Source organism: Artibeus jamaicensis, unplaced genomic scaffold (genome assembly GCF_021234435.1).
Source record: "Artibeus jamaicensis isolate MK-2021 breed Jamaican fruit bat unplaced genomic scaffold, CSHL_Jam_final contig_426, whole genome shotgun sequence".
Taxonomy (NCBI): domain Eukaryota; kingdom Metazoa; phylum Chordata; class Mammalia; order Chiroptera; family Phyllostomidae; genus Artibeus; species Artibeus jamaicensis.
In genome coordinates this window covers 9,622,437-9,685,214 of record NW_026521826.1, presented here as the reverse complement: position 1 = coordinate 9,685,214, position 62,778 = coordinate 9,622,437, and the positions used below count along the sequence as shown (strand labels likewise).

At 45.9% G+C, this 62,778-nt stretch overlaps 1 protein-coding gene and 1 long non-coding RNA gene across 2 annotated transcripts; one reads left to right on the top strand and one right to left on the bottom strand.

Moving 5' to 3' along the window:
• Positions 1-21,158: 21,158 nt before the first annotated feature.
• Positions 21,159-38,561, bottom strand: ECHDC3 (enoyl-CoA hydratase domain containing 3). The gene is made up of 5 exons (XM_037143517.2): positions 38,159-38,561; positions 34,968-35,089; positions 33,189-33,286; positions 28,990-29,190; positions 21,159-22,106 (listed from the first exon to the last, which is right to left on the bottom strand). Exons 1-5 carry the CDS (start codon positions 38,326-38,328, stop codon positions 21,795-21,797), a joined length of 903 nt encoding a protein of 300 aa, XP_036999412.2. The 5' UTR covers positions 38,329-38,561; the 3' UTR covers positions 21,159-21,794.
• Positions 38,562-40,293: 1,732 nt separating this feature from the next.
• LOC119048026 (uncharacterized) lies at positions 40,294-59,181 on the top strand. The gene is made up of 3 exons (XR_005082243.2): positions 40,294-40,430; positions 58,193-58,351; positions 59,112-59,181. It is a non-coding gene; the product is annotated as an uncharacterized LOC119048026 (long non-coding RNA).
• Positions 59,182-62,778: the final 3,597 nt, after the last annotated feature.

The window sequence follows — 62,778 nt, the reverse complement described above, 5'->3', positions numbered from 1 at the left end:
CATAGGGTTTAATCACAAACCCTTTAATTGTAGGGTCCTACAATCCTGAAAGGACCAGAGAGAGTGTTTTCCTTTATTGAAAGGATAGCAGGGAAGGTCACCTCAAAAATCAGGGAAGCTGAGATAATTAATATTTAGTTTAATAGTTTCAAAGATATGTCAGGTTTGGTGACAAGAATGAGCAATATGTTGAAATGTGGGAGACCACAGTGGAATCGGAAAGGATTCAATGAAGTTCAATCTCAGTAAACAGCATCTAGATAAAATACTTAGGACCTAGTAGCTGCATTCCATGATAATGTTATTGTCTGAAGTCCTAGGCATAGCATTTTGAATGGTTCTTGTAGTCTTGAGACAATGCTCAAGATTAAGTTACCAAAATAGTGCCTGCATTTAACAACAGACACACACAACAAACAGAAATGCATGACCTTGAATATTAAAAAATATTAGGCTTGCTAAGCAAAAAAAGTATTGGGAAGAAATACTAGGAAAACAGACCTGAGAATATTTTGTTTGAAGAGAGCATTGGAGAGCAGTAAGAATAAACCCTTCCCTTCTATAACAGTGGCAAGTCTGGGAGAGCAAAGGGAAGGTAATAGGAGTAGTGTGATTTGAATTGAAGCAAGAGTTTGATTTTGTGATACAAATGGAGACCTTGCATCTGCTACTGAGGGCTGAATCTTCCCTGGGAAACTTGATGATCAGTGTTTTACATAGTCTGGAGTAAACTCATTTATTCCTTCATTTTATTCATTCAATACCCATTCAGTATTGAGCCTTTCTTTCACACATGCATACATGTTTTTAGGTGCTAGGGATATTGCTTTGACCAAGATAAACACGGTGACTGTTTTCGTGAAATTTATTTCTAATAGAAGGGTCAACACACAGTGTTGCCCATCACACCTCAAGCCCAGGGCTCAGGATGGCCATTGACCTCCAGCTACTGCATCTTCATGACAGAGGGCAAGGAGGGATAAGAAAGGGAGTTTACAGAATATCCACATAGCACATTGCCTACTTATTACTGGTTCAAATATTACTTGACCACACCTAGCTGCAAGAGAGCCTCAAAAAATGTAATCATACAGGCGAGTAACTGACACCGAAGGGAGAACTGGATGTTGGAAAGTAGCTAGCACTCTATGCCACACTCTGTAAGGAAAGATCCGAAAAGTTCCAATTTCAGGAATAATCATGATAAAATTTCATAACCCTTTGCAAGCATATATGAAAACCTTATACAAGCAGGTCTGTAATAATCTTTTCTTAAGCAAACAGGACAGAAACAGTGGAGAGAGGCTTAAGCTACAGAATGCAGCCAGGTTAGATGTGAGAAAGACTCTATGGCAGTCAAGTGATCAGGACCACACAGCATCTGTGTGTTGTGACAGCAGGGTGCCAGCTAGTGGTTCTTACAGAACAGGGTTTTGTGTGTGAGTAATGTAGACCTCTTTCCTGGGCCGAGTTTATCGTTATCATCGTATTCTCGACGGCATATGTGAACAAAAATGCTAAGAATTCCTGTACCCATTGGGTGTGGAACAACTCTCAGTCCCAACTTCAGAAAATCAGACCCAGAATTCTCAGCAAGTGGGCGTTCAGTGATGCTGATACTCACGTTTAGTAAACTGTCCAGTGCCCCTTCCACCTGCCTCTTTCCATGACTCGAACTCCTCTCCCATCTTCTCTCACTCACAGCATGTAGGTTTCTTTTTGCCAAATGAGTCCATTGAGATGAGAATGTTAATTTATTTGATATGATAAAATATCAAATTTGTGAAAAAAATAACAAGGGTGTGTTAGTTTGTCATACCATCAGGGCATTAATGCTGCCTGGACGGGTCAGGTTCAGCCCCAAATGCCCACTGTGATCACAGTCCCCAACCTTGGGGCATTTTATGAGACAAGTTCTAAGAGGGGCATGCAGTGATGAGAGTAGGGATTTCTTCTTCTTATTCTCCTTCTTTAAAAAAAAGTATTTATTGAATAATGTCAGTAGGAAAAATGCCCCTTCTGTGGTGAGTTCAGTGAGGTGTGTGTGCATCACATATTCAATGGCATCTGGCTGGTTACCTCTTTAAAAAGAAATACCCTGCCTCAGCTCAGCACTGGGGCTTCCAAGTGGAGTATTTCCCCTGCTCCAGGTGTATTTCCTGAGCCTACAACAGAAACTGGCACACGATGCTCCATAAATTACTGGTTAATTTTACGTTCAGGAAAACCCAGTTGTTAGAAAAATAACCACCTTTTGACTCGACAGAGAGTAACAAATCCAATCTACAGATAAAATGAATTAAATATCAGTCTTAACCTCCTCCTTCCCCAACATTCTTGAAAGAACCAGGCCAAACGTGAGACCCGGGGTGCAGGGAGCTCAGCGGCCCTCTCCTCAGGCAGGCCTGCCCAGAGACCGGCCCAGTTGGCATCTGGGAACTTAGATTTCCGAAGGCTGCCCGCCACCTTTAGTTGACAGGGCCTCCTGTGCCTGAACGGAGTGTACAGTGTGGCTTGTGTTAAACATGGGCTTTCCTTCTGGGGTCTGGAACTTGGCTGTGTGCCAAGTCGGGGATGCCCACAGCACAGGCCGCCCACGAAATCTCGGGACCCCGGGGCTCTGCTGGCAGCCTCTCGCTGTCCCGGCGCTCCGGGCTGGGGGCGAAGGGCTCCCTGGGGCTCCTCTGAGAGGGGACACTGGGAGCCGGGCCCGGTGCTGCTGGACTTCTCCCCTGGAGCCTTTGCCGATTTTGCCTGGTCCTTTCCCTGTAGTAAATCAAAGCCACGAGCCCTCCTACCGAAGCAACCAGCCCGGGGTCTTGGGGACACCGATCCACCCAGCAAAGCAAAGTCAGTGTTTACTCTTGCCAACTTTTCCTCCTTTTGTACACAGAAATGGCTAAACTTTTATTTATACAATAAGTTGCCTATAGCTACTAGTAACAACAAACTAGCGTGACTAAGGTAAGTGTCTCCAGGTGAACCTGACGATCATTACCGCGTTGCGAGACACCGCCTCTCTGCCCGAGCCACGCCTGCCGCCCCCGGGGAAGCTCGCCCGCCCCGCGCCCGCGGCTGAGGTGGATCCGGAGCGGTCCCGGGCCGCCTCCCTCCCGGCGCGGCTGCGAGCACTCCCCTCCCGTCCTGTCCACCGGCTCAGGTCAGTGGCCCTGAGGCCCAGCGCCTCGCCCGGCTCCGCGCGTCCGCCTGCGCTCGTGCCTGGGCCTGCGCCGCACCGGCGCCCGGGGCCCCCCACAAACCCGCGCCAAAGGCGGCGCGGGACCCGGGTCGGGGCGCTCTGCGCGGGGAGGGGGGCAGTGGTTGCACTCGGGCCTCTGTGCGGGCGCCAACGGCAGGGCGGCGGGAGCCGTGCGTGGACGGGGTCTCGCCGAGGGACGTGGGGCCGGGGAGCACGCGGACAGGCCGGGGGCTTAGGTGCTGGCGCAGTTTGGCTCGTGAGCAAGTCAGCTCCGCTTTCTGGGCCTAAGGTTCTGTACTGTAGGAAGCGTTATACACGGTGGTTACTGAACAGTTAATGGAAAATTTAAAGGAGCAAGAATCTGTTTTCAATCGAAACCACGTGTGGAAACCCAATGTAAAACAGATGAGAATGGAGCTTCTTTGGTGAAGCTCTTGGGCGGAGCAAGCAGAACGGCGCTGGCACAGCCGAGCTGGGTCCCCAGTCTTCCTGTCTACTGCTGTCGATTCCCTTGGGGGAAGACAGCTACTCTGTGTAACTGGTTGGTTGAGAACCTCTGACAAACACCAAAAACTCATTGGAATTGAATAGAATTTAAACAACCGTGGTTGGAAATGAGGCTTTGTACGTGTATTTTCTTGTGGGTGCTCCCTGCAACACATAAGAGTAGATGTCATCTTCAAGGCATTCCATGTCTTCCAAGCCCCCATTTCAACTCCCCAGCCCTCCAGGACCTGAGGCAGGAGGTAGGGCCATCCCTCCTGTATGAATGAATGGTCACTGATACAACACGTCTAGAAAGAGCAACTGGCTTTTCACTGTTATTGAAGTTTTATACCTTTCTGTTGTCCTCAAAGTGTCCTTGGGGAAGTGACCCCCCCTGGATCTTGCCTTCAGATTCTCTTCCATTGCACCTGAAGGCAAGCCAAGGTTTTGTCTGTCTCTGCAGCTCGTGAGTCTCAGAGGTCCCAAGTCGGGGACGTCCTAGGACATTTGTTCAGAAAGGGATAAGGAGACACATTTTTTTTTATCCGCATTAAAATTCCCCAGGAGCACACTAAGGGAAATATAAACACAAACTGGCTGTGAAATCAAAGCATCATTTAAAACAAACAAACAAACAAACATGCTCAGTGGGCTAGGATTACTACTCTCATTAAAAGCAACTTTAGGACTAGACAGAACAAACTCAAAATTGGAGGAGGGTTTATTCAGTGTGACCTTGTCTGTGCTATAGAGGAACACTTTCTCCTTGGTCACTTCATAAAGAAATACTAGAGAAAGATGAAAGGATATGTATTTTTCTTAGTGTTGCTACAGCATGTAAGATTCACTGGAGGAACTCCTTAAAACTGCACATTCCTGCATTCCTTCAAACCCAGAAAGTCCGCTTCAGCAGGTTCTGCGTGAAACATTCCAGGCACTTCTGTTACGGACGATCCCAGGAGGAGACTTGCCAGTCGCCTCTGATGGCATCTGAGCTACCAAAGTGAAGACAGGATGGAGTCCAGGGACTTAAGCCCACTCTTGAAAACTAGTGAATGAAAATGACCCTCATGCACATTTCTTATTATTTCCTGTAGTGCCTCCCCTCTACAAAATTGTATTGGGTGGCTGGACACCCAGTAGTAACAAAAAACAAAAGTTTCATTGTTACTATTGCATGGAATTATACAGTGTCAGCACACTATATACTTGAATCATTATATTATTCTTATTGAAGTTAATCAAGTCTCTGTTCTATCTACCCATTTAAAATTTGTTGAAGAATAAAAAGTTTACACATGCCCCCCTGATACCAGAATATATGAGGTATGAAAAGTTCAGGAAAACAAATAAATTCATTCGCTAGTCTTTTGAATATCAGGGCATCTCCTCTCACTGGTTCATTCACATTCTCTGCCCCCCCCCGCCCCCACATCCCACCAGGGCCATCCTGCCATCTCCCAGGGCAGCTAGAGGAGACTCTCAGCCACTCCTGGCACCAACATGACTCATGCCACTTAGGAGTTTGCAGCATCCTGGGAGTTTCATATCCGGGGAGTAAACCTAGGTCACCACAGGGAAAGCAGACAATGGCAGTGCCACTGCCTGCATCTGCTGTCCTCGGGTCTGGCATCTCGTTTTCCTGTGTACCTTCTCTCCTGGTTTCTTGCACTGTTGGTCTTGTAGGGGAGAAAAAATAAATGTCCTGCCACCCTTCTGAGTTCTTGGCTGATACCCTGTAATAAAAGATTAACTAGACAAAAATAGAGGTTTATTAACACAGAGACCTCATGTATACATGGATGACACCCAGAAAAAGATGAGGAACTCTCTGAGGTGGCTTAGAATTCAGTCCTAAATACCATCCCAATAGGCAAGAGGGCACTTAGGCTTCCCAGGTGAAAGGAAATGGTTTTCAGAAAGGATGAGGGTCCTAGAAGAAGAGATGGGAGGCATGACAGTTTGTGACAAAGTTTGTCTGGGCGTGGTGTTGACTTCCAGACTCTTGTGATGAGAATCCCTCTTCCCTGGTTGATGAACCAGTTCAGTGACAGATTTATAACAGTTGAGCTCCTTTCAAAGGATCTGCCTGTGGGCAAATGTGGGGAGTTCAGAGAAAGCCTTTCCCTGCATTTTCTGTGTCTCAAATGCCTACAGCTCCCAATACTCCATATACCCAAGTGGCATATTTTGGGTGGCATATTCTGCTGCCCTTCAATACTCCATCTCCAGGACTTGCACTGGCCCGTGTAGGTGGAAGTGCTGGGTGTTGTAGAATAGGCTGCCTCTGGGTGAAGTCCCCACACCTAGGCTTCCTACCTTGGAGTGGATACAAGAGCTCTCCATGCTGAACAATAATGAAAAGCCTCCTTGAAGAGAGCCCCTGCACTCATTTCTTTTTCTTTTTGGGGATTTTATTTATTTATTTTCAGAAAGAGGGGGAGGGAGGGAGAGAGGAAGAGAAACATTGATTGGTTGCTTCTTGCATGCCCCCAACAGGGGACCTGGCCCACAACCCAGGCATGTACTTTGACTGGGAATTGAACCAGCATGAATCAGGCATGAATCAGTTTGTAGGCCAGCGCTCAATCCACTGAGCCACACCAGCCAGGGCTCCATTCATTTCTTCATTTGTTCACACTACAAATAATTGTTGAGTGCTTACTTTATGTCAGGCATGTTCTTATAATGAGGAATCCAAAGATGAACAAGACGAACAAGGTCTTTGCCCTCCCTTGTGAAGCTTCTGTTCTTGTGTAAGAAACAGAGAAGAGAGGGAGGGGGAGGGAGAAAAAAGAGGGAAAAGGAAGAAAATCAGAGTTGCAGGCGCTGAGAGGAGAATTACAAAAAGACGATGGATGGTGTGACCAGTGGGCTCTGGACTGAGTGGTTGGGGAGGGGCTGCCGCAGATCACGCACCTGAGCTCTGCCTGCCAGGAAATCACCAGTGCTGACGTCAAAGGGAGGGCCACTCTGGCGAGAGGGACTGTGTGCTCAGGGACTATAAATTTAGGATCAAACCAAGCAAAATATAATAAGCAGTATAATATTGTGCCTCCACTAAATAAGTTTTCAAAAAACGTTATTTCCCTTATTCATATCTCTGTTAAAACGGACTGTTTAATCAGAGGCAAATGTGGAGAAATACAGCTCAGCAGCAACCACCAGACCACTGAGAAATGTTAGCTGCTGAGTGGAATCATCACTTCTGATAGGATTTCTTTTGTTGGCAATTAATTTGCCACCATTCCTAGGCAGGAATCCTACCCTTTCTTGTCATCAGGGTAGGGGAGAAGAAGAAAGAATGAGAAGGAGGAGGAGGAGGAGGAGAAGGGGGAGGGGGAGGAGAAGGAGAAGGAAGAAACCAGTCAGCCTCAAACCAAGAAACCAAACCCACCCAACACATCCCACCTCACCCCAAATACAAGTAAGGCCTACTACTCACCAACTTCAGCAATGAGAAAAGAGATTGACATCAAGATATGATGTCATTAATTGCAGCAAAAGATCAGAGAAGAGATGAAGCTTTGGAAAAAATGCTCAGAACTACACCCTTCCTCCTTGATTGTTTAGATCAGACTGGCAATCAAGTACTAAAAATATACCAGCTATAAATCGTTTGACCAGCTCACCTGCTATAGATGAAATTGTGTCATGCCAGAATTTGTATATTGAAGCCCCAACCCCTAAAAGTCACTGTGTTGGAGAAGGGGCCATTGTGCAAGAGATTAAGGTTAAATGAGGTCAGAAGGGCAGAGTCCTGGTCCAGCAGAGCTGGTGCCCTTGTAAGAAGAGGAGGAGACACCAGTGCTGAGCTCTCTCTCCGCATGTCAGGACACAGTGAGCAGGCAGCCGTCCCTAAGTCAGGGAGAGAGTTTTCACCAAAGCTAGACCATGCCAGCACCTTGATCTTGAACTTTCAGCCTCCAGAATTGTGAGAAATAAATGTCTGTTTGGTAAGCCGTCCAGTCCTTGGTATTTTTGTTATGGCAGCCGTAGCAGACTGAGATGTCGCCTTACCTCCAGTTGGTCCAGAGATAGTGCAGTAAAATGAGTGGAGCACGCCCCCCCCCCCAAATCTGAGTTGGAAAAGGAGCTAATGAGATTGTGGTGACTCCAGGTTTAGTGTAGAATCAAACAAATATTCTCTGTTTTTGTAACTTGGAATTAATGTATTGTTTAAACCAAAAGTTTATACTTTAAAATATTTTTCATTTATAGCAGCCAATTTGAAATGTTTATTGAGTAAATAAATGAGTATATGAAAATGATACCACTGACCCATTATTGATAGAACCTGTACTTTTACAGTCCCCCCCAGTATTGAGGTTGGCCTTGGGTTTGACCAGGACCAGGCCCTGTCAAGTGGGTGCATGTCTGATCCCTCACCAATCTCAGGGCTGAAGGATGACTTTAGGGGGCTCTAGACCTGTTTGCCTTCATCAGCCCCTTCCTCTATTAAAAAGTTAAAAATTACATTTTAGAATGGTGTTCTTATTTTAAAAGAAATCAACATGAAAACATTGTCATGAGCCCATGAAAGTATCACGAGCCCTTGGCACTGTGCCCTGACACAGCTTCATTCTGTGTTCAGGGTCTGAGTTTGGCTTCCATCCCTTATCAGCTGTGAGATTTGGGAGAGTCACTTGGCATTCTTACCTATAGAGATGAGATTAGTGAAGGTATAACAATATGAGGAAAAATATTCCTTGTTAGCAGGAAACTTGTTTGGTAGGGGGAGACTTTAATAAGCATCTTAGGATGGAGTGTGTTGGAAGAATAAAACGTTGTCTTGTGCCGGGTGCGAGGTGACCTGGAGCTTAAGACAAAAGTCTGCTTCCCCAGAGGCCTGCTAAAGGGACTTTAGGGGGTCAAAACCAGAAATGTCGAAGGCAGAATCTAATGAAGAGGCTTCCCTTCATCTCCTCAGGTTAGCTTGAGTACTCTTTCCATTTCTCTTTAAAGCTTTCTGAGTGTTGAATCTGTTGGAGGGAAATTGAAGATGCTGAGTTCTTCTGAGTATAGAAGTGGCAACTCCTGAGTTGCGTGGGAAGTTCTTAACCCCATGCCTGGAAGTGCCTAATGAATGCTGTCTTTTAATATTTCATCCCAGTGCAGGGTTGAAAGCTCAGTTCTGCTTCATTCACAATACCTATGCTGTGTTGGACAAATACACTAGCCTAGCTCATTATCTCAGGCAGTGATTCATCTGGGGATGCCTCTCCCCTCGTGGCTGTTTGTCAATGTCTGGAGACACTTTTGGTTGTCAAAACTGAATGGGAGGGTGCTACTGGCATCTAGTAGGTAGGGAACATGGATGTCACTCGACATTCCGCAATGCTCAGGACAGCCCTGACAACAAAGAACCGTCTGGCCCAAAATGTCCATAGTGCCAAGCCTGAGAAACCCTGAGGTGGAGTCCATTCAGTGAGGTGGTCATTTCTTCTAATGACCACCCCACAGAATAAACAATAAGGGAGCAATATTTATAGGGTGCTGTGAGGTCAGCTGACTGCCATTTAAAGAAAAAATAAAGCAAACAACTATATTTATAAGCTTTTTCCTCTCCACTGCCTCAGATGAACTAACTAACTTTACTATATAACTTGCAAAATACGTTACTTTTTTCTTAGGATTGAAAAGCAAATGCGATTTTCCTCTCACAGGTACTTAGCTCCAAGTTAGGCAGCCAAGACTTCTGTTATTGTCGTCATCTACACTACCATCGCCCTCTGCTGGAGAAGGTTATGACTGCTGCTTTAAGCGTTGAGAAAGAAATAATTGACCATTGGTCGTTTGAATTCAGCAGGTGTCTGAGCCACCAACTTTTTTCTTGAGCTTGCCTAAAAGGTCTGGGTTTACAGTCGCCTATAGGGTCATTTTTTTCTTTATAGCACTCTAAATTTTTAGATATTATTTGATAATAATTAAATGTTCCTCATACTTCTCTGTAAGCGCAGAATTAGGTCGTGAAACAGTATCAAAGCTTAATGATAGAAACAATGGAAGTAGATCCTAGGATGTTGTTTTGAAGTTTTTGATTACTTAAAATTTATAGAAAATTTGGGAAAATACAGAAATGTGAAAGGAAGAAAAATTATGTGCAATTCCTCTTCCAAGGGAAAAAATGACTTTTTTACATTTTGGAACATTTTCTTCCAGTACTTTTCTAAAGACCATAAAGATGTTTTTATTGTTTGTTTTGCCCAGTTGTTATATACTATAGTAGATAAAAATTTGCATCCTGTTTTTTTCCTAGACATCATAATTGTTTTTCCATGTTATTATGAGCATTTTTCTGTTATTTTGAGGGACATGTGGATGTGTTACCCAGATCCACTCTCCAGGGAGGACCTTGGTGCCCCAGCTGCTGCCCTTGCCTCCCACCCTTCAGGGATTGCCTCAGCTGCAGGGAGCCACTTAGACCAGGCTTATGCCCTTCCCAGCACAGCCCACATCCAGGGAGTGGCAGGTATGGTGGTCCAGCCATTTTGGCCCAGTGGGGGGAGAGCTCTGGTGGGCCCTTTTGGCTCTAGAACTCCCCAGGGGGTCGGCTGAGGCTGGACCTCTGCCTCTGGCCAGTCCTGCTTCTTTTCTTGGCTGTTCATTGGAGGGCACTTCCTGAAAACATCCTGAATATACACAAAATTCTCTCTTACCATCTGCCCCCTACAGAGTATATCTTGTGTGCCTATAACTTCTAATTTTTTGGAAATTGGTACTATTTACACATGTTGAAAAATATTAGCCTTCTGGTCAAGATAGAGATGTAGGTAAACATGCTTCGGCTCCTCACAAAACTACAGAAGAAATTACAACTAGACCACAAACAAATATATCACACAGAACTGTCAGAATATTGAGCAGTATGGAAGTCTGACAACCAAGGACTTAAAGAGGCCACATTCATCCACGTGGGTAGGAGGGGTGTTGATGTAGAGATGGGCAGAGAGGTGGCGTGGCACGGAGAGGCAGTGGAATGGGTGGTCCCACATTCACGTGTGGTGGGTAAAAATCAGTAGAGCTATCTTGGGGGTGAGGGATCCCTGCCCCCGGCCATACCGCACAGCTCAGGGTTCCAGCATCAGGGAGATAAATCCCCATAACTTCTGGCTGTAAAAACCAGTGGGGTTTGGGGCAGTAGATGAACCTGCCAGATTTTTAGGAGGACTTCTCCAGACCCACCCCTGTGGGGATTCAGCACCAGGGCAACAGCTAGAAAGGCATCAGTGGCACACAGGTAGGGAAAAAGTGAAGTGACTGGAAACAGGGCAAACCTCCAGAAGCCAGGCAGTAGCATTTCCCCCTCTCTGAGCCCTCCCCTCACACAGAGCCATAAAGCAGTGAAGTATGTTGCCCCAGCCTGGCAATTACCTAAGGTTCCATCCCACACAATGTACAGGTGCCTTTTTTACAATAAGCCACTACTAAGACAGGGAGTCAAAGCAGCTTTACCTAATATATAGAAACAAACACAAGGAGGCTGCCAAATTCAGGAGACAAAGAAAAAAATGCCCAGATGAAAGAACAGAACAAAACTCCAGAAAAAGAACTAAACAAAATGGAGATAACCAATCTATCAGATGCAGAGTTCAAAACACTGGTTATCAGGATGCTTAAAGAACTCATTGAGTATGACAACAGCATAAAAAAGATCTAGGAAGAATTGAAGATTACAGTAAGTGAAATAAAGAAATATCTACAAGAAACCAACAGTGGAAGGGATGAAGCTGAGATTCAAATCAATGATTTGGAACATAAGGAAGAAAAAAGCATTACAATAAACAGCAAAAAGAAAAAAAGAATTAAAAAAAAAACAATGATTGTCTAAGGAGCCTCTGAGACATCTCTAAATGTACCAACATCCAAATCATAGGGGTGCCAGCAGGAGAAGAGGAAGAGCAAGAAATAGAAAAGTTATTTGAAAAAATAAGGAAGGAGAACTTCTCTAATTTTGGGAAGGAAATAGACATCCAAGTCCAGGAAGCACAGAGAGTCCCAAACAAGTTGGACTCAAAGAGGACCACAGCAGGACACATCATAATTAAAATGCCAAAGATTAAAGATAAAGATAGAATCTTGAAAGCACTGAGAGAAAAGCAGATAATTATCTACAAAGGAGTTCCTGTAAGACTATCGGCTGATTTCTCAAAAGAAATTTTTCAGACAAGAAGGGACTGGCAAGAAGTATTCAAAGTGGTGAAAAGCAAGGATTTACAACCAAGACCACCCTATCCAGCAAAGCTATCATTTAGAATGAAAGAGCAGATAAAGTACTTCCTAGACAAGGTAAAACTAAAAGAGAAATGTTAAAGGGACTTATTTAAGAAAAAGGAAATCAAAACTATGAACATTAAAATGGCAGCAAATTCACAATCATCAACAATTGAATCTAAAAAATCAACTAAACAAACAACTAGAACAGGAACAGAATCATAAAAATGAAGTTCACATGGAGGGTTATCAGCAGAGAGGGGATAGTATGAAAATGGGAGAAAAGGTACAGGGATTCGGAAGCATAAATGGTAGGTACAAAATAGATAGAGGTATGTTAAGAGTAGTGTAGGAAATGGAGAAGCCAAAGAACTTATATGCACAACCCACAGGCATGAAGTAAGGGGATGGGGAATACCGGAGAGAATGGGTGCATCAGGCAGAGGGGGACAAAGGGAAAAATTGGGATAATAGCATAATCAATAAAACATATTTAAAATATTAAACAGTACAAAAAAGTATTCAGTGCAAAAGTAACTCTCCCTCTAACCCTGACCCCACTGCCCCATTGCTGTCCCCAGAGATAAACTATGTTATCCATTCTGAGAGTATCTTAATAGAACTGGGCTGTACACGTATGAACTTTGATGTTGTAATGGTTAATTTTATGTGTCCACTTGCCTGGATGCAGGATGCTTGAAGAGCTGGTTAAACATGATTTCTGGGGAGTGTGAACTGAAATGCTAATCTCCAGAAGAGATTAGCATTGACTTGGTGAACTGAGTAAAGGGGGTTGGCCCTCCCCAGTGTGGGCCTCACCCAGTCTGTTGAGGGCCAGATGAGAGCCCAAAGCTGAAAGAAGGGAGGATGTGCTCATTCTCTGACTGACCGTGTGAGCTGGAGCGTTGGTCTTCTGCCCTCCACGCTTCTGGTTCTCAGGTGTTCACACCTGGACTGGAGTTAACACCCTCGGATCTCTGGCTCTCAGCCTTTGAACTACACCACCAGCTCTCCTGGGTCTCTAGCCTGCAAATGTCAGGTCATGGGACTCCTCAGCCTCCATAGTTGTGTGAGCCAGTTCTTATAATAAAGCTCTTTCTAAAGATAACCATCCATCCAGCTATCCTATTGGTTCTGGTTTTCTGGAGAACCCTACCTCAGATACATATCACTTTAAGAACTTTTTATTTTGAAATAATACTATATTTACAGAGTTGCAAAGGTAGTACTGAGCTCCCTTACCTCCTTCACACCACGTCTGTTGCCATCTCACACCGCCATATTCACCACGACTAAGAAATGAACAGTGGCACAATACTATGAATCAAATTACCGATTTAATTCCGATCTCATCCGTTTTCTATTGCTGTCCTTTTTCTGGACAGTGTGCAACCCCACTTTGCACTGAGCGCATCCCCAGTAGTGGCTTCCCGGCATTCCTCCCAGCAGATGTTCTAGAACTGCCACACTTGTGTTGGGCTCAAAGTAACTGCTTCTTTGGGTTTTTTAATGCTAGTGTGAATAACACACTGGTTCACAGTTTTTAAAATAAAGTTTGTTCTCAATTTCTAATTCTTCTTTGAAGGTACAGGGTATGGCCACTTTTTAAGGGTGCTGATTCAAATTTGTCTCCTACAAGTTGCCTGTTCGCTCCAGGAACACATCACTCCGCCTTTTCTACCATCCGTTTGTCAGCAGTGATGACCTTTGACAAAACCTGAAAAAGTGCGTGCTGTTTTAATTCCCTTCTTCTAGCCTCTTGGGACAATTTCCCATAAGGTCGATCACATGCAAAGTAAGTCTACTCTTGGGCACATCCCCCGTAAGGCCGCCCTTCTCCTTCTGTCCGAGCTGGGTCCTCTCCAGCCCCCTGCCCAGGGGTCACCTTCCCTTTGCTGTCATTTTTGGCACTCCTTTGACCCTCTCCTGAGCTGGGATCTTAGCCTGTGTGGCCCCAGAAAGCAGGACCTGAGCCCCAGGTTCACATGCAGCTGGTTTATAATGTAAAGTGACCCCAGGGAGCAGGAACGGGGGCAAGACACAGGCAGGAAAGGCATACGAGTGTGTCGTGTGAGGTAAGAGAAACTGTACGTGTCGGCCTCTGCCCCGATTCCTGGCACAGGACTCCTGAGACCTTTGTCATTTCTTCAGTGATAAGAGCCCCTGGAGCATCTCTTGTTCTAATATTTGGTCTTTTACCTCAGTTTCTGACACGGGGCTCTTATATCCCTTGGTGTTTACTGGGTGATGGGAGTGTCTTTTGTTCTAATAAGATACTCTGAGATTCACTTCAAAATCCCAGGGGAAGGAAAGGGCGCATATAATACAAGATTGGCCAGTATAATTCATAATCTCATTGATAATTGTTAAAGCTGAGAGTAATGTGAACATGGTAGTGTATCACACACTCTCCTGACTTCTCCATGTTTGAAACTGTTCACAATAAAAAACCTTTAAAAATGGTGCCATTCCAGGCTCAAGCTGTGTATGCGATGGTAGGGAAGGTGGAGGAGGGCACATGAAGGCTGGCGCTGACCTCAGTGAATGACAGCAACTCCAGACGCCTCCTAGTACCTGACTGTGTTAAGACAGGGCAAAGAACACAGTCCATTAAGAAAAGTGGATGCCTCCTTCCGAACCTGTTAGTTCCAGGCTTTCCAGACACACTTGTCATTCATGGTGAGAACCCGTCATCTTTATGAAATAAGTCCTAGTGATTATTTCACCTCATTCTCCATAATTTATTTTAAAAAGGAACAGAGAGAATCAAACCTGAAATGTGTCCCTAAAGGAAGGGAGAGGCACAAGGCCAGAGGCTGGGCTGGTTGTCTCAGGTCTCCGTGCAGGCTCCCGTGGGAGGCTGTCAAAGCAAGAGGGGCATTTAAATGAGATTATCTGAGCTGTTTGCTGCTGCAAAGATGGATGGTTCCTGAGTGGAAGCTCTTCTCCTCACCGTGACCAGGCATGAGAGTGAGTCAAGTAATGGTCAGCGAGAACATCACCAAACCCCTAATGAGAAGCTGTTGACAGAAAAATTGCTCTAACATTCATCAAAAAGCCAATAAATGTCCAGGAAGGGACTAGAAATGCAGCAGCTCATAAGTTCCCTTTCCAGGGGCCTCTAGCGGGGAGTTTTAGGACAACACACCTGCTCTTTTTCCTGATGTCGCTGAGTAAACTTCCAGGAAGCTTAGAACAGTTATGGGGTGACTTACCCTAATAATTTTGAGGGGAAATTGGTAGAGAGGCTTTTGGTCAGAGGATCCTGGTTTTGGTACCAGTACCGCCTAGGTCTGTATTTTTGAGTCTTTAACCCCTTATCTGTGTGATGTCACAGCCTGTAGTTAACTGAGAGTCAAGGTCCCTTCAGGCTGGATGAGGGCTGGATGAGCAAAAGCTTTATGTAGATGATCTCGTTTGCTCACCAAAGAGTAAAATTGATTGTTCCTCTTAAGTCCCATAATACTTAACACCTATGGTGTTCATTTAGAAACCAACCCTTTTGCTCCACAGTAAAAGGTCTTCTGTTGTTAAGTCTTGTTTTCCCTTTTTTATGAGGGGAATGGATGTTCACTGAGTGGCTGAGTTTGGGGTTCGTGCAGTGGCAGACCCTGAATCAAGGACTGTGTGAAGTGTGTTCATATGGAAAGTGATTCCTGGAAGCAAAAGTGAGGGCACTGGCCAAGGTCAGGCGGGGGGGGGGGGCAGGAGAAGCCGATGAAGTTTGCATTAACAAGCAGTTTGGTGCTGTGGGTCATGGGGCTCAGACTTGCTGGGCCTTCTGAGGAAACACATCTCAGAATTGCTCCCTCAGATGATGCGGGGCTGGGGCATTTATCCATGGACATCTACTGTTGCTTGAGGGGGTTCCCTGGAGGCTCGAACCCCCTACTTCTAGGTTGGCCTGTTGAAGGCTGAGCAAGCTCCTGCACGCCAAAGATCACTCCGAGAGAGGCAGAGAGACAGAAGTGCTCTAGGGAGTGACTGACGCAGCTCGAGCTGCTATAACAAAATACCACAGACCAGCAGGCTGAAACGGACACTTGTTTTCTCACAGCTCTGGAGGCTGGAAGCCTGAGATCGAGGTGGTGCAGGTCTGGCTTCTCCTGAGGTCTCCCTCCTTCGCTTGCAGGCACCACCTTCTCTCCGTGTCTTCCCAGGGCCTTTCCTCTGCACATACATCCTTAGTGTCTCTCCCTCTTCTTACAAGGACACCAGTTCTATTTAGGGTTTTGTCCCTATGACTTCATTTAATCTTGTTACCTCTTTAGAGGCCCTTTCTCCAAATAGTCACAATGAGGCAGGGAGGCTAGGGCTCCAACATAGGAATTTTGAGGTAACACAATTCAATCCATAAGATGGGGGAGCTCTTACCTGTGGAAACTGCCCACCCCGGCTGCAGGTGAAATGGAAGTGGGTCATCAGCAATACTGCGCCACATGTGTAGTTCAGTTTAATGCCCCCTCCACTGAGGACGTAGGTGTTATCGTTATCCCTGCCATAACCAGGAAGAAACTCAAAGAGGTTAAACACTAGCCCCACAGCACCGAGCTGGTCATAAGGGCTGGGCTCAGAGGCAACCCAGCTGTCTGAGTCTCATCCCTTGATGACTATTTTGTATTTGAATTTTAACGTGGTCATGACTTATCTCCTAGACCAAGTTCCCAGAGGGTCGGAGTCATCTTGTACAAAAACCCATTCCATAGTGCCAACACAGTAGCAAACAAGACAATTTTGGTTTAAGATTCACATAAGCATTTTAAGCACTTGAATGGATTCTGTGAAGAACAAACCTATTTAATACCTTCACCCCTTGTCAACCAACCATATATTGCATTTATCTATGTGAAGAATGTGCTACCGCCAGCAGGGCAACCATTTGGACACCAAAACATGTTCCCGCTGCGCCTTAAAGAAGGAAAACAGGCTTTACAGAACCCCTGGGTCTGATTTCATCCAAGTGAGTGGTGTGACTTCCTAATATCCACCTACATTTACAAAGAGATGATTACAACCTCCCTGGACCTACAAAGAAATGTTGATTTAATTGATGTTCTGCTCAGCCATTTAACTTTCCCAAACTGATTTGGAAGATATGGCCTGAGCATTAAAAACCAAACCAAACCCAAACCACCTGTCTGTTTTAGGTAACCTGTATGGGGAATTATCCTGGCCATGCTGACCTGGACCAAACAAGTCTGCTCTGTGCTGGGCAGTTCTAGGCTCTGAGAATTTACAAAGGGGATGAGGATCGGTGTGGCCCTGCAGGGATGCACACTTTTGTTGGGGGACAGGGAGGATGATACAGGGAACTGTGAATTAAAAACAGTAATTCAATGTGCTTCATGCAGAGCAGAAGAACAGTATCTGCAAAGTGATGCAACGTGGAGGTTGCCTACAAGCAGGCAAGAGGGGCGGCAGGCTGCTGGGTGCGGGTCTTGCTGCAGAGCCAGACCAGCTGGCCGCCAAACCTCACTCCCCGACAGGCTGCATGGCAGCAGCAGGCCCTCAGACTTCTCAGACCACATCGCCTACATCAGTTTTAGAAAGTTAAACAGCAGAGCAGAACATGTACCTTACTAGCTGTGGGAGGACAGGCAAGTTATTTTACTATCTTTGTTTTTGTTTCTCATCTGTATAATGGGGCTCATGAAGCCTATCTCACAGAGCTTTTGTGAGAATTAAAGTATTAATAACAGCAAAGCGCTTAACCCGGTGCCTGGCATGGAGCAGTCACTACATGAGCCTAAGCATCGGTAAGTTCTAAATCACATTCCACTTGGACCAATACTTTTTTTTCTAAATTCCTAGAAATGTCTAAAACTGGGAATTGCCATTCTCCACATAGAATTTGGTAAGGTAAATATTGAAAACATACAACATAAAATGAAAATATTTCTTAAATGTGCAAAAAACTACTTGTAAATTATTTTGTGGGTTGTGCTTAAACATTCCTGGGCAGGACAGAGAGATTCGAAGGAGACACCAATGTAAAATCAGTAAGGAGTCTGAAGGCTGCACGCCAGGAATCTAAACCTTGTAATACCCGATTCCCCCACCTCCTCCCCTCCTCCCCATGTCGGGGTGGGGGCGGACAGCCCACCCCCTAGCTGGGAGCCTGCAGGGGATGGGCTGTTCCATTCAAGAGATACTATAGGCACAGAGTGGATAGCCTGCAGCTTTTCATGGTTCTGTTTGGGACTCCAAAAATAAGTTTTGAGCTCCAAAATATGAAAGAAAATCCTTTGCAAGAGTGACTGAAATTTACCATTTTATTAACTAATGCATCAACTTCGACTTTATTAACTTGTTCATCAACTAATGGATTTAATTCTTGCCTACTTGATGATGCCCAGAAGTAATCCTTATTAATTAATAAAAGATACTTTTAAAGTTTAAAAGTAAATCATTTGATTTCCTTCCCTAACACAAAGAATTGTATTTACGAAGGAATGTGGGTGTGTTCTGATTGACGTTTGATGTTATAGGAGGTGGGGCTTCCAAAGGCTTGAGCACGGAGGGCTGGGGAGGGCCCTGAAATCTGCCCACGTGGGAGATTTGAAGGGGCTCCCAGGAGTGCTCGTGTCCACTCGCAGTCCTGTCAGGCCAACGGGGCGACTGCTGGCACGTTCATCACACAGGCCCTGATGCTTCAACATAGACACTGCCAGGGAGAGATGTCACTCCCATCCTGAGCCAGTAGTTCCTATTTTAATGTGCAGCAGAATCACTTGGAAATCTTTTTTAAGTGCATATTTTGGGGTCCTGATAACCAGAATTTGTGATTCAGAGGCCTGGTGAGGAGCTCAGTCCAGATCATCCATGGGCCACACTCAGAGATGCTGCTCTTAGCGCAGCGGGCTTTCAGAGGAGGGCGGGCTGGCTGGGTGCTGCGCCTCGACGGAAGGAAGGGTAGCTGCCAGGCTGGACAGAGGTCTGCCTGGTGCGGGGTTTCCCTAGACATGGCATCAGAGGGCTCCGGTGTGTCCCGAAAACCTCTGTGATGGATTTCTTGTTTTCAAATGTAATGAGGTGTTTTCAATGCAAAAAGAAGATGCCTGTGTTCCCCATTCACAAAAGAGCATTTTCTTGGAACAAAAGCTTCTTGTTTCAAGTTTCACAGCAAGTTTCCAAACCCAATATTGTAGAACCCAGAATGTCAAAACTGAGAGGAAAAGTGTCCAGTGGTGTCATTTTTATGCCTGGGAAACTGAGGGCTAAAAAGGCTACATCACCTACACACAGTGACACAGCTCGCTGATGGCAAACCTGGGACTCAACGCTCTGTGTTCAAATTCGTACTTTCCCAAGTCGCCTTTGGTAAGAAAACCAGTGCTGCCTTGGCTGTGCCATTTCGGACTGGCTTTCATTGAGCACACTGGTAGCCCTCCTCTCCAGGCCGGAACAGTAACACCGCTAAGCTGGGAGGAATACAGTGTGGGAGGCAGGAGCACAGGCTGCCGAACAATACAGGCACAAGCCCGAGTCTGGCTCCACCATGGCACATGCCTTAACTTCTCTGAACCTCCTGGATAGCAGGGGGACAGGAAGAGCTACTGCATAGGGCTGACTGACAGGAGCTTAGGCTCTTGGTATCACCAAGTTCTCTGGTTTAAAGTTAATCAGTTGTTCACTCCTTTTGTTTATATTCTCCAGGGCTCAAGCCAGCCTTCCCAATGGTGCCCTTCCTGGGTGAACACCTGTTTCACTGACTTCCTAGCCCCTGCACTGCCGGGCTGAGCTCAGCACAGCTCCCTGAGGAGTAAAATGTGCAGGAAAAGGCAAATCTACTAGGCTTTCTGAAGGCAATCATCACATGGTTATCAGAACATTTTCTCCATGGCCCAGTGGAAGGAAGCAGATATAAATTAACCGCAAATTTATATTAGCCTTAGGATGAATCCCATGACATCAGAGAGTGGGTTGCAGACTTTCTTTCTGGATGATTTTATGCACAGGAGACTATACAGATGTATAGCTCGTCCCTGAGGGTACATCAGCTCACAGGCTGCGAAGGCCGCCCAGAGGCCCTGGGATTGCATGGTTTGAGGGTATTGTGTAAGCTCACACAGACAGTAGAGTTAACTTTTGCTTTTCATTTGCCAAATGTGTGAGAAAGCTTCGTTACTATCTCGAAAGCCCAGGGAGTTTAACACCTTCTTCTTGACACTGTATGACGTGGTGACTGCTGAACAGTGACTGCCAAGACCAGTTACCTACCTGGTGAGAGGGCACAGGGGGCCCCCCTGACAGCACCGTTTCAAGTCAGCCATGACGGCTCCATCCTTTGTGACCTAGTTTAGAGCTGCAGCCAGCTTATGAGCTTTGGAGTAAAAACTCCACTAGTGGTCTGCCAAGAATTCAAATCCCAAGTCCCTCACGCACTGGCCCAGTTCTGTAGCAAGGAGAACCTGGTCTGTTGTTTCGGTTGGAGAGCTGCCCTGGAGCCCAAAGTCACCTCTTTGGGCTGGCCTCCCTGAGGCAGAGTGGCCAGGAGAAAGCACACCCATGCTGTGTGAGGCAGGCTGAGTTTGGGACCCTCCCTCTACCCAGTGTCATCTGGGACCCAGTGGGGCTCAACTAACTACTCGGGCGTGAGGCGGAGGTCGGTGTGGGACCTGCTCCACTGGGTGGTGGTGAGGGCTGATGGAGAGTGTAGCACGTGCCAGGTGTCTGGCAGGCGGCAGCTCTAACGATCTTCCTCTCAGGAGGGGCATTCCTAAAACAAACTCCTCCTTTCCAAGAAAACATTGTTTTTTACCTTTCTAAACTGGCAAAGGAAAAACAATGCCAATCTCCATGGAAGCCATGAAAACACGAGGGGAAGTCCATACCAAGAAATGCCTGCCAAGTGAGAACCACTGGTTAGAGCCACACCGTTCTCGTCTTGGCTGAGGTACTAACCACACTTAGGGCCACATCCTACTCTTAGGTAAGATAAATTGGACAAGCTTGAGGACAGGAAATTAGATCATCTCATGGGCCATAATGAACCAGAAGACAGAAAGGAGTATATTTAGGTCCTAATCCAAGCTCTTGCTCAGCTGGGGGACTCTATTCCTGATGCTACTATGGATTCTCACTAGAAGCTGGGCAGTTTGGAAGGGCATCTGGAGCAGATGATTTTTAGTGGGTCGGATGTGTGTTCTGCGTCCTTCCTACTTCTCTTGATGTTTTTATCCTCAGCATTAGCCCAGGGTCCCGGTTTCACAGTAGCCCCAATGGCCAGGACATTCACTGCAGAAACATCAGGCACCTATTGTATGTCTGTAGTATGGGCAAACAAAAATAAGAATTAGTTTATTTTTCCCCCTCAGGTAGCTCACAGTCTGGTTAGGAAGATAAAATTACCAGTTTCTCTCAATAGTTAATCTTTTAAACTCACATAAGATTATTCCAAAGCCATAGGCATGATTATTTCTCAATAGAACCAGGAAGATGTTCAGTATGTAGAATATCTCATGGAGATCTGAAATGGTTCATGTGCCTGGGGCAACCAGAGGTACCTCCACTTTAGGGGACATTTCTGATAACAGAGGTGTGTTGGCATCCTCCTTTCACACCTCATTTTATCATCACCTTCTCCCCTGTCAGGGTGATCCCTCACTTAAGGTCCCATGAAGAACTGTATCAAATTCTAGGCTTTCTACTGCAGCTGGCCCATCACAGGTGCCCACTACTCTTAAATTAGCACTTCCTTTGACTCTCTGCTCCATCCTTTCCCCCTGGAAGCATAGACAGCAATCAGTGAAACTATTACGCATGCTACAGAAGCAGTCTGCCTGTCTTTCGTTATCATCACAAGGCCACAGTGGTTAGGGACCAGATAGGGGAGGGGGTGTCCTGAGTGCTGCTTACGGGGCTCACTTGCCCTTGGTCCTCTAACATGGCCAGCTCATTGTGACCAGACGGGTTTCCTCTTCTGGATGAAGGCCTTGATTCCCTCCTGCCCGTCCTGCAGGGCCACATTGTCCACCATGGTCTGGGAGGTCAGGTGGTAGGCCGTTCTAAGGTCCTGGCACAGTTGCTTGTAGAAGGCGGCCTTGCCCAAGGACACCACAGGACGGCTCAAGGAGGCAATCTTTCTTGCAATTCTCATGGTCTCTTCCTCCAGCTGCTCTTCTGGCACTACTTTGCTGAGCAACCCATGGAGCAAGGCCTCCTGAGCAGAAATGGGGTCCCCAGTAAAAAGCATTTCTAAGGCGACCTGGGGGAGGAAACACGCGCGATTATTAAGGCACACATATCCTGACCCACTGCCACCTCAGTCCCACCTTCTCTACTTCATTCTGCTGCGGCGGTTGGTGTCCTGACTTCCTGACAACCTTGGCCCGGGTATCAGGAACAGACGATCTTTCCAGGACCAAGGAGAGGGCGGGACTCTCGAGTCCCCTGGTCCTTCCCCAGAGCTGAGCTCCTAGCCCTGCAGAGGCAGGAGGTTTGAGCTGCCTCTTTCAAGAGCCAAGCACGGGCCAGCAGCCACATCTGATGGAATGAAACTAAAAAGGCCTCGGCAGCGAGGCCCATCACCTCCCACAAACCAGTGCAGTGGCTGCTTTCCAGAATGATGGGCATGTTCAGAGAAGCCACCACCTCAGTCTGATTTGAAAGAGCAGCCTCATCGCCCAAAGGAGGAGGAGTGAAAGGAAATGCCTTCCAGGGACAGATGGGGGGCCTAGCATGATTTTAACTTACAAGGAGAGGACGCCCCTTTCCACAGTCCTCTCCCCAAAGGTTTCCAAGGCCTACAGAAAGGGGGGTACACCTTCCTCACTTTCTCTAGTTTCCTTGGCTCTACTGCTGGCCACGTATTATGCTTCCATTCTGTGATTCTACAAAGCTTGGCTTCTTGAAGCTCAGATTTATGATTTAACAGAATGCTTTCCAGCTGCATGAGAAACACAGAGCCTCTCCACCGCCTCTCCCCTCGCCTCCTCCTGCAGCTTGGCTGGCATCTTTGCTGTGCCTTGAACATGCCAAGTGTGTGGTCACCTCAGTCCCTGTACTTGCCATTCCCTGGCCTGCAGTGCTCCATCCCCAGATGTCCTCATTCACGGCTTGTTCCCTCATCTCTCTGAGGTCTCTGCTCACATGTCACCACATCAGTGTGGTCCTCCATGGCCACCCTATTACAACTGCAAATCCAACCTCAGCACCACTCCACTTTCTGTATTTTAATCCTTTGTAGTTTTATCATTTAACTATATACTTTACACATTTATTTGTTTATCTCCATTCTGGCAGGTAAACCCAACCAGGCCAGAAACTTTTCTTTTTATTTTTCCATTCATTTCTGTATCTCCAGCACAAGAGGAGTGCCTTGCATATAGCAGGCGACCTGCTAAATATTTATCGATGAATGATTTAATGAATGACTGGATGAAGGCAAACACAGTAGAAAGAAATGACACTGTAGTTCTTTGGAGGCTAGGTCAAAAGGTGACACTGCTAGCCCTGGCCAGGTGGCTCAGTTGTTTGGAGCGTTGTCCTGTGCATCTAAAGGCTGGGAGGCTGGGGGTTTGATTCTTCATTAGGGCACATGCCTGGGTTGCAGGTTCAATCCCTAGGCTGAAACACAGACAGGAGGCAACCTATCGATGTTTCTCACATCAATGTTTCTCTCCTCTCTTTCTCCCTCTCCCCCCTCGTCATCCTTCCTGTGTCTAAAATCAATAAACATATCCTTAGCTGAGGATTGAAAAAAGAAAAGTTAGTAACTGCTTCCATGTGGCTCTCTCCCTTGTCAGCTCAGCCCGAGAACCAGTCGCTTTGCTCTGAGGAGGCCCACGCCACACCGAGAGGCTGCGCTAAGTGTCCCATCTGAGTTCCCGGCCTGATGCTGGCTGCCCTCAGCCGTCACTCCCCAATTTAAAAGTCTTCCCAGCTGAGGCCACAGACATTGTGGAGCAGAGATCAGCTTTCCTCACTGAGCCCAGAGCCCTGTCCAAACTACAGCACATGAGCTGAACAAATTACTGCTGTTTTGAGCCATTAGCAGTGGGGTGTTATGCAATGAGAGGTAATGGGAACAGCTTAAACTATATATACAATACAGCGCATCATCACAATCTTTAATTACTGTTTATGTTTCTACGTAGAGGGCCCCTGAAACTTCCGGTGAGAGAGCATTTAGATCCTGGTTCCCCAGTATCAGTGCCATTGTATAATCTGGACCAGATAATGTTGCGTGGGTGGTTGTGTGAATAACGCTCTGTAGGTGGTCGCATCCCTGGCCTCTACCCACTGGGCGCCACCCCCCACCCCCAACTTGTGATGGTCCAAAATGGCGCCAGGCATTGCCAAATGGCCCCGGAGCTAGTACTGCCCCCAGTTTAGAACCACTTATTTAGATGGCTTTTTAAATCATGGGACCAGTTGAAACCAGATTACGCTTCTGCTATCCTGGCACCTCTCCCTTCTGTCCAGAAGACCAAAGAGGTCCTAATGGTATTAAAGCTGCTCACAAAAGAAGTTTGGACCGGAGCAGGGTCAGGCCTGGACTGAGTTCCTGGCCTACCTTCAGCTTTCTAAGTCCCCCCACCTAGTTTATGCTTCTCTCTGGGCCTCAGTTTCCTCACCCATCTAGTGGGGTGATACTGTTTAGCACAATGTTGATTTGAGGGGACTTCACCCAGGCAGATTAGGTAATGGAATGGCATTCCCTAAGAAAAAGAAAGCCTGCTGATTTTACAGCTCATCAGCACAACCTTTACTTGCTATTTAAGTTTCTATGTAGTGGGCCCCTGAAACTTCAGGTGTGAGAGAAGAAAATACCTCCTATTCCCTAAACCAACTCTTATTGCCTATTAGGGGACACTTCTTGGGTCCCCTTAACAAGCTGGTGATTTCACACTTCATCCTCCTGCTATTTGCATTAAAAACCACAAAAAGGACTGGAGGCCAAGGCTCACTCCCTAGGTAGTGGTACTTGTGTCTGGATGTCCCTGAGGCCACTTGCTAACCACAGTCCTTAAGGGAACAATTTATCCCACTCTCGAGTCTGTTTCCTTATCTGAAAAACGGGAGTGAGACTACCATCCTCTGGCAGAATTGTGAAGACTAGAGAAAATATATGTATTGCTTATAGTGCAGTGCTGGGCACTCAGTAGGCACTTAATAAGTGCAGTGGCTATGATTCACATGTTTATTCCAGCTGTAAATTTGTGTTTTAGGGGTTGTGGCCCCTGAAAGGGGGTGATTATTTAAAGCAGAGGGGCCTTCCAGGTCCCCTCCAGTGCCACCTATGACAAGAACCACTTGGTGGCAGTGGTGTGCCAGTATCAGGGGCTGGGATGCTGGAGGACTCAGAGAACAAAAAAGCTGATGGAGTTGGTGGATCACGGGGCTAATTCAATTGGCTGGGAAACCTGAGCAGTAAGTTAGGGCATTGAGCTACTGGTTCTCAAAGTGCTGAGGCCACGTCTCAACTGTGATGGCCCCAAAACTGACTGTTAGAGTGCAGATTTTTATGCATTCGATCTAGGTGGGCCTGAGACCCTGCATTTCTCCAGGCTCTATGGTGAACTGCATACCAGCTGAGCAACAATGCCTTAACACTCTTTCCAGCTTCAAAGTTCTACTCTGTTCTAATTAAATTGAGAAATCACATTCCACAAATACACGTTATCGTGGGTGAATAGGTGGAAGCAAGTGTTCCTACAGCAGTGAGTGATTTGAGATGAGAGGGTCTGGACCTTTCATGCGCTGTCCCGTCATGCCAACAGCTTGGGGCACTGACTCGTTTCTGAAGAAGGCCACTCGTTTCTGATAGGGGCGGGGAGTTTCTGCTCCAGGCAGGTTGTTTACATGGTGCAATGAAAATGAATTATTTAACTCACACCAGAGGAGAGGAACGTTTTTCAAACGTGGAATGTTATTCATGCCCAGGCTCAGTCTGGCTTGAACACAAGAGTTCTATGTCATTGTTCCTGCTCCCATACAGCCCTCTGTCTGTGGCACAGCTGAGCAGTTTCCCATGGTGACCAGCAGAGGGTGTGGTGACCACATGTGTGGCCTTAGCCTGCATCAAAAGGGCTCAACTTCTTCAACTAGGCCATTTTACAAAAGCATCTGCTTGCTTCCCTGTGGATGTGCATGGGGACATGTACCCAACACCCACACGCAGCTGACAGGCCTGTGTATGAATGTGTTCCTGTGGGCGAATCATGCAGTTATGCCAGGTAGGTGTGCTTCGTTCAGGGTTAAGATTTTTGTGAATCCCCAGTTTCCCTCCTAAAGGGTGAGGTCCCAAGTGAGATCCGCAATCCAGAAACCTGGCAAAGGCCTTAGGTGCCACCAGGCCTTTCACCCCACTAAATTCCCCTGATCAGTATTGCAAGTTCAGCTCATTAGTGTTGACCTGAAACCATCTCTCTGCTTCATGAGTCCAAATAGGCCAACATTAATGAGCCCTACATGCGAGGACTTCTATACAAGGGTCCCCAGACCCTTGTGCCAACCGGTCTGCTGCCTGTTAGGAACCAGGCTGCACAGCAGGAGGTGAGCTTGAATGTAATCAGCTTGCATCATCCTGGAACCATCCCCCACACCCCACTCTGTGGGAAAACTGTACTCCATGAAACCAGTCCCTGGTGCCAAAAAGGTTGGGGACCGCTGTATTACAATGCTGAACCACTTTCGGATAGCTGAGTAGGAAAAAACCCTGGAGACTTCCGAACAAAAATGCTACAACTGACTCTAGTGATTCAAAGGCCTCTGCAGGATCAGAACGGGAGGAGCGCAGATCAGGGACCCACCTGGGACGGTATGAGAGATTCTCTGCCCGTCTTCGGAGTGGGCCTGGCACTGCCAGAACTTTCTGTGGGAAGAAAAAGTTGCTCTGGTCTTACGTCCTGCCCTTTAATCTCTCGTGCTGGACAATTATGCAACATGACTCTGAGAATAACTGGAATTCCTGGGAACTTACATCCTGTTTTTGTCACATTTTCCCTCTCTTTCTTCTCAAAAACTAATTTAAAATTTGATAAATATGGCCCTGGTTGGTGTGGTTCAGTGGAGTAAGAACCAGCCTGTGACCTGAAAGGTCACAGGTTCCACATCGATGTTTTTTCTTCCTTTCTCTCCCTTACCCTCTCTAAAAACAAATTAAAATAAATTTTAAAAAATACAATGTGATATAATGTTTAAGTTTTTAGGAGTCAATTATAAGACTTGATTTTAAAAGTTCAAGAATGGGCCCTGGCTGGTGTAGCTCAGTGGATTGAGTGCAGGCCTGCGAACCAGACAATTGCAGTTCGATTCCCAGTCAGGGCACATGCCTGGGTTGCAGGCCAGTTCCCAGCAGGGGATGCATGAAAGGCAACCATACATTGATGTTTCTCTCCCTCTCTCCTTCCCTTCCCCTCTAAAGATAAATAAATAAAATCTTTAAAAAAAAAAGTTCAGGAATGGATTCTTCTCCTGCCAGCAGGACGATCATGATTTATATATACTGTATATGTATTTTGTACATATAATTATTATTTCTTTAATCCTCACCCAAAGATAACATCCATTGATTCTAGACAGAGATGATGGTGGGGAGACAGAGAGAGAAATGTGGACGAGAGAGAAACACCAATGGGTTGCCTCCTGTACACACCTGGACTGGGGACTGAACCCAAAACCTAGGCATGTACCCTGATCAGGAATTGAACCCATGACCCTTCAGTTTATGGGACGATGCTCCAAATGAGCTACACTAGCCAGGGAAAGACAATCATGACTTAATTAAAAGTTTCAAATGCCTTAACATGGAACCTTCCAGAATGTTGGGCATTGAACACCTGCATGCAGGCAGGCCAAGCAGGCAAATGCCTTTTACTATGCACAAGGCCTCGTGATATGATTTGCACAATTATAAGATAGGTTATTAATAAGCTCTGACCATATGTTTATAATGAATGCATTTTAATGTACTGGCACAAAGTAGGGACTTTATATATATACACATATATATGTGTACATATATACACATACACACCTACACACACACACATTTAAGGTAAATGTGTATCCTGGAGGGATCAAAACACCCCTTGGGCCGAGGACGTTTCAGCCAGCTCTGTTTGACAGGCCACTATCTGCAGTTGCAGAGCCCACGTTCAGCCAGTTTTCATGTGTGTGCACTGTAGGTATATGCACTCAGAATGTCCTTAAAACACACACCTCTGTAAAAACTAATGAGGAAGCACCATGAAAGAATGGAGTGCTTCTCTAAATGCCTTGGTCCTGTGGCTTGATTTCCCTTGAGTCTCATTTCTTTTGTGCCTCAGGCATGGGAGCAACTGCTAATTTTCGTAGCAGATGCTGACATGGATATTCTAGAAGGCAATTTAGATCCCTACTTGCTATAGTATACAACTACTCTGCCACCCTATTTTTAAACAGATTTCCAATTGAGAATGAGTATGTACTTTTTCTAGAACAAGGAAGCCACTGGTAAATATTATTTTACGATGTTATAGGAAGGGGAAAAGCTTTGTAAGGAAATGAATTTCACTTTGGTTAGCAATGACAAAACAACTTGTACAATGCGGCTCCTGGGGCAGCTTCAACACACAAGGCACAGGCTGTTCATGCTCCTGAAATACAACCATCACAAACTGACACACTCAGTACGGCAGCGACTTTCTGTCCTTTGTGGAACAAGACAGATTGTCAGCACACAATATACGCCAGCAACACTTGTATCCTGGCCTCCCGCTACTGGCATGTGTCACCATGCGAGTACAGCTCATGGGCAAGGTTTCAGGGCGACAAAACTGAGTCTCAGCTGCATTTCAAGTAAGATTACAAAAAAATGTGTGCCTTTATGAAAACAAACAAAAAAATCCAAAAACCTAACTAGCCCATATTGAGGGGCAGGCAAGAGTGAAATGCACAAATCACAAGGTGAAGTGCTTTGTGAGAAGCTGCATACGCTGTCCCCACGCAAGACATTAGAAGGGACATTGTGGCACACCCAGCCAGCTGTGCTTCATGTGGAACGTTCTGATTCAAATGCTACTTTAACAAGCGAATTCTGGAGCTAACCCTCATATGCACTGAAGGGTTACAACTGGATGGGGGGCTGCAGGGGGTCAAATTACCTTTCTTGGCATTGCTCTCGCCAAGGCCACACCAGGGGTGGAGCAGAAGAGTCCGACGTTCACACCAGGAGTGGCAAATGAGGATTTGTCGCTGGCCACAGCAATGTCACAGCTGGCAACCAGCTGACACCCAGCAGCAGTGGCCAAGCCATTCACCATGGCAATCACCGGGACGGGGTGATTCTGGATCAGCATCATGACCTGGAGGGGCAAATACACCCAGTTCACATCCATGCAAGAGGGAGGTACAACATTAAAGCTTATTTCATATGTCTTTCCTGTTTTCAGAGCCTTCTCATATCCATTAGTGTATCAGATTTTTTTTAAGGACAAAAGAAGGCACAAAGAGAACTAACTTGCATTGAATACTGACTATGAACCAAACTGTGCTACTTAATTCCTGAGAACCCCAGGGGGTAGGAACACTGCGTTACAACCAGGACACAACGCTCAGAGCAGAAGCCAGCCAGGGAACAAGATCCAAGATCCGCAAGTTGGTGCTGTGGGGTCTGAACCCGCATCTGTCTGATCCTCAGCCCTGGCCTTTTTGAGGGTCCAGTCCCCTCCTCTCCAGCTGCTTCGGAGCACCCCCCCAGGGGACACAGCTGACTCCTCTCTGGGAACAGTGCTTACGTTGTCACTGAGCCTGCGTGGAGCTCTGGTGGTGGGAGTCTGAAACTGGCATTTTTACCTTCCTTGAAAAATTAAAATGGAAAAGGGACTGGAAGGCAGTTTCTTTAGTAATTATTCCTCAAATTACCACCATGATATTCTCTTAATTCTATTAAAATGGTGGGGAATACCCTGATGTCATCAAAATGAACAAAATCCCTAAAACAGTACCATTGGCATAGAGAAGGCAGCCACAAACTTGTCCACGAGTTACTCCTGCCCCTCCTAAGTCTCCAGAGCTTTATTTTTGCAGCTTATGAAACAATTTGGTTTATTTCTCCATTTCTTCATGACACTCTACAGATTGTGTTGCTATGGTAACGTGAATTTATAAATGGTTGTTCTTTGAACCCTGGTGAGGTAGGAGGGGAGGCAGAGAGGAGCTTCCTCTGGGCTTGTTTTCCATGATGGCAACTCAAAGAAAAACGACCTTTGTTGATTTTGCCCAAGGGACTTACCTTCATCCTTATAAGCATTTGATATCTGTCAGCTTTATTATAACAAAACCAATTTTATATATAAGGATATCCCCTTATATTCTATAGTAGAGGCTCTTGACTTTTCTGAGAATCTAAGTGCTAGTGACCCTCTTCACAGAAGAATGCACTTGTATGTACTCACACCCCAAACTGTTCATGGATTATGGGGTTCACATACTCTAGTGAGAATGGGGGTGATCAGTGACAGAGCTCATTCACAGTGAGCTACAGTGACAAGGAGAAGGACACACAAGAACTGCAAAGAAAGACAAAATTTTGTTTTAGCTCTGGATGTGACCTGTCACTCGAACTTTACTTGTGAAAAGTAGCTGACTGTGATTAGAGTGGAACAGTTTATCTCCTGTTTGCCACCTACAAAAGACTAAAATTTCAAACTTCCTGCTGGCAAAATACTCAGGTAATCCAATATATATCAACATTAAAAATATTCACATCTTTAATCTAAAAATTGTACTAATGAGTAATATTTTGAAGGTGTAAAAAGCTATCTGGACAAAGTTGTTCACCAAATCATCACTGTATAATAATAAAAACAATAAATAATATAAACATATAAAAATAAGGAAGTAGCTATATTAACCAGACTATAGTTATTTCACAGAATGCCGTCTTCTCATTAAAATTAAATGTCCCAAGAGAAATATCAGCATGATAGTCTGGGCCTGTATAGTGGTATGGAGCCAGGCTGCTGGGGTTTAATGCCCAGTCTATCACTCACTCACTGCCTAATCCTCAGTCTTCACACCTGTAAAATGGGTATAATAAGAGTACCAACTTTAACAACTGGAGAACTACATAAATTAATATGTCTCCAGTGCTCACAATATTACCTAGAACATAGTAAGCATTTAATATTATACAATTACACAATGTAATGGTATCTGTGTGATTATTCAGAGAAATAGGTTCATGTAGAAAAATGATTAAGAAGAAATGTAGTGAATATTTCTGTAAATTATAGTTTTCTCTGGGTGGTATGATCATGGTATGATATCAGTAACTTTTTTTCCATTTATTTTTCTAGGTTTCCAGAATTTTCTATAAGCATTTATTACTTTTATAATTAGAAAAATTTAAAAGTAAAGTTAGAGAGCAAATTTTAGATAATAAGCTAATTCAGCACTATCTTGCTTTCTGGAATCAAATTTTCTCATGCATGAACCCAACATGAAATATCTAGCTCATTCTGTTCCAATCTGCCTGTTGATTACACTTGGAAATTGAAATCTTACACAAGTTTATGGTGCTCATATTTATTCAGACAATTTGATTTTCTTAGAACAAAAATGTTAAAGAAATCAATGCATTTTTCACTCCTCTGTGACTGCATCAGGGCGGGGCCTTGTTTAGGCACTGGGTCTTTTTCGGTGAGCCGGAAGCGTCCAGGGATTGGAAGCTTCCACAAAAATCTGGTATTTATCCTCTGAAGCAGCTCTAGTTCCCTGTGGCCCTTTGGTAACCCGTTTAGATCCCAGTTCATGTAGATCCCCCAGCAGTAACAAAAGGAAGGTCCTTTTGGCAGGATGGAAGGCCTACTGGTTATCTTTGATGATTTTCTGATTTGGTCAAACATACTGGGTATTAACAGGAAAATATCTTTTAAAGCACCAAGCCTTGGTAAACACAGGAGCAGACTGTTACATAATCATTAATGTGAAACAAAAGACCTAAGCCATAGCTCTGGCTGCTTTCTCCTCTCTGTGAAGCCTCAAGTCATTCACTTTCCCCGTCTGTCCCCCCATGAAGTGAGAAAACTATAATCTGATCTCCAGAAGGGTTCCTGGGAAATGGCAAGGAAGACAAACAATAGTGAAGAAGGTATCTTAATCACCTTCCGGTCCCTGGCCCACCTTACTCACCTCTATCTTGTCTACATAGTAAGTATCATCATCTATTTGTTGAATCATACATGATCAAATGAAGGAATAACTCTATGAAAGGTAGAAAATTACACTAAGTTATCTTAGGGTCAAGTTATGAAACTGTTTTCTACGTCTTGTTTCTCAACTAGATTTCCATTTTCGGTTTGGTAGGAAACGTTTTTCCTTCTATTTCCCTCAATATCTTGCAAGTACCATGCACATAGGAGGCACTTGGTAAATACTCCTGAAATGATCAGTGTGTTACGGGAAGTGGGATTCTATATTGAATTTTTGACTATCCAGGGGTTGAGATGATACATTTATAAATCATCGCAACTTTTTATTCTTCCTCCTCAATGGCTATTGGCAGTTTCTATTCTTAATATGGTTAAATAGATGGAAGTGAAAATGAAGAGGTTGATTTTCCTACTTGGAGGTGGTGATTATAAAGCATGGTTGAAAGAAGCATTTGAAAATAATTTTTTAAGTCTGAATTTTATTTTATTTTTTAAAGAATTTTATTTATTTATTTGCAGAGAGAAGGGAAGGGAGGAAGAGAGAGTGAGGGAAACATCCATATGACAGAGAAACATCGATTGCTTCTTGCACACACCCAACCAGGGACCTGGCCCACAACCCAGTCCTGACTGGGAATGGAACAGCGACTTGTCAGTTCACAGGCCAGTGCTCAATCCACTAAGCAACACCAGCCAGAGCTTAGAAATTATTTTAAAAATCATTATTTTTATTCTATTTATGAATGTTCTCTCTTTTCCACTAACAGAGATGTTTCAATTTAAGATTATTTAAATTATCTTAGGTTCTTTCTCTCTAAAGATGGATATTTCCACCCTTTGCCTCTTAAAACATGTAGACCAAGACATACCCATGATGCTGGAAATTGCACCAATCGATTCAGCATATACTTCACTCTCTTTGGCATATCACAATGGCAATAGCAAACTACAGTTGTTTCTTAAAAATCAAGACCAAATTGTTGCTTCGATGAAGGATTCACCAATGACCACAGAGGTTTCAGTAGTTCTACAGTGGTTAGGTCTCATAGATAAAGCCTTACCTGTAAACTAGAAGCCTAACACAATCTTTAAAATGTACAATTATATACATTTTCAGGTTTGCAATGCCAACCGACCTCCTGGCTTACCTCAGAACAGGTCTGAAATACTTCAGCGTGGTATTCTGGACCTTGTTCACCCGTCAATTCCTTTAAATCATGTCCTGAAGAAAATACAGGCCCCTCCGCTGCAAATGTTTCCAATTAAGATAAGAAAATAAAAAGCTGTAAACAGCAGAGCTGGGAAGGTCACTTATTTGTCTACTGAATAACTTTAATGAACACCTGTATTGATGCTGTGGACAGGTAGAGAAAGTTAATGGCCCAATTTGGTAAGAATAATTCCAGTTAACTTGAAGAGTTATAGGCAGTATTTCGTAATGACATCCAAGGTGAGGTATCTGTACTCTAAATGGTCCGTGGTGGAAACCAATCAAGATTTGCAATCACACCATGGATAGAGGACTCAGTAGCCAGGTGAATGGGTTTTTTCCAGAGCTGTCCCTCTAGGCTCGCAGTTTTGGTTTTGGACTTGGTCTGGTCTGAGAGTATTGACTTATGTAGGTTCATCAGAATACACCACGCCTTTGGCAGTGTCCTTGTCATTTAGTCTGCAGCCTGTGGCCACCCACACAGTCAGGGTTGCAGTCAGGAAGGTTGGAGTGTGAAGAGAACCCCTTTATTTTTTCCTGGGGTCTGTTATTAACAATAGCAAAATGTAACTCCATGGATAAGCTGCTAACACTTTCTCATATTTTCCTTTAGTTGTGGTTCTTTTGATAAGCAATATTATTCCCTTTAAAAAGGTGAGGAAATTGTGTTATTCAGAAGTTAGCTGCCTTTGTAGCTTACAGGTAACATCCTCATGGCTGAGGAATATCTGTCCTGTTTCTTTTCCATTTGCCATATAAAACAGTTGAAATTCAACCATGGATAAGAAGGTAACATTCTAAATATCTGCCTCCAGAAATACTGGTCCTTAATTTCTATAACAAGAAAAGTACATCACAGAGCATCACCAATATTATTTTTCTGTGAATGCTTTAAGATGCTGACACTGATATTACTTGTACCATCACTATCATCACTAGATAATTCAGTAAAAAATTTTACTGGAAAAGAATAAGGAAAGAAATGAGCAAACTAGGGCACTCTTCCTGGCACCACTGAAGATTATGGATATTGGTGGAAAGTTTGGGAGGAGCAGAAAAGACAAACCAGTCAACTGCCTGAGCAGCCTGGTCCCTGCTGACGCAGTAGGCTGCCTGAAGGATCAGTGATTAAACCCATCTTATCCGGTCCATGAGGGAACCAATCATCATGATCAGTAAATCATCTGATTTTGATAGGAAGACCAGCACAGCCAAGTGTGGCAATGTTTCACAGCCCCCACTACTCAAGAGTTTTTCTTTTTTGTGTGTGTTGTTTTACCTTTTTATTGTCCTCCCATAGTTACCATTACTTTATTTCATGGCTGTTTTGCTGTAACTGAGTAATACCATGTGTACCAACATTCAGTGAGAATCCACTTAATCTCTACAATGTATTTTAAATGAACACTGCCTTTGTAAATTTTTATAGGGCTTTAAATGATATATTTTTTAATTTTTAAAAAAATTTATTTATTTTTCAAGTACAGTTTTTTGTTAAAATGACATTTTCTTTCTTTTTCATTGCATTTTTTCCAATTACCATTTGTCCCCTTTATGCCCCCTCCTCAAGAGTATTTTTACAATTAATGTTCTTGTAAAGGAGCTTCCAAACAATGCTCCTGTTAAGTGAGGGGAGGGAGTGCCCCAGTTACCCAAAGAATTTTGAGAAAAGGCTTTGGGTACTGCAGAACCCTGAGGATGGAGATCAAATAAGTACCTGAAATGATAATGACTTTCAGATCTTTGCTTTCAGCTTCATGAAGAATGTCACTTCGGAGAGATTTCAGCATTGCCAGTGACAGTGCGTTTCTCCTCTTTGGATTGCTCAAGACAATGTTCCTGCGAAGAACATTTTATAATTACTGGATCATATACCAATCAAAACAAGCAAGGACCCCTGTAATTCCTTTCTAATCTTGGAGCTATTTTTAAAATACTAGAAAAGAGAAATGATGTTGCTTAGAGGCAAATGAGATGGTCTGTCAACTCTCTGGAGTCACAGCTAAATCAAAACAAGGAAACTTCCTGAAATGCAGGCTGGGTCTTCTTCCTCTCCCCCTTGATTTGTTTCTCTTTTTCTCCAGGTTGGCTGTCAGAAACATTGCTGCCACCTCCACCGAAAGGGCAAGTCAGAGTCGTTCCAAAATCATTGCCATGCACACTGAGAGGCTGCACAGTTTGTAAGACAGCGGCAGGAGCCAGAGGAATCTGACACACAGTGCCACCTGTCCTTCTCTCCGTTGTCCTTCAGAAAAAAATAACACAAGTGCCAAGAATAAAATCTGCCCCCAACCTCCTCTCACCCACCCACCCCATGACAGCCACAGTGCAGCTGCCCATACACACATGACAACATTTTACCATCTCTTATGGTGGCAACCTGTAATTCCGCACAGTGATTCATGCTGTCTGAGAATGGAATGATAGGTGAAGAACAAAAGGACAGAACTGCACAGCAACAGGGCTCTTTTGGACATGTCATCTCACTAGAAGCTAGTATTCAAAGGCCTGCTTGGTATTTTAAGTATGCTGATTACAATAACATGTATTGTCTTCTGCCTACATATACAGAAAAGTCTTATTTTTGCTGTTACATGGAACAAGCGGCGACAGTAACCAGATTGTTATATATTTTAGGTGTTTCCCACCAGCCTCCATCCACGTTTCTGGCCTTCCTCATTCTTTCCTGAATCTGATATTCCTACCACTACATGTCTGGGTGGATTCTCCATAAATAGCCTCCTGTGCCACTGTTTTCTGGAAAGTCACTTTGACGACAGAATTTCAGTACAATAGCATTTTCTTGGGAATATCATTTCTGTTTTGCTGCCACGTTTAGGTGGCTGAGATATTCATCATTGTTTCTCATATACATGCTGTCTCCTAAGTACAAACACGACTTGCAGTTGATATGCTGATAGACTTTGAAACCTATATTGGGCAAGGGGGTAGGGGAGGGAGATGGTGGCGAGAGGACTGCTGATAAACCTTCAAGTAAAATAATGAGTGTGCTTGCTGTAGCAGACTTAAAAAGCTGCCACCCTACCCATGACATATGTTTAAATTAAATTCTAAGGCCTCAGGCAAAATTATGTAAAATGATGCCAGCCCCCAAATGCCTGAGCTGCATAGCAGTGTCTGTTCATGTGCATCCCATTAATCCTGTGGCTTGTGTGTAACACACCCTGCCAGAGTGCTCGAAGTTGCCGAGTTCACTTTTCAACCCGGTATCACCAGGCTCCTGTTCCTGCCACTCCAGTAAAACTAGTCTCACCTAGCAGCCCCTAGTTGTCTGAACCAAATCCAGTGGCCATTTGGATTATGTTCTCCTTCCGGAAACACATTCCTCCTCTCCAGGCCCTTCTCTACTTCCCTACTTCCATAGGCTCCTAGCCTTCCGCTAACCCCTAAATGCCAGTCATTTTCAGAGCTCCCTCTTGTGCCTAGAGCAGCACCCAGTTCAGAGCTGGCCCTCCCTACATGACAATGGTGTTGCTGAGAGGAGCAGCCTTGACACAGGACACTCAAAGCTTGACTGAGTTGTTGGATCTGGGGGCTCCCTTCCTACTAAATGAGTCCCAGAATCGATGATAGGTTGCTCTAATCATGTCTCTCTTTCTGATCCATGTTTAACTCTGGAGAACTCCACCAGGCCTCCATTTGTCATGTGGCTGCCAGGCCACAAGTCAGGCTTCTGACCAGATGGACCCAGATCTGCCCTCTTCCAGTTGTGCCGTCCAAGTGAGCAGGGAAGCACTAGGATAATGGGATGTGCTCACGTGGAATCACCTCCTCCCTCCAAACCCTGCTGCAGTTACCTGAAACCCTGGAGTTCCCTGGCTGTGCAGTGGGCATCCCTAGGCCCCAGGGTGGCCAAAAGTTGTTTATAGGAGTGAGAGGGCAGAATATGGGCACGTGGATGGGATGTCTGCAGACCTATGAGCCAAGCCCCTGGAAGAAACGAGAGGTGAAGAGGTAGGAGGGGGTAAGTGAAGGCTGTGAAGAAAAAAAAACCCGAAACTAGGCCAGTGGCGGGCTCTCCACTGGCTCCCCTGGGCAGGACTCCTAGGAGCCTGAGGGTTGTAAATTCAAATACAGCCTTTGAGGTTTCATGAAGGCCTACTTGTCAGGGCAGGAGAAAAAAAAAAAAAAACATGTTTAACATTAGTTTGATTTGTAACTTTTAAATACTTTTAAATGCTACTCGGGCCTTCTGTTGGGCCTTTTACTGGCGTGGCAAAAGTCATGAGGAGGCCTGGATGGGGCTTGGGGCCCTTCGACCTTTACTTCATTCTCCAGTTTCCGTTGTGTACACAGGTATAGTTTTAAGGGCTTTTGGGTAGTTGAGCCAAAGGGCAGCACTCAGTATGTTTTGTCCTTCATCCTATTTATTTTCCTGGCACTTCTCGGTGAGGGCCAAGGAGCAGCTTTGCTAGGCCTCAACACAGCTTTGGAGCCAGATCAGGTTCGTGAGGAACAGAACCCTCTAGTAAAGGGGTGCCTTAATGGCCACAGCAGCAATGGGGCCACCAGCAGAGCTGCCCACACTGAGTCTGAGAGTCCTATGACAACTCGGTTCGGTTGCACTAAGAGTTTGGCCTGGGGGGGGGGGCGGTCCCAATTGAAATCTTCAGGCGTGAGTCTTGCAGGGTCCCAAACGTGACTGCACCCAAGCCAGTCACCTCTTTAAGCACTACATCCACTATTCTCGGCGGGACTACCCCGCGGGCCGGATTGCGCAGTGACAGACGACCGGGGTGGGGAGGCTAGGCGGCGCGGCGTCTGGCCTCCTACTCTGCCCGTCTCTCTCCGTGTCCCCACCAGTCCACCCCACCCGGGAACAGCCCCACACGCCTGCGGGCGCAGGCCGCTCCCAGAGGGTCAGGGCGCCCGCGGCCAGCCGCTGACCTGATGCCGTCTCGCTGCTGCACGCGGGTGGGTCGCTGCGCGGGCTCCGACAGACCGGCCCCGGGCGGCCCCCTGCTGCAGAAGCCGGCGGCTCGCGGAGCCCGTGGGCCGCGCCGGAGCCAGTCGGGTACCTTTGACCCGAAGGCCCGGAAGCCCGCGACCGCGGCCATAGCGGCCAGAGACTCGCCCCGAGGACCGAACGCTCGGAGGTGGCGGACGCTCGGAAGAAGCGCAAGTAGAGTCGGGCCGCTGCGCTTCCGCCGCGGGCAGAACCAGCTGGATATCCTCGTCCTCTTCCACGACGGGACTCCCCCCAGAAGGATCCCTCCGCCGCCGCCCAGACTCTCCAACAGACCGGAGTCCTCCGCGGTACAGTCCCCGGCCCGGCCCACCCCGGCCCGGCCCACTACCGCGCCACCGGGCCCAGGACCCTGGAGCCCCGCCCCCGTTCCTCGACCCCCAACTCGGCCTTAGACGCCGGGCCCTAACTCCCTCAACCCGGCCCGCCCCAGAGGCCCCGCCCCCCGCGGCGTTCACCTCTGCTCCCCTGCACCGCCCTGAACCCCGCCCTCACCTTGACCCCCAGCCACTGGCACACCGCGCCCGAAACGCTGAGGGGTGGAGCCTAGGGAGAGGGCGCGACTCGAAACCCGCAGGCGCTCTCCACGGTTTGTTTGCCTTAGCTTGGCCAGATCAAGCGATAGAAAGAGGCGAGGAGTGAGTTGGTTTGTTTCTTTCTGCACCAACTCCAAGAATGTGGTAAGTTAGCCTAGATTAGAAAAATGAATGTTATCAGGTAGTGAGTGGTGTGATTTCTGGAGGCCTCTTTGTTATTTCACCTCACCCACAGAAAACTGCCCAGGCCTAGAAGATGATCACAGCTCAGGACACGAGGGGTTTCCCACTCAGACATTGACTTTTGAATGCTTTCTACCCTCCTTTCAAGAAGCCCTGGGATCTACATTTATCTCTTGGGTTTTTCAAATGCTCCAGGGAGGGAATGATAGGCCCTTTTCAGGGTCTAAGTGGCTGCCATGAGAAAGGGCATATCCTGCAGTTAAAAGCTTAAGTACGGTGAGCGTGTTCTCATTTTCAGTTGTTAGTTAACTGCTTCCTGTATTTGTTAAATTCTGAAAGTCTGGTTATTTACAGGACACTTAGAAGATATGGTCTTTGTCTTCAATGATCTTATAGTCTCTGGGGGAGACACCATGCCCGAGACCCTCCACACTTTTTACACTAGAAGCTGTGCAGCAGGCATGGCCCGCAGTCCACACTTGGCCCAGGGTGGCTATGAATGCAGACCAACACAAAATCGTAAATTTAATTAAAACATTATGAGATTTGTTTTGTGATTATGTGTCACAATGTAGTTAATGTGTGGCTGAAGACAACTCTTCTTCCAGTGTGGCCCACAGATGCCAAAAGGTTGGACACCCCTAAGAGCATACGAAAATGAATCCCTTGAGATTGCACAGTGGCTTAAAATAGTCACACATTGGGTTCCTCTGAGTGAGGCTCTCTTTAATTCTGAGCTTCATAATTGGACAGAACACATGTACAGAAGGATATTCTGGAATATCAGTTGATAGCACCACCACTACTTCATTTCCTTGGTCCTCACTCCATTCAGGTAGCTGGGGTATTCTCATTCATTGTCTCCAGGGGAAAAAGGGGTCTGACAGAATTCAGAGACAAACAGGGGACAATTCTTGGCTTCTGAGTTGTAAATTCCCAGCAGATAGGGGTTGAAGAAACTCCAAATAGATATAACAGATTGGGTGGGGGTGGCACTGGTAAGTCGGAACAAGGCTTTTTGCCCAACACCAGATTAAAGTCCCCCAGGTTTGGGGGCAGTGATAGGGCAAGGAGGCCCTGTAGGAGAAGCTAGGAGAGGGCAACTGTTGTAGGATTTAGGAAATGGGTGGACCAAAGCCTCCCGAAGAAGTGGAGATGGTGGGAAGCCTCAGCTTGGGTGGAGGCAGGCTTGCTCATTTTCCTTGTTAGAACCTCAAGGGAATCATGAGACTCCAGGGAGCCCATGCCTGGGCAGATAGGTCTGAACTTCTGCCAGAATTTCACATGGCCCAGTGTGATGCTGTGACAACAGATTGGTCCCTGTCTTCTAGCAGGGCATCGCAAACAGCTGAGAGACATCTGAATTTGAGGAGGCTTTGAGGTGTGGAATGGAAGATGACTCAGCCAGTGCAGATTGACAGGTTGAAGGCAAAGTGGGAATGAGGACACCTTGGATGGATGCCATCACCTGCAGGTAGGCTGAAGTATGATGAAGTAACAAAACAAGTATAAGTGGCCCGACAACAAAGCCTCATTTCTTACTCACACTATTGGCCTACTGCCAATCAGCTGAAAGCTCTGTGCTAGGCCAGCATGGTCCTCACCCAGGGGCCTGATGGAGCAGCCTGTGTTTGGAAAGTTGGCTGTTTCTATGGCAGAGGAATTTTTTTAAAAAGGAAGAAGTATGGAGAAGTATGAACTGGCAATCTTCCTTCTGGAAATGCCACATTTCATTTGTCAAGGCAAGTCATGTGGACACACTTTTGGGGTATGAGGAAGTATAACACTCCCATATGTTTGGAAGAAGAGAGCTGGCATTTTTTTGAGCAATGATTATCTAATGACTAGCATACCACCTAAGCACAGGGCCTGGTGCTATAAACTAGCTCATAGTTATTATTACTCAGGGATTGGAGATAGAACTCCACATTGGCTTAGGTTAAGTTTCTGCCATCAGGCAGAATGAGGGTTTGAAATAGAAGTTAAGCTCATAAATAAAATGAAGTTAAATTTCTAGGACACCTGAGTGTCTGCCCTGGGATTTATATTCACCTTCTAAACCATGTCAAGTGCTGCAGAAGAGGCAGAACACGCTACCTGAGGCTGCAGGTCATACAGGATCAAAAGGTCTGATCAGAATGATCACCATCATGGTTCAGAGTCCAACACCAGAGGACGTTTCTCACCTTCATAATAAGATTAGTGCAAAGTATTGATAGATAGTACTCTCTTGTGGGCTCACTGGGACAGGCTCGTCTCCCCCGTGAGAACGATGGGGAACAGTGGAGTCCAGACAGAGGGATGTTGCCCAGAGGGTGGCTGGGGCATGGCTCTGCTCCAGATCTCACACGCAGAGGCTACTTAGAGCTCTTGGAGACTAATACCTGGGCTTTAAAAAAGACACACTCTGGGGTTTTCCCTTTTGGCGTTTGAACTTTGGTGAGTACAGTTGTCTGTGACAGTGTAGGGAACAATCTATGACAGCAAATAAAAATTCAAAACTCCTGGATTTTAATGAGGTTTTTGATAAATCTAGTTGACCCTTCAATTTCTGGTGCTCATGGCAGTCTGTGGAAGGAAATAATTTATCGTTTGGGCAATGGCTTTTGGGGTGCTCAGTTACTGAGAGTGGTAACATTCTAGATGGTGCAGAATCACATCGTTGAAGTCATTTGTCAAAGCCACCTGCTTTTCTGGGATTCTAGTCTAGAGAGGCTCAAACTTACATCTCAGGTATTGTTATTGGCAAGGGAAGAGGCTGGATGGTAAATGGAGCTTTCTGACAATTTTTTCTTGTTCATGTTTGCTTTTGTTAAATGTATTAGATATGTATTAATTTTTTAAGAAGAACTTTTGGGCCAGTGAAGGGACTGCTTTATTCCAACACAGGAGTTGGAGTAGATGAGAGAATTGGAATATGGAGTTTTGAGAAAAAGAAGGAACTAGGGCCTGGAAGTCACAGGTGAACAAGAAATGTTTTAGATACAACGCTCACCTGCTTTTACATTTTATTTAATAACAGTAACAGCTACTCTTTAAGAAGCCCCCCTCTGTGCTGGCGCCTGCACATGGTGCTTTATGGATGCATCTGAAGGTACTTGTGAGGCAGCCCTGCTCACACTCAGCACAGTGGTCACAAAGCTGGGGTCGGGCACCGGAGGTCACCTGAAGGATGGTGCTGTGATGGTGGTTTCCATGCTCATCTACATTCCTACACCTGCTCTTCCTTTCATGTCTCCTTCCTCCCCTCATTTCTTCCAGAGCCTGTAGCTGCGTCTTGAGAGTAGCAGGACACACAAAGAGCAAAGTGGAGATGGACGGCCATGCATTTTTCGAGCAGGAGTCGATATCACTTGCTGAAATGCTTGTCCAGCCTTCAGCAGTGCAAGACTCGTTTCATTCAGGCTTTTTCTCCAGGCTCCCTCTGCCTCTCATTAATTTTAGCAGGGGCTGCTCGTCTTTCTTCTCCCTCGCTCAGTGCTCTTCTAATCTATTTTTGCACGTGGGCCTTCTCCCTGACACAATTTGATTTCTAGGTTGCTAGCAGGCTTCTCTCCGCCTTTGATTTATGTGCTCCTTCCCTGTGCCACATGTCTTTGCCGTACAGATGTGTCTTTGCTACTTTTCACATTTCCTTTAAAGACCCACAGATGCCTGGCAGAATGTTTCAGACATAATGCAGAATAAACGACAGTTCTAGGGAGCCTGGTGTCTCAGGCTTGATGTAGGAATGAAGGAAGTTTCAGAACTCCTCAGGGTGCAGAGAAAGAAAAGTAAGGGCAGATTTTTAGCTGCATATGGAAAGGTTTTTGAACTTCTTATTGATTTCAGGCCCTTCTAAGACAGGCATGTGAAGACACAGTTCAAAGATACAATGTGAAAGATACAGGGCTTACTTTCCACGGAGATCCTCTGGCATGTGGCTGACTCTCCAGAATGAGCTTCACCTTCATCTTCCCCACATTTGTCCCCCCTCTCCTCCCCCCCAAAAAGTCATAAGAGGGTCAAGCAGCCATAAAACCTGAAATGTTTCAGACTTTCATTGTTTCACACAGCTGCGGATGCTTTTCAATGCCTGGTTTTATTTTATGTTTTATTTATAATCCACTAGTCAATATCCAAATGCTTTTTCTGAACCTGGAACTCCTTCAGAAAGACCCATCCATGCCTTACTCCGGGAGAACACTTGGAAACTACACGGGGCAGGGGCAGTGCAGGATGAAGTTTACTTCCTTTTATCCTCAGCACAAATTCTTGCGTTTTGTCAGATGCAAACAAAGACAGTAATATTAGGTAAAGGATATGGAAAAATGATCTAAGCCAAGGAAGAGGGGTGTGTTTCATGCATTGTGGCTATAGATGATGTTTGGAATGAGCTTGTGGAGTTAAAGGCTCCTCTTAATGGCGTTGATGGAGACTTTCTAGAGGGCAAGGAGTCATTTAGGAGGTGAATGTTAAACGTTTGATCCGTTAAATGGCGCTAGAGAAAGACAGCCAGGCAGAGGCCACGGAGCCATGAAGCTCAACACCACAGGCCCCTGGTGAGGAGAAACGAGTGCCAGGCCCACCAGAGGGTCAGGAACCCACTGGTTCCTGTCCTCACACCTCCCGCATCTGTACCGCACCTCCCAGCAATGATAATCCCAGCCCTGGGAGAGAAGGCTACATTCTGCTTCAATTCTATAAGAGAAAAGGAAAACTATAGGAGAAATGGAAATCCTGGAATCAAGCAGGGTAACCTTCAGCCAAATGGAACAATCCACTGTGAATGTGGAGTGATCGATTGCCCCAGTGTTTCAGAGAGCCTCAGCAGAGAGCTGTGGTGGTGGTGTCCTGTGAAACCGGCTTTGCTAAGAATGCTCTCAATCAAATGATAAGGGTCTGAGCAGGAAATGAGTTTGTTTCCCAAAGTTTTGTAGCCCTTTAGCTAACAGACCCTGACTCAGAATAGGCCCTCGTAGTTCTGTGTATGTTGTCTATTGTTTGATCCCTACTGACAATGATTAATGAACTTTACCTGTATCCCTGTGCAAATTGAAACCCAATAAAGCCTTTTCAAGGCAAGGGTCAGTGTGCTCGCCCCACTTGAGGGAGTAGCCATGCCATCCCTTCTCCTCCACAGGACTTGGTAGTCTGTGTGAATTTGTCTCATGTCTCATCCATAACGCCACAGACACTGCAGGCCAGCGTCTGCGATGGTGATGGTGGTGTTAGGTGTATGTGCACATGCGCCAGCAGGTGGGGAAGGGGAATGACAGAGTTTGCTGGACTGGAAAAGGCATGATTTCCTACTTGGCTTCTGGGAGGGAGGTATGGGTTAGTTCTTGGTAGTTGCTAGCTTACTAGTAGTTTAATGACCTTAGCAATTACCTCTGTGCCTGGGTGAAGGCCGCCAGAGCTTACAAAAGCTAGAGCTGACTTCTGTGATGCTGGAGGAAAGCTTTGGACACTTTACAGAGTGAAAAACATTAAGAAAGTATGATGTGAGTCAGTGTTCCCCGTGCGGCAGCCTTCTAAGTCTGTGTGCATCTAATAAGTCCTGTGCAGAGCTGAATGGCTCTAAATTACAATGGTCTTTTTTTTAAATGTAATTGACTTATAACATATTAGTTACAACATAATGACTTGATATTTATGTATATTGCAAAATGATCACCACAATAAGCCTAATTAACACTTATTGACACACAGTTTCAATTTTTTTCTTGTGATGAAAACAATTAAAAAAATGTTATTGCTGACACTATTACAGATATTCCCTATTTTCTCTCATTTTATCCCTCTCCAAGCAGCCCCACCCCCAGCCTTCACCACGTTGTCTGTGTCCATGGGTTATGCATATATGCATATGTGTTCTTTGGTTAATCTCTTTCAGTCCCCCAACTAACCTCCCCTCTGAGATCTGTCATTGTTTTCCATTTATCCATAACTCTGGTCCCATTTTGTTTGTCAGTTTCTTTTGTTCCTTAGATTCCACATATAAGTGAGATCATGTGGTAATTGTATTTCTTTGACTGGCTTATTTGGTTAGCATAATAACCTCTGGGTCTATCTATACTGCTGCAAAGGGCAAGAGTTCCTTCTTTTTTTATAGCCGCATAGTATTCTATTATGTAAATGTGCCACATCTTTTTATCTTCCCATCTACTGATGGGCACTTGGGCTATTTCCAGATCTTGGCTATTGTAAATAACACTGCTATGGATATGATGAAAAATTTTAAGATTTCTTCCTTAGTAACTTTCAAATATAAAGACAGAGTTATTAACTATAGTCACTATTGCTGTATATTACATTCCCAGGACTTACTTATTTCATAACTGGATGTTTGTACCTTTCAACCACCTTCACCAGTTTTGCCCACCTCCCACCTGCTGCCCCTGGCAACCACCAATCTCTCCTCTATCTATGAGTTCAATTGTGTTTTTTGATGGTTTTTTAGATTTTACCTGTGAGAGCATATTGTGCATGTATGTTTGTCTGACTTATTTCACCTAGCATAATCTCAGGGCTCATCTGTGTTTTCAAAGAGGGCAGGATTTTCTTCTTTTTTAGGGTTGAATAGCATGCACGTGCGCACGCTCACATGTACATACCATGTTACTCATTCATCTGCTGATGAACACTGAAGTTGTCCTCGAGCTACTGTAAAGAATGCCGCAGTGAGCATGGGGTGCTTATGTCTTTCTAAGTTAGTGCTTCTGTTTCTCTACCATGATATCCAGAGGTGGAATTTCTAGATTATGTGGTAGTTCTGTTTTCAATTTTGAGGAACTTTTGTTACTGTTTTTCATAGTTGTTGAACCAATTTCCATTCCCACTAACAGTGCACCAGAGACCTTTTTTCTCCAACACTCGCCAATACTTATTTTTTATCTTTTTGATAATAGCCATTCTAATGGGTGTGACATGGTATCTCAGTATGGTTTTGATTTTCATTTCACTGTGGTTACTTGTGATGCTCAGCACCTTTTCAGGTCACCGTTGGCCATCTGGATATCTTCTTTGGAGCAGTGTCTATTCAGATCCTCTGCCCTTTTTTAAATCAGATGTTTTTTTGCTATTGAGTCATATGAATTCTTTTTACACAGGGTCCAGCACAAATCATGCCCTATTTTATTACAAAATCATAAGCATGTAATTCTGTAACATGACAGCATCACATTCAAGCACACCATGTGATATTTTAGGTGAAATGTTCAAATTGCTGTCCATCTCGTGTGAGACATTAACATAACTTACCAACCACACTCAATCAGGCCTTACTTCTGCTAGACCCTGTATTTTGGATGTTAACCCTTTATCAGATGTATGATTTGCAAATATTTCCTTCCATTTGGTAGGTTTTCTATTCATTTTGTTGATAGTTTCCATTGCTATTTAGAAACTTTTACATTTAATATAGTCCCACTTATTCATTTTGCTTTTGTTGCCTTTGCTTTTGATGTCAAGTCCAAAAACTTAACGTCAAGACTAGTGTTAAGGAGCTTACCACCTACTTGTTTCTTCTTAGGGTTGTAGGTCTTATGTTCATTTTCAATCTGTTTGAGCTGTTATTGTTTTTATATGATGTAATGTAATTCAATTTCAAAGTAGGTGGGAGTTAGTGCCTTCCATTTGAATTTCTGTGTTTCTCTTAGCTGCAGCAACCTTGGGCTCTGGATGCCTTTATGTCGTCTTTCTCTTCCAAGCTCCTCACCCTCCCCACAGTAATACCCTCCTGTTCCTTCCACTGCACCCCCGCCCCCAGCTTTGTTCTCTTAGGTGTGTCTTGTTTCCCATTCCCCAAGTGCAGAGACTCACAATCTAATTCAGCCGCTGTTCTCACCTTATTTCTCACTCATATCTTATCTCAATGATATCTAATCAGATATCATTGTCCTCCTTCCCAGAAGTTAGGAGGTCCTAATCTCTACCCATTTTCTCCCCTCACTTGGTCACATATCTTTCTTTTATTCCTACACGGGCTCAAAGCTTTCATGTTTCCCTGAACACCTTTCTTACCCTTACTTCTCCCCTAGACTGGGGGTTCCCCAACCTTGGGAATTTGGGTGAGGTTGTTCCAAACTACATACTGCCCACCCTCCTCTCTTATGCTTCTCCTCTCCTATGCCCCATTAAGACAATGGCAGTGGCCTCCTACTGTGTCCCTCTCACTTCTAGCCTTTCCCCTTGTAATCCATCCTGTGGCCAGATGAGCTTCCTCAGAGCCCTTCTCGCCGTTTTCATAGACAGCTGCCTTGGTGCAGACACCACTGTCTTACCTGGCAGAGGCCTCATAACTGGCGTCCCAGAGCTGCCTGTGTCCCCTTCTGAACATCAGAGTGATGCTTGTATTTTGTAGACGCAGTCACGTTGCTCCCCAGCCTTCTGTGGCACTTAAAATCCAGGCTCGTTGCCATGACTTGTAAGGTCAGCATGAGCTAGTGTCCATTTCCCTCCATGCCACCTCTTGCCACTCCCTCCCTTGCTCCTTCCTCCACTCACATCAGCCTTTCCCCAGTCTCTTGAGGTCAGGAAACTTCTTTCTTCTTCAGGCCTTTATGCAGGCACGAAAGGTCCATTTCCCAAACCTGTACCTGGCCATCTCTCATGTGTCCTTCAGATGTCAGTTCTAACTTCATTTTCTCAAAGAGGACTTCCCTCACTCTCAACTCTAACTGAAATTTAACATTTCAGTTAAATTTCCAGCCCCTCATTATTCTCATAGGATCTTGTTCTTCATCATCTGCATTATCCTAATCTTTAATCACCTGAATACTTCTTTATCATCTCTCCCTGCTGTAAGCTCTGTGATAGCAGGGCCTGTGTGTGTTTCTCTCACTACCCTGTACCCCAAGCCTGGTGCCTGGCACAGGGAGGCACACTAGAGTTGTTGAACAAACCAAAGAGTAAGTGACCTTCTCTCCTCAAATACCTTCTCTTGGCTCCCACTGTGTCACCCAGAGGAGTCCACATTTGTTTGACCTTTTTTAATTTTAAAAACATAATTTTTTTATTTCAAAATTTATTTCAATTACAGTTGACATTAAGTTTGTTTGACCTTAATTCACATCATTACCCTTTACCAATTCATGATCCCACAACACAAAACTCCTTGCTATTATTTTCATAATTCCTCCTGCATTTTCTGCTTTAATAGCTTTATGTTACCATTAGTTAAAAGATTTCATAAGGAAACCAGTTAATGACTGGCCCTACATTAGACCCAACATCCATGTTAAATGCAGTATTGGCTATTTATTTATTTATTTTTAGAGAGGGGGAAAGGAAGGAGAAAGAGAGGGAGAGAAACATCACTGTGAGAGAGCACCTACGACCCAGGCATGTGTCCTGACCAGGAATCGACCCAGTGACCTTTTATTTTGTGGAACGACGCCCAGCCAACTGAGTCACATTGGTCAGGGTGTTGCCATGAAGCCTTTAAGATACCACCAGCTGGAATTCATTTTGCCTTCTTCCAGCCTTCCATAGCACTTTCTCTGGAGCAATTAAATGCATTTGTTGCTTTCTGCCTCTCTTTTCAAATTGCTTTCTGCATGTCTGATCTTCTTTACTAAACTGTGAGTTTCTTGAGGGCAATATCTATGTTCTAATCACCTTTGTATCTGCCATCACGATGCTTCAGCTACAGCAAATGGCTATGGATGGTTGATTCAAAATGATTGGGATTTTTCAAAGAATTTAAATGGTAGTTTCCTTTAGAAACACAAGGGGGTGCTCTAACCAAGCAAAAGTATAGGGGCTGCAGTACTTGCGTCATTTCTAAACTATTTTAAAGGAGATGGGGCTCCTTTTGAATTGTATCTCACCGGTTATATGGACCATCTGTGGATGACAGAAGAGAAATGTAAAGGACATTTTAGTGGGCAAAGTAAGAGAGTTCGTAAGTCAGATCCACAGATTACACCTGGTCAGAGGGACAGGGCGAGAAAACAGCTGCTTTCTCTGAGTGCGGGGCCCCAGCTGTGTTGTGGACTGTGTGTGACGTGGACACCGTGGGTTCATCCTAATGATGAGCGGCAGGGAGTTGTGCTGCGGGCGGAACTGTGACCCTGCAAAATTCCTGTGTTGATGCCCTAGGCCCCAGTGCGACGGCATATGGAGACTCGGACTTTCGGAGGTCATTAGGTTTGGGTGACCTCTTGAGAGAGAGGGGTCCCTGTGGAAGAGAGGACAGAGCTCTCTCTGTCAGGCGGGACACAGTGAGAAGGCAGCGAGAGAGCCTCTCTGAGGGCCTGGCCGTGCCAGCGCCCCGACCCCGCTTGCCGCCTCCGGAACTGGGAGAACACAGCCTCTGTTGTCTGAGCCCCCAACTCTGTACCCTTTTGGTCAGGGCAGCCCAGGCAGACTGAGGCTGTGTGCAGGGGCGGGGCTGCCTTCCCGGCTTTTTTCCCTTTCATGGAGAAATGGATATTTAGATAAGAAAATGCTGAAACATAGGTTGGGAACAGAAAATGGGATTTCAATCCCCTATCAAAGCCTCTGACTTTGTTTTTTTACAGTATATGTGGTGTTTTGAAGATCTACCTTACGTGTGCTGAGAAAGCACCACTATTCTTTTATAACACGTGTGTTGGTGGCAAGTCTCTTTCATTAGTTTGTTTGAATCAGAATTTATTTCTGTTTTTGAATGAAATCCTTTCCATTTCAAATGTTGGGACATTATATGGAAATAAGCTCTGAGAAATCTGTCATCTGGGATGAATCGATTTTTCTTCACTATTGGTCTAAATGGGTAAAGCATTAATTACAATTAATCCAGAGCTGTCTGCACAACAATAACACATACATTGCTCCCTTGGGCATTTGACTGCCTGGACTTATATGTGTCAAACTATTGCTTTCCTGATAGAGATCAGAAAGAGGTCACTATCTGGTGCTTTTTTTTTTACAGTTTTAAATTTACATGTTTGTTTATTTGGATACATGTGATTTGAATAAACTGAGTACATTGGCAAGATTTGAGGGTGCAATTTAAAGTGGCTTCCAGGTGAAATAGAAACTCCTCTCTTGTCCTCCACCCCTCCCTCCTCCCTCTCAGGTGCTTTGTGCTGGTGTGTGTGTGTATCGGTGTGTGTGGGTGTCTGTGTGTAATTGTATTCTGTACAAATTGAAGATGGAGCTGAGTTTCACATCTGGGACAATGTGATGTAGTCATGATAGCATAAGTGTCTTCCTCCTCACCCTCCTACTTAGAAATCGTAGGACTCTTAGAGAAGGCTTTGAACTTCCACAATCCATGGAATTGGCAAAAAGGAGCTGAACCAATTATTGTTAGAGCTTGAGAAGTAGAGATGTCCCAGTTTCTTTCTAAGTTACACGTATTTTCTAAATGTATATATTTTATAACATACAGTATTAAGTTGGAGTAATAGGGTGTAATGTTTTACAACCTGCTTTTTCTTGCTAATAAATTAAAAATACTTCCATGACACTAAATAGTGTCCTATGGGTAAATTTAATAGTATCATGCTATTGTATCATGCTCTACCATAATGTATTTAGCCAACCTCTCTTGACAGACATTTAAGTTGTTCCTAATTTTAATACTATAAATGATACCACAGTGAACACCCTTTTCTAATATTGCTCCAGGATGAAACCCTAGAAGCAGCGTTCCTGGATCGAAGGATGTGAGCGTATTTGATGGCCTCTGGGACCTGTTACCAAACTGTCTTTCAGAAACATTGTTTTTTCTGCTCTCAGGTGCCTTAAAGAGAAAGAGTGTGAACTTGGACCAAATTTAGAAATCACCTATTGATATGGTTGAATTTGTTTAACCATATCAATACTCACTGGATGCCTTATGTTGTACATGTATATACAGCTTCGTAAAAGGACAGTTTTTCAGGTATTGTAAAGGCCTCTGCATTTATAACAACTAAGGGGAACGTGGCAGAAATGGGGATGAGTAGAACAGGAAAATCGAGAATCCTACAACGTTATTGGTTAACCATCCCAGATAATTCACAGATTGATTAGCAAAAACTCCAGAGAAGGACCCAAATGTTATACATTTGAGATCAGACAATTGTTAAGAAACAGCAGTTTACAAAATGCCTGTTTCAGTCTTCAGGCAACCTCTGTAATTTATGCCCCTTTGTAACACAGGAGGTGTTTCTTCTCGCCCAAGGGACCGAAACATAACATACGTCAACGTAACAAACAGACCTGTACAGATTTTTTGGTGAGTTTATTTGAGCCAAACTGACAACAGTTGCAGAGAAGCAATATCTCAACAGGACTGAGAAATGCTCCAGAGAATGGCAGCTTAGCACCTTATTTTATACATTAGAATCAAAGGGGAGACGTCAGGGGTTACATGAGACACACTGGTGATAGGTTAGGGAGGCAGGAGAAAGCAAAACGGGGTGAAGGGGAACCTCTAGGATTGGATAAAGGGTAAAATGAATACACATACCTCTTTTACACAGGTGGGTAAGGAATAGTTGACAGTCAACAGTTAACATGATAACAATAACAGTGAGGAGATTTGTGGTCTCAGCTTGTGTCCAAGGGGTTTGGGGAAAAGAGAAGTGACCTTGACATTCCAAAGGTATGTTATCATAGATGCGAAAGGACAGTAGATAGGCTTCATTAAGGTAAGATTGACCTTTGTTAGGGAAAAATACTGGTGTAGGATATGACTACCTGCCATGAATTGCTTTTAGTAAGTTTTACTTTTAGACCATCCTGTGTGGTTACTTTAGGCCTCTGGGGTTGTGAGGCCACCGTGCAGGCCTCCCCTGAGCTTGTCAGGTTAGTGTGGGGCCCCTTTTCTTTCATACATGACATCGTCTCCTCTCGTTTTTTTTAATCCTTACCCAAGGATATTTTTATTGATTTTAGAAAAAGGAAGGGGGAGAGAGAGAAACATTGATGTGAGAGACAATCCTGATTGGTTGCCTCCTGTAAGTGCCCCGACTGGGGATCAAACTGCAACCTTCCGGAGCTCGAGCTCCAAGACAGCGCTCCAACCAACTGAGCCACCCGGCCAGGGCATCATCTCCTCTCCACCTCACAGGGGGGTTCGTTTCTTTTTGTCTGCACTGTCTTTTACATATGAAGGGATGAAGGAACTGCATCTGACCTCTTTTGGTCAGATACGTTCCCTTGGTTTTGCTTTTCATTGTTTTACTTTCAGTGTTGCTTGGATCCATCTTTTCGCGTTCTGCCCATCTCCCTCTGCCTTCCCGCCGTGACTCCCCGCCATTACCACGTCCCTTACACCCTCACCAGTGGCTCCCATCAGTGTTGGTGTGGTGGGGAGAGAAATGAGCTGGGCCTGGAATCGAGACATCAAGGTTCCAGTGATCTCATCTCTCAAGACTTGCCTGCTCATCTATCAGATGAGAGAGTTAAGCTAATTGGGACTGTAACAGAAAAATCAGAGCTGGACAGTAGGCAAAGCAGCAAAAGCACCTTTTATTCAGGACAATTGCAATAGGAGAAAAGAGGCCTCAGTATAGAACTGGGCTCAACTCCAGATACAGCATGGGCACGTGGGAACTTACAGTGAAGGAGCAGGTGGGGGTTGGGGGTGGAAGATTGCTAAGAAGAAACAGCAGGGACGGGGTGGGGGTGGGGGGCTGTTTGGGCTAAACTGCCCTGACCGGATTCCTGCTTGAAGGCTGGCCAGGTGCTCAGACGTCACCTGGGGGAGGATGGAGGCTGAGGAACCTGATCAGATATGGAGGCTGGTGAGATCTGGAGGGCGATCAGACCTGCAGGCTGGAGACTGCAGCTCAACCAGCTTAGTGGGTTTCTTCAGCTAAAAGTGGACAAGACAGGGATGAACACGGAGGTCCCCAAATTGAGAGCTGGTTGAAAAAGAATTAGGAGGGGCCATGTAGAGTTTGGTCACGGAGAGAATCTCTGTCAGGATGTTTTCAAATTGTGTCATCAGAGAAACCCTGGCGGCTCTGAGGAGGGTCCTTTGGACTGTGGATGGCAAGAGGGTGGTGTTGAGACGCCCAAGTACAGCCCAACCTCACCATCAGTCTCAACAGCTCTGCTCTTATTTGAGCACATCTTATCCAAAACTTCGCTGTTTGTTTTAAATCAGTAGAACCTTTTCTTCAAACTTAAAGACCATGAAACCAGAAGGTGCGTGAAGACCCTTCCAAATACATCACTTTAGGATTTTAAGCCAGCCTAAAGCAAGTGAAGGGATTACTTTTCTTCCCCACCCTCCAGGGAACTTTGCAGGGAAGGGCGAGAGGCCTTTCCTGCATTACAGAAACCTACTGTGCTCTGTCTGCCTGTTTCTCCTGTCAGAAGCAGGTCCTTCCAGGACAGGCCCCTCCTTGAAGCAATCTCTGCAGCCAACACCAAAAGCCAGTATCTGAGCGTGTCTGCCCCCTTCCCAGCGATAAGTATTCAGCACAGCTCCTGAGTTCGCACTGCACAGCATCCACCCTCTGTGGGGGGCCCTGATTATTCATCCATTTCCACGACACATGCTGTAGTATGATGAGCATCTGTGCTGCAGAAGAGGAAACTGGGGCACAGAAAGGATGAGCAACTGACCTCAAATAGCACGCGTTGTCAGTCAGGGGAGTGAGTCAGGACTGGCGCTTCCTAAAAACAGTTCCCTTCCTACTGAATGCCCTCTGCTATGCAGAGACTTATTTCTCTTTCCTGATCTCTTGATATTACCCGGAGTGCTTCTCTCTTTTTATTTTCTTCTGGGAAACCAGCCCATCAAGTTTAGCTGCAGTGCCCCTGGAGACAGCCTCTGGGCTTGGAAGGGCAGGGCTTCCGAGTCAAAAGACACACCTCACTGCTCTGGGAGGGTGGGGCCCCATAAAAGGAGGAGACTAAGAGGTTTGCCCTCTGTCGCCTGCTCCTTCCTCTTAGAGTCTCTGTTGCCTTGGGGACAGGTATGCGCTGCAGCAAAGGGACAACATGAAATAATAACCCGGAGACAACAAAGCAGTAGAGTAAGTGTCAAATAACGTCTAAACCAATGGTCATCATTCAGGACTTAAAGGCCCAGGCCCATTTCTTATGCGAGAGCTGAGTGCGTTTGAGAGGGGAAGGGTTTTAGAGTTAACCGTGAATGCTAAGAGGCAAAGCCCAATGGACTCAACACACAAAGGTTATGTGCCATCAGGCAGGGCCTCCGACCTTTCCCGCTCTGTGGCATACAGAGGAAATGTAACGTGTACTGTATGTGTAGAGTATACTGGCAATGCCACTGGCGACCCGACCAGGTCACTGCGCCGCAGGCCCCACCAGTCCAGCTAAGGGTGGAGGGACCAACCACTTATCCCTCTCGTCCGGGTTGTCGCCAAACCCCGGGAAGCTGTGCCAGATAACGAGAGTTGGGAAGAATCACAATGACGGGAGAATGGTGTTTCCCATAAGTAAGTAAATACATAAATAAACATCTGGACAGCAGAGACCGGAGTGAGACTGTTGCGGATATCCTGAACAGGGCATCTCGAGGGGACACCTGGCATGAGGTCTACCCTCACGGCACAATTTAGTTACACGGTACGGTGGTGTTGGCTGTGAGGGTGGTCGGCCTCTAGGACCTTTTCAACGTTGTGTCCTCTGACCGACATCTCCTCATTTTCCTCCCCCTCCCAGCCATGGCAATCACCATGCCGCTCTGCTGCTGAGTTTGGTGACCCTTTTAGAGTCACATCTAAGTGGCATCATGTAGTATTTGTCCCTCTGTGTCCGGCTTATTCCACTTAGCATATTACTCAGCCCTAAATGAAGAAAATCCTGCCCTTTGCAACATGAGTGACCCTAACACATTTTACACCACCATACTGAGAAGTCCACCTCCCAGTGAACGGCATCCTGTCTGGTCATCATCTCACAGCATCGGCATCAGCATCCTCAGCATCCTCAGCATCCTCAGCATCCCCATGAACAAGGAAGGAGGCGTGTTAGCCTTTCGATGCCCATGCTAGGCATCTGGGGTAGCTTTCCCTGAAGAAGGAAAATCTGTCTGTAGGAGAATTGCAGTGTCTGGTGCAAGGACCTTGTCGTGCCCTGCTGGCTCCTCCAGTGGGCACTTTCTGTCTTTGTGGGATGGGGTGCAGGCATCCTGCTGAGAGAAGCTGGACCTTGTTGTTCGCTTTTGGCTGACTGCCTCCTTCCAAGCCCCTGCTGAGCCCCAGTTTGACTCACCTCAACTGCCCTGACTTGGTTTTGGCTTTGATCCTCCACCCCCTCTGTGTGACTCCTCCTGGACTTCTCTCCACGCTCATAGGACCTACAGACTGTCTCCTCGGCAAATGGTAACACCCCTTGGTTTCAGCAGGTCCTTTTCTGGCTCGGAGATCAGCAATTTCCCCTTTTTAAAGCTGGGTGCTGTTCACTACTTCTCTCCCCAGTCACTATTTGCTGCTTCCAAGCACCCGCTTTCCAAACCAGTTGGAGAAAGAAAAGTTATTCTTGTGTGTTTTCCCTTTTTTGTCCATCACTTCCTGCCTCCTTTCTCTCTCTGAGATTGGACACGCCATGCCAGGCAGAGGCCTTGACTCATCTTTTGTGTCAAGATGGAGCGGACATTCTGCTGTGAGGTTGCTTGGGTTGAGGTCCTGAACAGTCTTTTTTTTTTTTTCTGACTCCTACTGGTATCTGGCATGCAGTCAGCCCTGCTGTGGCTGGGGCGGGCGCAGGGCCCAGAGGGGAGGTCTGTCACAAAGGCAGCCCCTCAGACTGCTTGCCGGTGGTGCCTGGAGCACAGCGGTCTCTTCTTATTCCCGGGAGCCAGCTTGACCTCAGTCCTCCCACTTCCTGCGATGCCAGCTCGGTTTATGAAAGGACAGTTTTTTATTTGGGGCCAAAGCAGCTTCTACTCCACCCATCCTCAGAGGTGTTTCTTGGTCTAGGACATGTCTGCGATGCAGAGTCATCACCCCTGTGGACTGGGGTGAAGTTTAATGCAAATTTGCATAGAGGGTGGGGAATGCAGCCCAGGTTTCCCGTTGGGTTTTGCTCTTGGGCTGTTATTCCCACTTGGGCCTGAAGCTGGTGTGGGTCCAAGTCTGGCCTTAGAGGCCCTCTGCCTGGGACACTCAAGGAGGCTTCCCAGACTTCCCGTATGCAGTCACGTGTCATCATGTCAGAGGAAAATATCTGCATATACCATTCAAATACTGGGGCACAGACCCCTATTGTAGCATCAGGTTTCCTCCTCCCTCTTAAGGTGCCCCCTGGAAACCCAGCAGGAGACACCCGTAAACCAGAAAAGACACCCATAAACTCTTCCTCTGCCGCATCCCACAGCAGACATGTAATGCCTTCTACGACTCGTAGGAACATTGGGAGTGATGGTAAAGAAGGTCCAGGAAGGTTAAGGGGCAGACATGGGGTGCTGAAGCCTTAGTCCATGCTGAACCCCAACTATCATCCTCTAACTGTCAGGGCTGCTTTTTCCTCAGGCGTGGCTAGAGTCTGGCAGATTCTTTGAAGTGAGCTGTGGATGTCGATTTGTAAATTGTTAGAAATGTGTCGATATGGGGGCAGCCTTTTATTTGATTGTCATGCCTTCCCAGGACTTCCTTTAGCTGCTGTTTTTACACTCAGAAGGGTAGGAGTTCAAAAGACTTCCCTCCTGGCTTAGGCTTCACGCACATTCCACTCTTGCTCTGGGTGATTTCATACAAGTGTGGTGCATTTTCTGTCCATTTGCACCTCAGAGTTCTGGAAATGCAGACACCTCCATGTAGCGCCTTCTCAGAGGTGCCGCTGAGGGGACACCAGAACAGCTGGGTGCCTGTGCATGCCCGAAATAACATGCAGAAGTAAACAAAGATAGCATGGGTTTTGTGATTCTTAAGGGGCCTTTTCACCAGGTAGGAAAACATAAAGAGATGTTTGTAATATCGTGATGCCAGAGATGCCTCCACATAAATGGAAAACAAGACCTGTGTGTACTTGGAACGGTACCAAGGGACGCCAGCAGGTGGTGAGCAGCCGAGGGAGGGCCTGGAGGTACTCACTAGAGCAAATGCTTCCCTTTGAGGTGGGGAACCCTGTTGTGCTGGTTGTCCTGCCTGAGCTGTGCTGGGTGCCCGGGGTTTGACCAGCGGCAAAGGAGGGGTCCGGATGGAAAGAAGATGGGGGGCTTTGGATGCTGGTTGTGTTCTGAGCCCTTCCTAAGATGTTCCCGAGGGCCTTTCCCGTCGCAGTTCACAGCGCAGCCGGGCCACCCAGGGCTGGCACGAGCTGGCACGAGCAGCCCCCTCTGCCCAGCACCTGCCTTTCTTCCTTGGGGTCTGAGTATCCATCCCACTTACGATCTCTTGTCTGCAGGAACAGTGGGGGGGGAGGGCCCTCTGTTAGCGGTCAGTTCTACTCCCAACACCTAATTACATGGGAACGACGTTTCTTTCAGATGGCACAGATTTGGGTGACCAAGGAGTCCTGTTTCCGAAAGTCCTGTATCTGTCCACCAGGTGAAGTTCTGCTGTTTCTTTCCCCCACTCTAATGTCCTTTTTTCTTCCAATGTGAAGAACATTGGAAGAAGAAGAAGAAAGATTCTTCACTGAGTCAGTGAATATTATTGAGCACCTACTGTAGCAGGTGCTGTTCTCTGACCGGGGATATGTCTGTCCTAAAACCTGGCTTATGGGTGTATAGTCTTTACAGTTTGCAAAACACTTTCAATTCAGCCATCTTTTTTTTTCTCTATACGCAAATCATTGTCGTGGTAAAAGACACAGCATAAAATTTACCATCTTAACCATTTTTACATGTACAGTCCAGTGGTGTTAAGTATTTTCACACTGTTGTGAAACAGATCTCCAGAACTTTTTCATACTGCACAAGTAAAACTCTGTACCCACTAGACAACAGCTCCCCTCGGTCCCCCCTCCAGCCCCTGGCAACCACCATCCTACTTTCTATCTCCGTGAATTTGACTCCTTTACGTATTTCAGGTAAGTGGGATCACACAGTACTTGTCTTTTTGTGATTGGCTGGTGTCACTGAGCATAATGTCCTCAAGAATCATCCATGTTGTAGCCTGTGTCTGGAATGTTCTCTCTGGGTCAGGGCTACAGTGAGCATTGGAACTCTCTTATTTGGGGCAGACTGTGTGCAGTGGGGCACAGAATTCCCCAAAGCGTGTCTCTGTTACTCAGATAGGTCTGGTCCTCACATGTCGTAGTGCTATGGTCCAACAGGTCTGGGAAATGCTAAATGTAAGCAAAGTAGTAGAGGCTGCTTTATTGCAGAATTTCTGAGTCCTTAATTTGCTAATTCAGCCATCCAATCAACACGCATCTATAAACTGCCCGTTGTGTGTATGGTGCTGTGTGAGGTGCTGGGAACACCCGGTTGAGAAAGAAGTGGCTGTCATCCTTGTGAAGCTTAGCTGCTAATGAAAGACAAGCCTTGAACCCACTAAGAATGCAACTGTAATGGTAAGTGCTGCAGGAGAGAAGCGGGGTGTGGAGAGAGCATTTCCATGAGGTCCTAATGGCATCTGTGAAATCGGGAATGGCTTTTGGGGGGAAACGATGTTTGAGACAAGGTCTGAAGAAGATGTGGACCCAGTGTCAAGGGTGGGTACAGAGCATTTCAGGCAGAAGGACAGTTTAAGCTCCTGTCCTGAGCTGGACTGGGTTGGGCCTCCCGGCTGTGTTGTGAAAACAAACCTGATCAGGGAACTCTTGCTCCACACCCTTGCCACCCTCCAGGGCCTTGTGAGACTGGAATTTGGCTTCCGTGTTATAAAAAGATCCCTGGGAGAGGAGCAGGAGACCCGGGCTGTGCTTGCCACATGCTGTCATTAATTGTCTCAGATGCAATGCCCTGAACTTCTTTTTGAATTTAATTTTTCTTATCAATAAAATTAGGGCAGCTGATTTTGAAGATCCCCTCCAGGCACGGCATGCTGTGAATGCATTACAAATGCTCAAGCTAATTGTAAACAGGGAAATTTTTAGGCTGAAAGGGAAAGAATTCAGTGCTGGGGAGGATGAGATAGAAAACAGCAGAGGAGCCATGGCCATCCCAAAGCCTGAGGGGACTCAGCGGAGAAGCTATGTCCCCCCTGGGGCCTGTCCTCAACATGCATGTATTGACCTGCTGCGGTGGAGGTTACAGGCCCTGCCCTGAGTCCCCCAGGAAATCCAGGGTTCGCCTGCCCTAACCCCATTTGCTTTCTTTTTGCAAGGACAGGATTTCCAGGGACATGATGCCTGAAGGACTCTAGTGGGGACAAAGGCCTCTGATGCCCTTTGGACAGACGAGAGGCTGCCCAGTAATTGGCTGGAATCACTTCCCGTCAGCCCTGTCCCCATTCCAAGAATGCAGAGACACTAGAGTGGGTGAGTGGCCTGGAACCCTGGAGGACCAGTGGACGCCCCCATCTGGGAGACTTTTAGAGGATCATTTATTTCATAAAGGAACATGCTTGCTCAGAATGCCAGCAGAGTCCTATTTTTCAAACTCCTGCCGGTTGAGACACCCTCCCCCCCACTCACCATGGCATCAGCCAGGAAGTTAAGAACAAATAACAAGTAAAAACTGTTATCTGCCAGGATCAGTTTCTCTTCTCTTCCTCCCACTTTTTTAGCTCACCAGGACAGATCCTTTGTTCTGGCTCTCCCTCCCTGCCCCAGAAAACAGACACTGGCTTTTCTGAGGCTCTCAGATCACTTCACTCTAAGAACTCTGTGAGAAGCTCCCCCCCACTCCCAGGAAAACGGAACACTATTCCTATCTTTGAGTTGTGGTTCGGAATATTCTGTGTGTCCCACCCCAGCCCTACAGCAGATGTGTGTACCGTAAATGTCCTTCTCTCTGTGCAGCCATTACATTGGTTTTTCAGGGCCTCCGAGACAAAGGAGCACAAAATAAGTGGCTTAACAACAGACATTTGTTGTCCCGCAGTTCTAGAGGCAGTTAAGTCCAAGGTCAAGGTGTAGCAGGGTTGGTTCCTTCAGAAGGCTGGGAGGAAAGGACCTGGATTGCAGACAGCCATCTGCTCTCTGTGTCTCTTCATGTTGTCTTCCCTCTGTGCACATCTTTGTGTCCAGATTTCCTCTTCTTAGAAGGTCAGCCAGCCATGTTGGATTGTGGCTCACTCTAATGATCATATTTAACCTGATTACTTCTGTAAGAACCCTATCTCCAAAGAAGGTCCCATTCTGAGGTACCGGGCGTTAGGACTCCAACATGTGAGTTTTTAGGAGTCTCAATTCAATGCATAGCAGCCAATGTCTTACATGTCATTGAACCTACAGCTTACCTGGGAGCTTGTTAGAAAAGGAGGTACCAGGGACACCCCCACAGTTTTGAATTTAATAGATTGGGGGTGGTGGGCTGTCCCCAACCCCATTCTCGACTCAGCCTTCATAGTGTGAACCCAGCACTTTGCTTACTGCAGGCCAATAACAGTGTTGCAAAAAAATGACATTTTTTATGTGTCTAGCTTTTCATTAGTCCCCACTGCAAAGCCATGCTCTACTCACCTGTTGTCACGCACGCTCTTTAACTTTCCTGGAGGACCCTGTCATATCTGAAAGCTGCCAGGCCCACTTTGCCTGCCGGGCGGGTGGGTGGTGTGATGGTTCGGGCTCGAGTTTGGAGCCCAGCTCCTCTGCTTCATGGCTGGCTGACCTTGCACAGATTGCTGGGCCTCTCTGAGCCTGAGTTGCCTCTGCAGTAAGAAGCTTCCTGGTCCATCAGAGGGCCACCATGTGAACTGAACAAAATAGTGTTTGCAAAGGGTACATCACGCAGTGCCTGGTACATAGAGAGGGTGAGCACACTCTGACTGTTGGCAGGATTCAGTTCCCTGCCACTGTAGGATTAATGTCCCCACCCTTGCTTTACTGTCAGCCACAGGTCACTCTGGAGCACCTAGAGGCCATCTACATTCTTTCTCATGTGGCCTCCTCCATCTCCAAGCAAGCAAGGGTGCACCGAATCCTTCTTGTGTTTTGCATTCTCTGACTACCTCTTCTGCTTGTTTTTAGAGGCTCATGTGATTGTATTGGACCCACCCAGATCATCCTATATTAAGGGCAGCTGATTACAACTGCAAAGTCCCTTTTGCCATGTAACGTAAGATATTTGTGGATATGATAGCATATTCACAGTCTCAGGAATTAGGGTATGGATTCGCCCTGGGGACCATAATTCTACCCAGTGAGGGCATTCCTGAAAGACTTTGCCCTGGATCATAGGACAAGGCATATTTTGTCTACATTCAGTTTCCCCTTCGTGCTGTCATTATGTTTTGTTTTCCCCACCACAACCTGGTAACTGTGTAGTACGTGCGAAGCTGACCCCCAGCCATCTGCGTCAGTCTCCATTTGTGGCCCATTCTTGTGGTTTGGGAGGGAAAGATACTCTACCAACACCCTCCAGGTCCAGAAATGGGCCCTGCTTTTCTAAGTTAGTACACTGACTGGTTCAGAGATACGTAAGTGACCTACAGTGGTTCAAATCAGAATGATGCTCAGGGCGTCTTGTCTAAATAGGGAAGGATAACTTCTTGCTGTATGGGACTGATGCAGCTTATTTTAGGAGCTTATCTTTGGCCATCTGGTAGTCAAAGAAGAGAGAGCCTGGCTTGGAACCAGTACAGAAAAACAAACAGGGACAAAAGATGAAAGGAAAGCATATTCTTTGCAATATACACATATTGAATCATTATGTTATATGCCTGAAGTGAATATAATGTTGTATGTTAATTACACTGCAATTTTTTTTAAAGCATGTTCTTTGTTGAACTGCTGGATCAACCCTTACCTAAAGTTCATACCACCTTTGGGCTTTTCACTTATGTGAACCAGTAAGTTTCTCTTATTGTTTAAACCACTTTGAGTTAGGTTTGATCTTACTTGTCATCAAAAGCACCCCAACAGACAGAACTCGTTTAACAATTTGGCGATTTTACAGAGTGCAGAAATGGATGGGGCCACAAAAAGAGCTGCGATCCGCCCAGTTGTTACCTCCCCCTCTGCATATGAAAAATGCAGCCAGGCTGCACCACAGGGACCACATCCCTTGGGTTCCTCTAAGTCATGGTCAACAGCGGGGTGAGGAGAGGCCCCTGGCAGAGCAGAAAGGAGCACCCAGGGAAGGAGACATCGTCAGACAGGGAACTCAGGACCAGTGAGGACAGCCCATCTCTTTCTGCCCTCACACCTTTCCAAACACTCCAGGAGACGTGACACCTAAGAGGGAAGGAAGACTGTCCTTGACTAGCTGTGTGAAGTACTGGACAGTGCCTGGCACACGGTGGCCCCCAGTAGAGAGCTGCACAGTCCAGGTCCTGGGAGGTGGACCAGTGTTCTCTGACTCATCGGAGTACAAATTTGTGTTTGTCCTCTCCTTCAGCCAGGTCTGTGCCTGAAAACCACCTCATTGTTGTGGGCTGAGTTCTGTCCCCTTGGAATTCATACGTTGAAGGCCAAACCCCTGGTAACTATATTTGAGGATAAAGTCTTTTTTTCAAAGATTTTTATCTATTTGTTTTTGGAGAGAGAGGAAGGGAAGAAGAAAGAGAGGAAGAGAAACATCAGTGTGTGGTTGCCTCTTGCACACCCCCCTACTGGGGACCTGGCCTGCAACGCAGGTATGTGCCCTGACCAGCAATCGAACCCTCTACCCTTTGGTTCACAGGCTGACACTCAATCCCCTGAGCCACACCAGTAAGGGCTGGAGATGAAGTCTTGACAGAAGTAATTAAGGTTAATGCAGTCATTGGGGTGGTTTTTAATTCAATACGATTGGTATTATAAGAAGAGGCCATTGGGACTCACATCCAGAGGGAAGCCCAACTGAGGACAGAGGGCGAGGATGGCACCTAAAGTCCGGGAGAGAGGCCTCGGGA

Bases quoted from the DNA above. Each gene is read 5' to 3' on its own strand.
- ECHDC3 (XM_037143517.2), bottom strand. From the start codon at position 38,328: ATGGCCGCGGTCGCGGGCTTCCGGGCCTTCGGGTCAAAGGTACCCGAC. The intron at 35,090-38,158 runs GTCAGCGGCTGG...TGTTCTTCGCAG, and splicing joins CAGCAGCGAGACGGCATCAG to GAACATTGTCTTGAGCAATC. The intron at 22,107-28,989 runs GTAATTTGACCC...TTCCTCCCCCAG, and splicing joins CGAGAGCAATGCCAAGAAAG to GTCGCCTTAGAAATGCTTTT.